At 48.2% G+C, this 72,089-nt stretch overlaps 1 pseudogene; it reads left to right on the plus strand.

The window, feature by feature from the left end:
• Positions 1-23,190: 23,190 nt before the first annotated feature.
• Positions 23,191-23,263, plus strand: LOC134931220 (U2 spliceosomal RNA; annotated as a pseudogene).
• Positions 23,264-72,089: the final 48,826 nt, after the last annotated feature.

The raw sequence follows: 72,089 nt of genomic DNA on the forward strand, positions 1-72,089 counted from the left end.
CAAGCACGCTGCTAGCCGTGAGTAAAGTGGACATTCTTGCAATTTGGCCCCAAGCACAGCGGGAGTAGACATACAAGCCCTGTATGTATGCACGGACAGTAAAGTTCAACAGCGAATACATCTGGCCGTTTTGCGGCTCTAATTAGCGGGAGTTGAAAGCCGGCCGCCCGGCCCTTATATACAGGGATCTCAGAGAGCATGTGCAAATGCTCACAGCTACACCAAAACGTTCTAATGTATTAGTTGTTCCTTTATTCCAGGACTGACACCTTGATCTGGACTTTATTATAGGAGTATTCCTTACTGTGAATTATTAATCTGGATGCGGTGGAAGTGTCCATCTATTAAGGTTTTACCCGCTGCAGTAGGGGGAGTTTTTATCTTTATCCTTGTTTTAATTTAATGTGTACATGTGTTTATAATTGTAATTATTTTTATTTTATATGTAATAAATTTGATATAAAATTATATGCGCTCTCTGATAATATATTATCCTCTTTGTGCTGTTTTGTTGGTGGACAGGTCAGTACTGTCCAGTTGAGAGCTGCTTTCTTGATATAAACGACCAATTCTATTAGTCAGGTGGCCAGGAGGCGCCGGAAATATTTGTTTTTCTTTTTTTATCCCTTATACCTATTTTCGATAACCCACTGTTCCCCACAGGAAGGTTGAGTACAATTGCTTCTAGATGGGAAAAGGCAGGTGTGACTAGGGTGACTCACTTGCTTGCACATGGCAAACTCAAACTATTCTTTGAGATACAGGCAGCGGGCAATATACCTGCTAAAGACTACTGGTTCTTCCTCCAGGTGCGCCATTTCATTACCTTGCAGAGAGGAGCGATAGACCTTTATAAGGCTCTTACCCCCTTTGAATCCATGTGCAATCAGGAGATGGCCCCCTTACATGTAGTGTCGGGTATTTATAAAATTCTTCTGCGGGGCTACTTCCCTACTGTCCCTTCTTTCTGTGATGCCTGGGATAGGGACTTACTACATCGGGGAATTAAGATCCACTGGGATACACATTGCAAGGTTATGGCACAATGCTCCACTAGCTTGGAAGTTGTGGAAACACAATACAAATTGCTAACAAGATGGTACAGGTGCCCGTCTCTTCTACATAAATTCTACCCCTCAGTTTCTCCCCTGTGCTGGCGGTGTGGTAGGGATACTGGTACGTTGATCCATATTTGGTGGGACTGTACGTCTTATGCCCCCTTCTGGAGCACAATTATTAAACTATCAACAGAAATTCTGGGGGGCCTAGTGCCAACAGGTCCGGATTTTTGGCTTCTATCACACTCCAGTATATCCCTGTCTCACTACAAGAAGTCCCTCCTTAAACACTTAAATAACGCAGCAAGAGCTGTACTCCCAGTACACTGGCGGTCCGTTAACCCGCCGACAATATGGGAGTGGTTCCAACGCATTGATTTCTATATGCATATGGAAGATGTTTACTCTGCCGCCTTGGACAAATATTCAGACTATATAGCTATTTGGCTTCACTGGATAGAATTTAAGACAACCAAGACATATGCCGACTACGCACCCCTGAGTACCCATTGAGGATGGAACTTGCTGATACCTCCTCTCTGGCTTCTGAATGATTTATATATGTGACCTTCTCCACTTCCCCCCCCCCCCCTTCTTTTTCCAGTTCCCCCTTTTTCCCCTTGTCCTCCCCCTTTTCATTTTTGATTGTTTCTAATTGTTTGCTACCTCAAATTTTGTATGATTACTATAGTAATGAGTGGTATTGTTAAGAGGTGCTCTTTATTCCAAATATTATGCTTTATGTTGAACGATATACAGCGTAGGATGACATGCATATGTATCTGGTAACCCCTTTTTCTTTGTTGCCATTTTTGTAACTACAGTCACTAAGCTATGCGAATATTGGCTAAAGTTCTATTTTTTGACATATACGCTGATGTATATGGAAATTGTTTCAATTTATAAAATGAAAAATAAAGAATTAAAAAAAAAAAAGAGTCTAACTCTGAAACGTTGACATACAGCTACAGCGTTCTGTGCTGATTTTCTATGGTTTACCAGTCTCTATGAATGCCGTCCTGCTTCCATACATATTATCTGAATCTGACGGGCACCGGAGCATGTTGTGCGGTACTAGTAAGGAGTGCCATTCATCATTTGCAGATATATACACTGCTCAAAAAAATAAAGGGAACACTAAAATAACACATCCTAGATCTGAATGAATGAAATATTATTTTCTCATACGTCCTAGAGGATGCTGGGGACTCCAAAAGGACCATGGGGGTATAGACGGATCCGCAGGAGCTTGGGCACACTATAGAGACTTAAACTGGGTGTGAACTGGCTCCTCCCTCTATGCCCCTCCTCCAGACCTCAGTTAGACTTTGTGCCCAGGAGTGATGGGTCACACACTAGGGGAGCTCTCCTGAGTTTCTCTAAAAGACTTTTTGAAAGGTTTTTTATTTTCAGGTAGACCTGCTGGCTACAGGCTCCCTGCTGCGTGGGAGTGAGGGGAGAGAAGCAGGACCTACTTCTGTGAGTTTCAAGGCTCTGCTTCTCGGCTACTGGACACCATTAGCTCCAGAGGGTTCGATCACTTGGTGCGCCTAGCTGCTTGTTCCCGGAGCCACGCCGTCACCCCCTCACAGAAGCCAGAAGAAAGAAGCCGGGTGAGTATTAGAAGAACCGAAGACTTCAGTGACGGCAGAAGACTTCAGTAACGGAGGTACAGCGGTCGCGCTGCGCTCCATGCTCCCACACACCAACGGCACTCGCAGGGTGCAGGGCGCTGGGGGGGGGAGCGCCCCGGGCAGCAGGTATCTGATTTCTTCTTAAGGCTGGCGTAAAAGCATTCTGGTACCTAGCTATCGTATATCATACCCCCGCCAGCATATAACTGCACTGCGCGCCATTATTTCCCCGCCGCCGGCTCCCACGGGTGCAGGGTGCAGGGCGCTGGGGGGGGGGGGGGGGCGCCCTGAGCAGACATTTTACTGTTATAGTTGTGGCTCTCTGGCGGTGCCGGGGCTCCATGTCCCGGACGCCCGCCAGCATGTGGTAGCGCACTACGCGCCATTTCTCCCCCGCCGCCGGCTCTCACGGGTGCAGGGCGCTAGGGGGGGAGCGCCCTGGGCAGCATATTTCTGATCGTAATTACTTATGCTGGCGGTGCCGGGGCTCCGTGTCCCGGACCCCCGCCAGCGTGTGGTAGCGCACTGCGCGCCATTTTCCCACCGCCGCCGTCTCCATGGGTGCAGGGCGCTGGGGGGGAGCGCCCTGGGCAGCATTTGTTAAATCATCCCGGGCGGGGGAACATACCCGGACACCGGGTGTTTTCACCCCGCCAGGGCACCGCAGCGTGCACGCTGCGCTCCGTCGCTCCCACACACCAACGATTTCCGTGGGTGCGGGGCGCGGGGGGGTGCCCTGGGCTGCGTTTTTGTACATATAGGGGTATGTACAGGGGGTTAATCCCTGTATATAAGCCCCCAGTTCAATTTAAAGTTATATATGTATATATGTTTGAGAGGGTAAGCGCGCCGGGAAGGGATGTAGCTTAACCCTCATAGAGTCAGCGCCATTTTCCTCAGATCCCCGCCGGGGGGGGGGGGGGGGGGGGGGGGCACAGTGTTTTAATGCTATATTAAAGCATAAATTCACTGTTTCCCTGTTTGTACCCACTATTGGTTGGTCGACTTATGTCGGCAGGTGTGAGGGCTTTGTCATAAGCTGCTGTGGGGATAACTGTCGGCTTCGCCGGCGTATGGCGGTACTTGATTCGGAAAATTAAGTATTAGCAAATGGGTGTTTGTGTACTTAAACAGTAAACACGATAGGGGAGATACAATTGTTTATGGATGCCCAGTCGGCATCAACGGTATTTCCTGGGTAAAGAATTATCAGGCTGTTCTGGCCTTGTACCTGTATATATATGTATATGTATATGGGGGGGGGGGGGGAGTGTTATCAAAATTGTATTTGTATTACTTCCCTCAGACCCCTCGGGGTTCCGTGATTATTATTATTATTTTTGCCCACTTACTATTCCTTGCTGTCGACATTTATTAAGCTTCTGTCGACCATAACGTTCCTGGTAGATCCACATCGGGGGCATGTCAGTACATGGTCATACACATTCGCAACACATTACCGTCACTAGGGACCTGACAGATCTGGACGATCCACTTGCGTATGGGTTATATCTATATGTGTATATATGTAGATATAGGTTTATATATGCATGGAGAGGATATATGTGTTTTATTGTGTATTACATGATGTATATTCATGAATGCTGAATTAATGGTGTTCTTATTATGTGCTGGTCGCTCTGTTGATTAAGCTCTAGATTGGCCGTGACGAGTTGGTTTCGATCCTCTCAAGGAGTCCGAATATTATTCTCTTCACAACGCGGAGAGAAAATTATGACAGTCAACTCCTGGTTGACGCAGAGCCCGGTCGCAAAGGATCATACACAGGCAGCGAAGTTAAATTTTATTTCTATACTTTGACCTTATTTGCACTGTATGCACTTGAGGGAGTGTTGTAGTCGGGCAGGCATCCGATAGAATTATCCTACCCAGAGTGGGTAGGCTTGTCTATGTTTATTTTTCCTTATAACATTACAGCAGGCTGCCATGTGACAGCAGGAGGTGTGACCGGAAAAATGCGGAGGAGGTCTCCGGGAGAAGCTGGTGGGAGGTATACAGCTGTTTGGTGTGGCCCCTGTTCAGTCAATCTCGGCGGTTTCCGCTGGTAAGTCTGAATTCGTGAGTTAGCCTCATTCACAACGGTTGGTGACGCATTCTTTTATGGGATGCAGTCGTTTTAACCGGTTCGATACCATTCTTTTTTCCTTTTCTGTATAGACAGTGGAGGGTGAAAATGTAAGTGTTCTGCAGCCTTGTTAGGTTCGCAGAAGTGGACGTAGTTTTCTGTTTCCACTACATACACCACTTGTCGCTGAGTCTATCTGGATGGTCCCCACTCCAGTGACCACTTGTCTACTAATTTTCAGTTAGCCAAGGAATAGACTAGGACTTGTGAGTTATTTATAGAAGCAAAAGGGGGACATTCTGAGTTACGATTGTTTCCCCTTACTGTTTTGTCTATTAGTTCTTGCCTTTCCCCTATGGAAGGGGACCTAGTACGCAACGCCATACAGAGGTGCGTCACGTTCAGGACATAGTCTGGTTGTCCCTGTATAAGGGTGCATATCGTTGTTTCTCTCTGATTGTTCTTCGGCGCAGGGATTGGCTGTTGTTCCCAACGACGCAGTTGTCAGAAGTGGGTTTCAGAGTAGATACTGACCGGTTAAGGTTCTGTGTTTTTCCTGTGGAAAGAGGTCTGAGGATCCAGAGTTGGATCAGATTTGAGGTGACACCTCATCAATATGTTCCGTTATTAAGACAGATCGGTGCGGCCTAAGAGGTTTTTTTTCGGTGAGCAGGTCTAATACCAGAGTGGTTTTCATGGGACTAGTTTGAAATGTCGTCCGGGTCTCACCTGCGCATGCAACGGAATATACTCAAAACGGCCAGGACATCGCTCCTGTGGTGTCTGCTCGGTTTTTTCATTCTAGAGGAATGAAGGTTAGGGATCCAGGTTTAGATCCGGGTGTCCGTGCATACAGATTTTCGAAGCTGGGGAGCAGTCCTTTGCAAGGGACTTATTTCCAGAGGATGAGGTCAAGTTGGGAAACTGACCTCATCCTGCTGTTAGCTTTCTTGAATTAAGAGCTATTTTAGACGAACTTATTTTTCGTGTTCTGCCCGTGTTAATTCTGCCAGACGACTTGTCAGCAATGGCGTAAGTACGCTGCTATGGCGGAACAACGAGCAAAGCGGCAATGGCAGAAGAGGCACAGTTTGCAGTTGAGTGGGAAGTCTGGTTAACGCTATATTAGCAGTCTTCGTTCCGGAGGTAAACCAAGGAGAAATGGATTGCCTCTGCTGACACGATATCCTGCCGGGAAAAATTCAGTCATCATCGAGAAGCTTTCCCAGACGTGACAAGTCTTTGAGGAGTGTCGCAATTGGACATGTTGGCGTCTCGCCTCAACGAGAGGCCTCAAGGAGATTGTTCCAGGTCAAGGGACACTCAAGATATAGCAGTGGAAATCCTTGTGACACCGTGGATGTTTTAGTCGGTTTATGTGGCCTCTCCGCTTTCACTTTTCTGACAGTGGTAAGCGTAAGATGATAAAAAGGTTCCGTGATCCTCTTAAATCCGGTCTAGCCAGCGAGGGTTGGGTATCCAGTTTTTCATGGTTTACTCATAGAAAATTACTGCCCTCTTCCTTTACGTGAGGTAAGGTTACAACAAGATCAGGGCGTGTATCAGGACTTACCGCGGCTGCTTCTGACGGCGGAGCGGTTGAATGCCATATCCTACGCCGATCGGAAGTTCCCAGTGAAGTCGTTTCCTCAATTCTTCAGGCTAGGAAAAAACTAACGGCACAGCGTTACCACTGTTGTTGGAGTAATTATGTGTCTCGGTGTGTATCCAGGAAGGCTCCTATGGAGGACTTTCAGCTAGGTTGTGCTTATCCATGCTTTACAAGCCGGTGTGGAGGCAAGCCTAATAAGATTCTTTACAGAATTTCTCTCTTGGAAAGTGGTCAGGCTATTGGCTTTGACGTCCACAAGGCAGGTGTCGGAAGTGGTGGTTTTGTCTCACAAGAGCCTTGTTTGATCTTTCAGGTGGATAGAGAGGAATTGAGTACTCGGTTGGTAGTTCTACCAAGAGTGGTTTCTGGGTTTCGCAGAAATCGGTCTATTTTGATGCCGGTGGTTACTTAGGCATTAGCTGATTCAAATTCCCTTGATCTAGCCAGTGATTTGAGTATGTAGGTCGTCAATTTGGCTCAGTTTGGAGAAACAGAGACTCTGTTTGTCTGGTATGTTCCCAGCTTGGTTTGGGAGACTGCGTCATGCAGTCTGTTATGTGCTGAATCTGTGATGCGGTTTGGCATGGTCGTTCTACGGCTGATTTGCTGTCACCAAAGTCGATGGAAGTTCATTCTTTTGGGAAGATGGGCTTTTCTTGGGCAGATGCCCGAGGAGTCTCGGCGGTTCAGCTTTGCCGAGCGGATTCTTGGTCGGGATCAAACGCTTTTGCTATGCTTTACAAGTTTGATACCCTGATTTTTGGGGACCTTATGTTTGCTCATTCGGTGCTGCAGAGTCGTCCGCACTCTCCCGCCCGTTTTGGAGCTTTGGTATAAACCCCATGGTCCTTTTGGAGTCCCCAGCATCCTCTAGGACGTATGAGAAAATAGCATTTTAGTACCTACCGGTAAATCCTTTTCTCTTAGTCCGTAGAGGATGCTGGGCGCCCATCCCAGTGCGTACTGTGTCTGCAGTTATGGCTTTTGGTTACACCCTTGTGGGGTGTCTTTTCTGTCTGGCGGTTGCTACCGTTGTTCATGACATAGCATGCGGGGTCTTAATTTTTGTTTATGTGGACACACGGGTTGAGTTACATATTCTTTCAGCATGTGGCTGTGTTTTGTTCATGCCGTTGGCTGGTATTCTACTGAATGCCTCGTTCTACGGTGTGTTTGAGGTGTGAGCTGGTATGACACTCACCGTGTTATAACAATAAATTCTTTCCTCGAAATTGTCCATCTCTCCTGGGCACAGTTTTCTAACTGAGGTCTGGAGGAGGGGCATAGAGGGAGGAGCCAGTTCACACCCAGTTTAAGTCTTTATAGTGTGCCCAAGCTCCTGCGGATCCGTCTATACCCCCAAGGTCCTTTTGGAGTCCCCAGCATCCTCTACGGACTAAGAGAAAAAGATTTACCGGTAGGTACTAAAATCCTATTATTAAATACTTTGTTCTTTACATAGTTGAATGTGCTGACAACAAAATCACACAAAAATTATCAATGGAAATCAAATTTATTAACCCATGAAGGTCTGGATTTGGAGTCACACTCAAAATTGAAGTGGAAGAACACACTGCAGGCTGATCCAACTTTGATGTAATGTCCTTAAAACAAGTCAAAATGAGGCTCAGTAGTGTGTGTGTGGCCTCCACATGCCTGTATGACCTCCCTACAATGCCTGGGCATGCTCCTGATGAGGTGGCGGATGGTCTCCTGAGGGATCTCCTTCCAGACCTGGACTAAAGCATCCGCCAACTCCTGGACAGTCTGTGGTGCAACGTGGCGTTGGTGGATGGAGCGAGACATGATGTCCCAGATGTGCTCAATTGGATTCAGGTCTGGGGAACGGGCGGGCCAGTCCATAGCATCAATGCCTTCGTCTTGCAGGAACTGCTGACACACTCCAGCCACATGAGGTCTAGCATTGTCTTGCATTAGGAGGAACCCAGAGCCAACCGCACCAGCATATGGTCTCACAAGGGGTCTGAGGATCTCATATTGGTACCTAATGGCAGTCAGGCTACCTCTGGCGAGCACATGGAGGGCTATGCGGCCCCCCAAAGAAATGTCACCCCACACCATTACTGACCCTCTGCCAAACCGGTCATGCTGGAGGATGTTGCAGGCAGCAGAATGTTCTCCTTGGCGGCTCCAGACACTGTCACGTCTGTCACATGTGCTCGGTGAGAACCTGCTTTCATCTGTGAAGAGCACAGGGCGCCAGTGGCGAATTTGCCAATCTTGGTGTTTTCTGGTAAATGCCAAACGTCCTGCACGTGTTGGGATGTAAGCACAACCCCCACCTGTGGACGTCGGGCCCTCATACCACCCTCATGGAGTCTGTTTTTGATCGTTTGAGTACACACATGTACATTTGTGGCTTGCTGGAGGTCATTTTGCAGGGCTCTGGCAGTGCTCCTCCCATTCCTCCTTGCACAAAGGCGGAGGCAGCGGTCCTGCTGCTGGGTTGTTGCCCTCCTAAGGCCTTCTCCACGCCTCCTGATGTACTGGCCTGTCTCCTGCTAGCGCCTCCATGCTCTGGACCAGTGCCAGATTAAGGTTCTCATGGGCCTGGAGCTGAAACTTATGAAGGGCCTATTGTGTGCTGGTGCAGGGGGTGTGGGGTGTGAGCAGCACGGTGTGGGGTGGAGAGTGGGAGGCTACTGAAATGTGTGTGTGACCAGTGCCGTATTTGTATTATATTTATGTGTGTAGACGTGTTTGAAAAACATAAAAATCTATCTATAAATCAATATTGATATAGCTATATATATTGATATATCTCGACAAATCCCAGGGGCCAGGTCGCTATGGCCCCCTAGATTTTGGTGCGTCGCTACCAGATTATGCAGATTCTCTTCAGCCCCAGCAGAGATTAGTGGGCGTGCATGTATTGCAGTGGCCTATTCATGTACAGTTGTGCAGGTGCTGAGTGTCCATCCCAGCCTGCATTGACTTCTCATGTCCTTCCCAGCCTGCTCTGTCTGCTGTCTCCAAACTCCAGCTGCATAGAGCTCGCTGATAAGAGGGTCTGTGCGTGGCCAGGGACTGCGGCTTCAGAGGGGGTAGCGATGCAGGGATATTTTTTTTTTTTGGTGGGGGGGAAGGGGTGATCTGGCACCTACACTTTCAGCCTGGCCACTAGATTTTAGAAAAATATGTCTAGCCCTGAAATATATACTGTATATTTCAAGAAAGATAGATATAGAGAATATAGATAGATATAGCTATAGATATACAGACAGAGAGGAAGGAGAGAGTCACTGGGGGGGAATTCAATTGTTTTTCGAGCACCTGACAGAACTATTATTTTGCCGATTGGGCATGACGGCATGATTTCTGCCCACAGCCTTGTAGAAATCTGCGAAAAGTTGGCTGTCGAAGCACCCAAACTGCAGTTTCATCAGCATGTCGATAGTTTAGATCGGTTTAGCAACTTTATAAAGCTAAACCCAGAGGTTTTGGCCATGATAAGTAATGGACACCAGCGACACTCACTTCCATTTGCTTTACAGTTGAATAGCTGCCAGGCACCCAATACTTATAGGCACACAAGAAGCAATTGAATTCCCCCCACATAGGCGGATCCAGGGGGTGGCACTCGGGCCCGTGCCCCCTGTGTCGTTTCTGACTTCTTTTTGTTTTTCAAAAGGAGAACAGCAGCAGCACTACTGCTATTTCCGTCAGTCAGATTTGATAAAAGAGCCGGCAGGCACTAGGACCCGCCGCGGCTCTAGCAGCAAGTCTGTGTGGTGACCAATGGGGAGACTGGAGCTGCAGCTCCAGCCTCCCCATGCTCACAGCGCAACCTACCTCCCCCACTGCCAGCCGGCCAGAGTCCAGCCAAGGCGCGAGGTTCTAATGCCAGCATCGAGTAAGACTGTTACTTATGACGGCGCAGAAGGCTTCATTAGCCCTCATTGGACCGCACAGTTACCCAGCGCTTCCTCCTCCACTTACTTTGCCACCATGCTAGGTGCAGTCACACTCAGCCTCAGCTTTGAGAAGGCGGCCCGTGTGATTGTGACAGGGCTGTCCTGCAGATGCCTTATGCTGCTTGTTGGATATCCAGCTGGCTGCTTCTGCTAATCAAAGATGGGCAGTTTGTCTCCTGCAGTCTGAGTCTCAGTGCAGTGCCCAAAACAAGGTATGCTGCACCTGCCACCACCAACTAAAAACTTTAATAATTATATTGTGCTGGGGTGCCATCCAGGCTCCCATAACTAATGGAACAGGTGACCAACATTTCAAGGCCCAATCAGCCTTTTCATCAGGGTGAAACATTGGCAATAAACCAGGATGCGCTCCTACAGCCAATCATTACCTGATGGCATATTCTGTGAGGCCACGCCCCCTGTGATACCACACCCCTTATCTGGGAGCACGCGTGCCTTAGGTGCATGTAAATATAACTATTACCGTTCCCCTATCATGGTGCCCCCCTTTCATTTTCTTCTGGATCCGCCCCTGCTGCCTGTGAGCAGCGTCTCTCTGGGTGCTGGTTCTGTGTACAATTGTGGAGTGATACAGCTGTGACTTTGTGATAAGGTTCAACTTACAGTTGGTAGTAGATCAGGCCTGAGGTGTGCGGTCACTGGGAAATGATTTTCATCAGGATACACTGAACTTCGGGTCAGCGTGAACACATTTGTTAAGTTGTCAGTTATCTATCTATATAACACAAGCAGGCCGGCACTCCACTCTCATGTAAACAAGACGACACACAAAAGTTTTGTTCCAGGCAATGTTTCAGTACAGTATATTTAAACCTTTATTAAGAACATGTTCTAAATTAAGGTTGAAATATAGCAAAAAGTTGAACGAAACAAGACTTTTGTCTGTTGCCTTGTTTAAATGAGCGACCCGTGAGTGCCGCCTTTGCTATTATTCTGTTGATAGGCTCCTTTGTGACACCTGGAAGGGAACCAAGGCAATTATGATTGAACTTTTAATGAAGTGCCAGCCTGCTTGTGTGATAGATAGATAGATAGATAGATAGATAGATAGATAGATAGATAGATAGATAGATAGATAGATAGACATCCGATTTAACAAATGTGTTCATGCTGACCCAAAGTAGAGTCTATCCTGACTCCAGGTCAGCATGAACACATTTGTAAAGTCATGTTACTGTATATTGTGTACGTCTACTTTGGAGATGCAATAGGAGGGCACCAGGATGCAGCTAATCATTTTTCAAAGGAGTACCGGCCAGAGCAAAGAGATAGATATAGCTAGATAGATATTAATATAGACAAAAATATATAGCGGCACTCGTAGGACTTAGATACGAAGATAAAAATACAGTGTCCAGCACCAACAAGTCTATCGGTGCTAGACACCGAATTTTAATTTTACGGATCTAAGTCCTACAAGTATATATTTTTGGCTATATAGTCTGCTTGATGCAGTAGATGGAGGGCACAGAGGTTTTTGATCATTACATTTGGGATTCAATGCCAGTATATATAACATTACAGCAGCATAATTCCACCTCCACACTGGCATACATTATATAGTTTGAAGGTAAAATTATTGGCAAGAGTGATGCTGTTCTGTGAATGATATGCTGTGGTTTACATGGCAGTTATGTGGGCACCTGGTCAAATTGCATTAATAGTGGTAGATCTGTACACAACGTATACTATATATATATATATATATATATATATATACATACATATACACACATACATACGTGTGTGTGTGTGTGTGTGTGTGTGTGTGTGTGTGTGTGTGTGTGTGTGTAATAAATAAATATATATACAATCTATTTAGCTAGCAATGTATAAATACTAACATCAAAATGGATATGTTATTATCTGGCAGGTGCATCGCTAGTAGCACATGGTGCAGTGTATTTGGATGCAATCCAATACATAAATCAAACAAAACAGGGTAACACTTACTGACTCTTGTACTACTCTATTGCACTTGAAACTTATAGCTGCAGTACAGTAAATGTTATCTTGTATATTTAGCTTACAGAGCAATTAGCAAGTTGCAATTACAGTATATACTGTAGCAGGTAGAAAAACATTGTACACAAAAAAAGACTTGTCAATTACAGTACATTAAAAGCAGTACATCATGACATTCTATGCAGCGCAGTAGCAGTCTGCATGACACCTCACCTAAGGAGGATCGGTCAGCCTGCTAAAAGTCCCAGTCTTCGCGGTCCGGCTCCCCGTCTGCTGCTGAGCCTGCCAGTGCCGAAGCCTCCTTCAGGGCATGCCGCGTGGCCGCGGTCACGCATTCTGATGTCGCTCAGCGCATCCTCTAATCATATGCGGCGCAGGGCAGGGGAGTGAAGCCTTTCACTGTGCCGCCTGCGGCTGCGGCGGGTGTTTAATCAGGCGGCGCCGCAGGAGGGGTGGTCACTGCCCTCTTCCGGGGGTGCGGGGAGATTTCAGACAGTGCCAGACTGCTGTAGCAGGAAAACATTTTTCCTGTCTGCAGCAGCAGCACAGCTTATACTGTGGGCCTATTTTGATGGGGGGCCTGGAGCTGCAGCTCCATCCGCCCCATTGTTAATCCGGCCCTGCTCTGGACACTACGCTGACAGACACAGCAAACCTTCTTGCCACAGCTCGCATTGATGTGCCATCCTGGATGAGCTGCACTACCTGAGCCACTTGTGTGGGTTGTAGACTCCGTCTCATGCTACCACTAGAGTGAAAGCACCGCCAGCTTTCAAAAGTGACCAAAACATCAGCCAGAAAGCATAAGAGCTGAGAAGTGGTCTGTGGTCACCACCTGCAGAACAACTCCTTTATTGGGGGTGTCTTGCTAATTGCCTATAATTTCCACCTGTTGTCTATTCCATTTGCACAACAGCATGTGAAATTGATTGTCAATCAGTGTTGCTTCCTAAGTGGACAGTTTGATTTCACAGAAGTGTGATTGACTTGGAGTTACATTATGTTGTTTAAGTGTTCCCTTTATTTTTTTGAGCAGTGTATATATATATCCCTCATTGGGTCCTGTGATAGGACCTCTATTGAAGGAAAATAGGCGGCACTCCACGGACTTAAATAAAGTCATACATACATACATACATACATACATACATATCATACAAAAACACACATAAAAAACTTACATACAGTATACAAGGCTGGGAGCAGAGAGGTGGCCGCGGCAGTGTGAGGCAGAGTGAGGACGGAGGGAGCTGCTGTGGCTGAGCATGCACAGCCAGCAGCTCCCCCGGCAGCCGGGACATTGTCTAAACAGAGAGCTGCATAGTTCTCTGCTGTGGCTACAGCTCCCTGTCCGCGATAGCGGCTTTTGCTGAGACGGAGACAGCTGTGTCTCCATCTCAAAACATTATTTGTGGTCATCAGGGGGGGTTTCCAGGTTCTCGGAAACCCCCCCTGCGTGCGCCACTGGACAAACCTACATATTTCCACAAAATATCCACAACCTTTGTAATTTTCATTCATAAAATGAGCAAAATAAACAATAGATGAATATAAAAGGAAAAATTAACTTTCAAAAGTCAGAGGAGTTTGGGCGCAGTGTGTCTGAGAGGCCAGGGGGGGTCACTACTGCACTCCACGCAGGCGGCGGGAAAACTGATTAGGGGGGTTTCGAACAGCACCTAGAGATGGGACGGTACTAGGAGGGACAGGCCCCTGAGCCCCCCTGGGCGGAGAGGGGAGCGAGAACAGCTTTGCGGCGCCTGGAGTTAAATATAACACAATTTTGCACATTCTTCACAACTACAACTTATTTGCTGAATTTAACATTAAAAAAGTTAAAACAGTAAATATAGCAAAGTTGGACTCCCATGTATTACATAAATACTTTTTTTTTGCCTCAATTCCTAACTGACTCATAGGGCCTGATACAGGGGTGGACGGAGGTGCGCCGCGATCCGCAAAGTACTGATTATCAGCATCAGGCTGTCAGTGATTGACAGTCTGATGCCGTTTGGAGCATACTTGCCTACCTTGCTGCCCACTCCTCTGGGATAAAGCAGCGTTGTAGGCGCATGGGGGCGTGGCCGGCGGCATGATGGGCCATCCGATGGATGGGCATGACGACAGGGAAGTGGGCAGTCCGGGGGGGGGGGGGGGGGTGCGTGACATCACGATCGCGTCATCGTGGCTCCCCCCCCCCTGCTGTACAGTGCCGAGAAACTAGACTCTGTATAGTATGGGGCAGCACGGTGTGGCCGGACCGCGCCCCTTAAATGCAGCGACCGCCTCTGCCTGTCAATCAGTATCTCTGGGAGTGCTGGGCTGGCCCGCAGAGGGATGAAAATGGAGGCATGTCATGAGGCCACGCCCCATTTCTACGAGACCAAACCCTTTTTTGCCCTGTGATAAAACAGTCCTTATGTTCTGTTCTTTCTACCACCTGTAAAGACAGTGCTGTGTGCTTGCCCGCCTGGATAACAAAATCTGCACCCAAGGAAGTTTTTCGACAACCCCCAGGCGGGTACTCCTCACCTGTCTGTACACTGCCGGGATACAGCCTCCCTTAACAGTGTTTACATATTAATATTTTATATTAGCATAGTGAAAGCAAGTCAGCGTAATCAGGCAACAACCCCTCGCGCACTTTAAAGTTTGCCCATGCTAGTAATTATAGTTTTTATTAAACCTGTCTTATCGGCCTAACATATAATTACAGCTAAGTACCTGGATCTGCTGGATTTCACCGTCACAAAACAAACACAAACCTCTCTATAAAACGATATTGCAATCTGATCTCAATCTGACAACGGGAAATAAAAGAGCGGGTACTATATTTACACTGTTGTATGACTGCCATAGTCTCCCTCGTGACTTCTTACACAAACACAACATTGTGTATATTTGCATTTCTCTTTTGTTTCTTAGCCAAGAAAAAGTGTAAACCTTAATCAGATTTTTTTTTTTAAACATCTTAGGTAGGCCTTTGTGATATCTTGTCTGTTAGAGCGAGCAAAGAGCAGCCAGAGTTTTACTTCCAGGTATTGCAATTTTCTTCTTCAATTAATTCCTCTTCCAGTATGATTGCACATGGACGTGCAGGGCAGTACCTAGGGTGCTGCGGCAGGTGCCACTGCACAAAGCACCGCAAGGCAAGGGGCGCTGTTCTGCAGCACCTGTCAACTTTCTGTTTTAATCAATCTCACTTGCAACTTCCTCCTTTTTTAATTCCTGGCTGCCTCCATCTCCCCCTCACATCAATAAGCACCTTCAGTCACACACTCCTTTATTTAAGGCACACATTTCAAAATAATCAATATTCAACAGTGGCGTAACTAGTACAGGGCAAGCAGAGCACATGCACGGGGCGCTGCGCAAGACCTGGTAGAGGGGGCGCCACCGACCAGCGCACCACCGTGACCCACTACCTTGCAGCAAGCCACCATCGATCCCCTCGATCTGGAGAGGAGTGAAAGCTTGCAGGCCGCAAGTACAAGATGACCACATGACGCCGGCACCACGGGAGTGCGCACTAGAAGTGTGTCCTCTCCTCTCTCCCGGGTGCCACCATTGGGTGCAGTGCTGTTGCCTGTCTCCGGCAGGCTCAGTGTTCCGGGCTGTCAGGCTTGCTGCTCTGGAGAGCGGAGTGAGAGAGACGGAGGAGCAGCCGGGCATGGGTTTCCCATGTGGTGGAAGGAGAAACAGGTGCTGCAGGTGGTGAGGCTGGGACTGGCCGCCTGCTCTCCCAGCCCAGCATGGGTCTGTGGTCTCTCTACAAGGAGCGGCAGCTGGAGAACACTGTCGGCAACAGCAACGCAGCTCCCGGGGCAGAGCAGGTATGTGTGTCTCCATGAATGCATCATGCTTACCTGGCAAAGCTGAGTCTGAGTGTCCAACTGACCTGAGTGTCCCACAGAGCTCAGAGTGAACTCTCTCCACATGTCTCTCTCTCTCCTCATGTCCCTCCTCTTTATTTCCCCATGCCTCTCTCTTCATGCCTCCCACTCTAACTCATCATGCTTCTCTCTCCCTACCCATGCTTCTCTCTCTCCCCATGCCCCTCTCTCACCATGCCTTCCTCTCTCCCTCCCCATGACGCTCTCTCTCCCCATGCCCCCCTCTGTCCCCATGTCCCTCTCCCCCATGACCCTCTCTCTTTCCCCAATGCCCCTCTTTCACTCTCACCATGCCTCGCTCCTTTCCCATATCTCTCTCTCCCTGTGCCTCTCTTTTTATCCAGCCTCCAACCCCATGCCTCCCTCTATCTCTCTCCCCATGCCCCTCTCTCTCTCCCTATGCATCTCTATCACTCTCTTGCCATACCTCTCTCTCTTTCCCCATGTCTCTCTTTCTCCATGTCCCTCTCTATCACTCTCCCTCTCACTCTCCCCATGCCTCTCTCTATGTTTCCCCAGGTCTCTCTCTACCAATGCCCCTCTCTCTCCTTCCCCATACCTATCTCTCTCCTTCCCCATGCCTCTCCCTCTCTCTCTTTCCCCATACCCCTATCTCTCTTTGCCCCTAGCCTCTCTCTGTCTCGCTCGCTCTGCTCCTGGTCTCTCTTACAGTCACTCACCAAAAAAGTGAAACCATGCCCCTCCCTACTCAACAATGCCCCTTTTCCAGAAACGCAGGAGGGGGTGGTATTCTTGATTTTTGCCCGGGGCACCAAAGACCTTAGCTACGCCTCTGATAATCAATCAGCTACATGAGTAAGTGGTCTGACTGCAATAATGAAGGTTATGGGTTAAATCTTGGGTATGACAGTATTTTGAAATGTGTGCTTTAAATAGAGGAGGATGCAACTGAAGATCCTGGGTATGACTGCTAAGAAATGTATGATTTAAATTTAAGGATAATGGGGAAGAAGCATTAACATGGAGAAGGCATAAGAAACTGATAAACCAGTGATAAGTACAAGGTGATAAACGCACCAGCCAATCAGCTCCAATATATAAATTAACAGTTAGGAGCTGTTTAGCTCGTGCGTTTATCACCTTGCACTTATCACTGGTTTATCACTTCCTTATGCCGTCTTCAGGCTTAATACATCTGCCCCAATGTAACTAAATAACAGTGATATATAATATAAGATGATTGGTACCCAAATCCAATGTCTTGGGAGTGTTCTGAAAGTATAAGTGTTCTATAAATGTATATACGAGCATACATCATATTGAAAAACTTGGGGGGTGCCAAAACTTTTTCTGGCCCAGCACACCAAAATGTCTAGTTACGGCTCTGTGGCCATGGATGTAGGTCTTAGCCTGGCTGATGTTAGGGATAAGAATTTCCAATCTTCCATAGCATACAAACGCCATGTTAAAATGATTAAAGGGAAATTGTGAATATTTATAAGAAAATATGTATTCTCACTTTTGTAGAAACTTTCATTAAAAGATCCAAGTACAGGGTGATTCAAAAGTCGCAGTACACCCTTTTGTTTCAAAAACTGTGCAGGAAATAGGAAATTTGAATACTCCTGTGAGGTATGGGTGAGGTGGGCTATCTTATAGGGTATGTACCGAACATGGGTGCCATCTTGAAATTGGCCATCTTGAATCTAAGTCAGTTTTTTCAAATGGAAAGGGGGTCGTGTAACATGTCAAACAACATCAGAATATACTGAAAAGTTTATTGCTGTAATCAGATTTGAAATAGCAGTTATGGTTCAAACGTTACAAAACTTTTTTTGTTGCAGGTAACTGAAGATGCTTTGACAAAAGAGGAGAGAATTGAGGTCATTTTGATGTCTGGAGAACGAAGTTTCCGTGTTATAGCTGCAGATTTTAACAATCGGCACCCTAGTTTTATTATTTTGACTTTGTTATTTTACAGGAGGCTGGTTGGCACCAGTCTGCCTGCTTCGTGGGACTTAGGGGGGAGAACGGCCCAACGACACTGAGCTCCTGAGGGAGTCATTCGCAAGCCCCACCACGGTGAGCGTAACCTCCCGCAGCACGCCCCCACTCCTAACAGAGCCAGAAGAAATGAAGAGTGGTAAGTACAGCGCCGGCGTCCCGGTTAGCGGGTCACCGTCAGGTATGGCAACACAAGGGTAGGAGCGCAGCGCTGGGTGCAGGCCGCGCTCCAGGAGGCTCAGAAATCACGTGTGTGTGTGTGTGTGTGTGTGTGTGTGTGTGTGTGTGTTAGACGCTGCTAGGATAGGAAAAAGTGTGAAAACCCACCTATTGTGGATGCCTCTGTGTCTAGATAATCACAAAAGGTTGTTTTACCTGTCCCTGGCGCAGCCTCCTTGAAGGATACGGCTGACCGCAAGATTGAGACTACACTCAATTCACTGTACACAGCTGAGGGGGTTGCCCAGAGACCCACTATTGCTTGTGCGTGGATCTCTAGGACCATTGTAAAATGGTCAGGTAACCTAATTGATGATTTAGATTAAATGAAATTGACTTACTATTACGTCACATTCAGGATTCTGCAAGCTTCATGGTGGAAGCCATGAAGGAAATTGGCCTGCTTAACACACGGGTTACAGCTATGGCAGTTTCGGCACACAGAGGACTGTGGCTACACCAATGGACTGCGGATGCAGACTCCAGGAGAAGCGTGGAGAGCCTGCCCTTCACAGGTGAGGCCCTGTTTGGTGACGAACTGGATACATGGATATCCAAGGCAACTGCGGGTAAGGCGACATATCTTCTTTCCGCAGCTACACCGGCTAGGAAATCATATCCTGCACCTACACTGCAGTCCGTTCGGACAGCAAAATTTAAAAACAAATCCAGGGGTTCCTCCACTGCCTTCAGAGGGGGTTGAGGAAAACCCAGAAAACCTGCAGCGACAGGTTCTCAGGAGCAGACCTGCAGCGACAGGTTCTCAGGAGTAGACCTCAGGTTCTGCTTCTTCAAAGCCTTCGGCATGACGGTGGACCACACTGCCTGAAGAACAGGCAGGTGGGAGCACGGTTGAAAGATTTCAGTCACATCTGGGCGGCATCATGCCTAGATCCCTGGGTCAAAGAGATTGTTGCCCAGGGGTACAGACTGGTGTTTCAAGATCTCCCACCTCACTGATTCTTCAAATCAGGCTTACCAGCTTATCAGGAAGAAAGTACAATCCTGCAAGAGGTAATTCAAAAATTGATACAAACACAGGTCATTGTTCCAGTTCCACCTCACCTACAGAACAAAGATTATTATTCCAACCTGTTCATGGTAACGAAACCGGACGATTCGGTAAGGCCGATCTTAAACTTAAAATCCCTGAACCCCTATTTGCGGGTATTCAAATTCAAGATGGAGTCTCTGAGAGCGGTAATCTCAGGTCTGGAGGAAGGGGAATTCTTGGTATCCCTGGAAATCAAGGATGCATACCTTCATATTCCGATCTGGCCGCCTCACCAGGTCTGTCTCAGGTTTGCACTACAGGACTGTCACTACCAGTTCCAGGCCCTGCCATTTGGCCTCTCCACAGCACCGAGGGTGTTCACCAAGGTCATGGCAAAGATGATGCTCCTCCTCCGCAAGCAGAGAGTGAACATTATTCCATACCTGGACGATCTGATAAAGGCATCTTCCAGGGAGAGGTTGTTGCAGAGTATTGCTCTCTCATCTCAACTACTCCAGGATCATGGATGGATTCTGAACCTTTCAAAATCGCATTTGGAACCAACAAGGAGATTTCCCTTCTTGGGGATGATACTCAACACGGAAGTACAGAGGGTATTTCTTCCATTGAAAAAAGCTTTGGTGATCCAGTCAATGGTCCGGGATGTCCTGAAGCCAGCTCGGGTATTGGTTCATCAGTGCATTCACCTACTGGGGAAGATGGTAGCCACCTATGAGGCACTGCAGTACGGAAGATTCCATGCAAGATTCTTCCAGCTGGATTCTTCTAACCACAGATGCAAGCCTCAGAGGTTGGGGAGCAGTTACCCGGGGGCAAAACTTTCAGGGAAAATGGTAAAGTCAGGAAGCCATCCTTCCAATAAACATTCTGGAACTAAGGGCCATATACAATGCCCTTCTACAAGTGGCACATCTTCTTCGAGATCAAGCCATTCAGGTTCAGTCGGACAATGTAACGGCGGTGTCCTACATGAACCGACAGGGCGGAACGAAGAGCAGAGCTGCAATGTCAGAGGTAACAAGAATTCTTCTCTGGGCAGAGAGACATGGAGTGGCGCTGTCGGCAATCTTCATTCCGGGAGTAGAAAACTGGGAAGCAGACTTCCTCAGCAGACACGATCTTCATCCAGAGAGTGGGGCCTCCACCCAGAGGAGTTCGCAGAGGTGACAAGCCAGTGGGGAATATCTTAGATAGACATGATGGCCTCTTGTCTCAACAAGAAGCTCCGGCGGTACTGTTCCAGGTCGAGAGACCCACAAGCAGTGGCTGTGGACGTGCTGGTAACTCCGTGGGAGTTCCAGACAGTGTTTCCTCCACTTCCGCTCATCCCAAGAATTCTCAAAAGAATCAAAAGAACAGGGGCCGTTCGTCTATCAAGACTTACCACGGCTATGTTTGACGGCATGGAAGTTGAGCGTCAGATTTTAGCCCGGTAGGGGATTCCGAACAGGGTGATTCTTACTTTGATCCAAGCTAGGAAGGGAGTAACGTCTAAGCATTACCATCGTATTTGCAAAAAATATGTGTCTTGGTGTGAATCCAAGAAGTTTCCTGTGGTGGAGTTTTCAACGAGGGCGTTTCCTCCTTTTTCTGCAAGCAGGTATGGATGTGGGCCTACGCCTGGGCTCCATAAAGGTCCAGATTTCTGCCTTGTCCATTTTCTTCGAGAAACAAGTGGCTGCCCTGCCTGAGGTTCGGACATTCTTGAAAGGGGTTCTGCACATCCAACCGCCCTTCGTGCCTCCTACGGCTCCTTGGGATCTTAATGTGGTGTTGCAGTTTCTGCAATCAGATTGGTTTGAGCCTTTACAGGAGGTAGATGTAAACTTTCTTACGTGGAAGGCTGTCACACTGTTGGCCTTGTCGTCAGCAAGACGTGTGTCAGAGTTGGGGGCATTGTCTCACAAGAGCCCCTACTTAATTTTCCATGAGGATAGAGCTGAACTCAGAACGCGTCAGCAGTTTCTTCCTAAGGTTGTATCTGCATTTCATATCAACCAACCTATTGTGGTGCCAGTGGCTACTGACACCTCGGCTACTTCAAAGTCCTTGGATGTTGTGAGGGCTTTGAAGGTATATGCGAAGCGGACAGCTCGTCATAGGAAATCGGACACGCTGTTTGTGCTTAATGATCCCAACAAGATTGGGTGTCCTGCTTCTAAGCAGACAATTGCTCGCTTGATCAGGCTAACTATCCAGCATGCTTATTCCACGGCAGGATTGCCAATTCCAAGATCTGTACAGGCCCACTCTACTCGTTCCGTGGGTTCTTCTTGGGCGGCTGCCCAGGGTGTCTCAGCTCTACAGCTTTGCCGAGCGGCTACTTGGTCTGGTTCGAACGCGTTTGCTAAGTTCTACAAGTTTGATACTTTGGCCTCTGAGGACCTATGGTTTGGTCAGTCAGTTCTGCAGGAACCTCAGCACTCTCCCTCCCGTTCTGGGAGCTTTGGTACATCCCCATGGTACTAATGTGGACCCCAGTATCCTCTAGGATGTAAGAGAAAATAGGATTTTAAATACCTACCGGTAAATCCTTTTCTCGTAATCCGTAGAGGATACTGGGCGCCCATCCAGTGTTTCATGTTTCCTGCTTCATTACTTGGTTAAGTATTTGGTCCAGCTGTTGATGTTCATGTTCAAGTTTGGTTAGCATGGCTTTCCTTTTGTTGTGTGTGTGCTGGTTCGAATCTCACCACTGTCTGTGTATATCCTTCTCTCTAAGTTTGTCCGTCTCCTCGGGCACAGTTTCTAGACTGAGTCTGGTAGGAGGGGCATAGAGGGAGGTGCCAGCCCACACTATTAAACTCTTAAAGTGCCCATGGCTCCTAGTGGACCCGTCTATACGCCATGGTACTAATGTGGACCCCAGTATCCTCTACGGACTACGAGAAAAGGATTCACTGGTAGATATTTAAAATCCCATTTTCACATAACACTTAGATGTTCAGTACCCTCCAATCATTTACTGTGATCCCTCATTTTTCATTTAAGTCTGGATCTAGACCTTATTGCCAAGCCTATATATTTATATATTTTTTTATAGAGTAACAACTTACGTGAGAGGGTAAAGAATTTTGAAAAGGTTGATACGACCTAGATTTGCTATTTGTAGATGTTGCTGTGGTTACAGTTTTGTAGAGTGTTCCTAATTATTTCATTCATATTGAGCCAGCAGAAGTCATGAGCTAGTTGAATTCCTATGTTCCATAGAATGATTAGCACATTGTACAGTATTCTGCATTGCATACTCCAATTAGGTGTTTTTGCACGAGGTAATGACTATAGTTTTTTTTTTTTTTTGGGGGGGTGTTATTGTAAACCCTGATGTTTTGCCAAATTAGCAACATTTTTCTAAAATTGGTTGTAATCTGTGCTGGGGATGCACAATATATACATTTTCACAACAGATGTGCCATGACTAACTCCCAGGATTTTTAAATTCTAAGCAGTAATAATGGTGATGTGTTCTTCCTGTAAGCCGATAATTAGAGTTGTGTATTATGCATACTTGCCTACCTGACCCTCTCCATGAGGGAGAAAATGCTCTGTTCCTGGACTTCCCTGGTAATGTATGATTGCCATCACCTGTGGTGAAACACCTTTCTTACCAATTAACTAGCTCACCACAGGTGATGGCAATCATACATTACCAGGAAAGTCCAGGAACAGAGCATTTTCTCCCTCATGGAGAGGGTCAGGTAGGCAAGTATGGTATTATGTGTTACGTTTTGTAACTTCTTCGCACCTAAACTCAGTATAATGTCTGTAGGAGAGGTATTGGTGGCAGATCGCTTCTCGGCCTTTTGGCTAAGATCAAGTGTAGTACCTGCTCGAGGGAAACACTTGGTGGAGTACCTGTTCTTACACTAGGAGCGTGAGAGGTTCCTAGATGTGGAATGGAGAAACACCTTGTGGAGTACCATGCCGGGGTGTGGCAAGGCCTCTGGTTGAGATTGGAGAAAAACCAGGCCTAGTATCCGCTACCTTAGTGGGGGTTTGGGGAAGCCCCTACATGGAGCGGGAACGGCCTGGTCTAGTATCTACTCTCGTACTGGGGGTTGACCCTGGCACAGAGTGGGGATGAAGCTTGGTCTGGCTGAGAGGTTGGGAGCAACTAGAAGCTCGAGGTGATATGTGCCCCTGGTGCTGGAAGAGCCAGGGGTGCCTGAACCTGCACTGGTGTTGGTTGCCCACCTTTGCACAAGTAAGGCACTTTGCACTATTCACTTCCCCTCTTCTGTTGCACCTTTGTCCTTTGCCCTGGCCCTTTGGCTAGGGCAAGGATAATTTTTTTATACCCCCCCATCCCCCGGCCTTTTGGCTGGGGCTTACTTATTTATTTATTTATTTATGCACGTGTTTTGCACTTGTGTAACACGCTAGCACTTATTTTTGTATAGTTTTGTCCCGTATCGTTTTTTTGTTTGGGGTTTAGGTGGGACCCTTATGGGCCACCCTCTCTCCTAGTTGCCGAGGCCCTCTCCTTTTGGGGGGGGTCAAAGGCTGTTTTCGATCCCTAGGGGGAAGCTTCGGCCAACCTTGGGGATACACGAGCGTCCCTCTGCGCTTCGGCAAGGAGGGACCCACAGTCCCTTTTTCCCCTCAGTAGGCCTTTTGGCTCTGAGGGGTAGGGGAGTAACAGGGCCCTTCTCCTTTCGGAGAGGGTCCAAGAACCTATGCCCCCAGCACGTTTGGTCACAGACACTGGGTGAAGAAGCACCGCATCTCGTGCTTCAAGTATAACAAAAAAAAAAAAAAAAATTGGTGGCAGAAACCACTTCTTAGATGTTCACTCTTTTTGTAACAAAGTGCTGCAGAAGAGGGTGAGTACAGGGCCATTTTAACATATAGCCACACTGGGCAGCTGCCCAGGGATCCCATGATTCTAGGGGCCTTCGAGCAGGGGTGGTCTGGGCCTGGTGCCTCTTGAGCTTCTTGGGAGGCAGGTATTGATTGCTGCTGGGCCGCTCTGATTGTGAATTATACACAAACAGAGCAGCTAGGCAGTATTCTTTACCGGCCTGCCAGCCTGCAGCCAGACAGGCATGTTGATTGGTGGATGGCTGGAGCATACTTACCTACTTTACATTTCTCCTCTCCGGGAGAAGCCCGGAGAAGAGACGCTGCAGAAGACTTTGGGGGGTGGGGCTGGTCTGTGACATGCAATTTGCGTCATTTTAACCCCTTCCCCCACCCCACAGCCCCGCGAATATGGGAGATTATCTCCATCCTGCCCGCATCACCAGGGTGCGAGCAGGATGCGGGAGACCTGCATACTCATCCAGGGGTGCGGGGGCTACCCCAAAAAAATGTGAGCCTCCCGCAGCTTTCGGGAGAGTAGGTAAGTATAGGCTGGAGCTATTAACCAATCAGAGTGCTGACAACCATTCACTGTATGGAAGCATGTGGAGAGAATATGTGGGATCACAGGAGGAGTAAGCTACAGTATGATTATAGGTAGGGGTAGGGGCCCCAGTGCACTGCATTGCTATTATAGAAATATTTATTTCTTGGGTCTCAATCTTCTACTGATGAAGCGGGAGATTACGCTAAAGTGTCTGTTTTATTTTAAGAAAACCGTTTTGCATATTTTTGTAGGTTACTTTGATAACATCAATTTTTATTTTCTTAGCATTGTGACTTTTTGTAATTAAAACTATTCAATAAAGTTTTGTTTTTGTGTTCTTTAGGAATCAACATATAAGATAGGCCTGGATTTGATATTTGTACATTTATGCTGGGAGTCAGGAAAACTGAGGGGTTTATTTACTAAGCCTTGGGGGTCATTCCGACCTGATCGCACGCTAGGTTTTTTCGCTGCGCTGCGATCAAGTTCGAACTGCGTATGCGTATGTACCGCAATGCGCAGGCGCGTCCTACGGTGCACAGCGGATCGTTGCTGAGCGATGGATTTAAAGAAGAATCCATTCATACAGCCGATCGCAAGGAGATTGACAGGAAGAGGGCGTTTGTGGGTGTCAACTGACCATTTTCTGGGAGTGTTTGGAAAAACGCAGGCGTGTCCAAGCGTTTGCAGGGCGGGTGTCTGACGTCAATACCGGACAAGAACAGGCTGAAGTGATCGCAGCAGCTGAGTAAGTTCTGAGCTGCTCAGAAACTGCACAAAACTTTTTTGTACCACTCGGCTGCACATGCGTTCACACACTTGCAAAGCGAAAATACACTTCCCTATAGGCGGCGACTATCTGATCGCAGCAGTGCAAAAACTAGCTAGTGAGCGATCAACTTGGAATGACCCCCTAGGATAGAGGTAAAATGGACAGAGATAAAGTACCAATCAGCTTCAAATAGAGCCTGTAGCATGGTAGTTAGGAGCTGATTGACTGGTACTCCATCTACTTTATCTCTCTCCAAGGCTTAGTACCCTGAATTACAAATGCTTACTTGTCTTCCTTATTTTACCCAGTGTTTAGAGTGTTTTTTATAGTTTTCTTCCCTCATATTACAACTTCCTGTATTTTACATGGAGGTATGCTGCGTAGGCCTACAATATATATATATATATATATATATATATATATATATATATATATATATATATATACTAGGTGCTTCATCGCGCTCTTCACACCGTCGTAGGGGGCTACGCCCCCTTCACCCCTGCACGTCTTTGTGTGGTTGAATATATGATTATATGGAGTATTACCTGCATTCCTACTGTTGTTAGAGGTAAAATATTGCACAATGTAAGGGCAGCGGATGGTGATGGGGGCGTCGCCTCTTGCTACGGCGTGAACAGTGGCTGCAAGGCACGATGTAGAGAATGTAGCGGGTGTGGGGACCGTGGATGGGGGAGAGTGTCTGTAGATGCTGCAGGTGGAGGGGCGGATGGGAAAGGGAGTTGGGAGGTGCTGATGGTGGGGTTGGGCGGAGGAGTGGGGTCCGGAGGTGCTATGGGTGGGGGTGTCGCGGGTGAGGAAGGGACAGTTGCGGGGGTTGCTGCGGTGTGGGGGAGGGTGTCTGTAGATGGTACGGGTGGAGGGGGTTTGATGCAGGGAGGGGGTGTGCGGATGGGTGAGGGGGCTGCGGGTGGTGGAGGGGCAGGTGCGGGGGTGCATGGATGCTGCAGGTGGGGTTGGGAGGTGCCATGTCGGGGGGGGGAAGCATGGGTGGTGCAGGTGGGAGAGGGGCAGGTGCGGTGGTGTGGGGGAGGGGGTCAGGAGGTGCTGCGGGTGGTGGAGGGGCAGTTGGGGGGCTTGGCGTGGGTGGGGAACGGGGTCCGAGGGCAGTAGGGGAGGGACGGTTGTGGGTGTTCCGAGGGTGGGGGAGGGGTGGGTGGCACGGGTGGGGAAGGGAGGGGTGCGGGGTTTTCTGCTGTGTGGAGGAGGGTGTCTGTAGATGCTACGGGTGGAAGGGGGTTGATGGGGGTGGCGCAGATGGGTGAGGGGGTTGGGATGTGCTGGGGAGGGGGGGCTGCGAATGGAAGAGTGGATTTGGAGGCGGTGTGAAGAGTGGAGAGGGGTGTGGTGGGGGAGGGGCAGGTGCAGGGCTGTTGGGGATGGGGGAAGGGTTCCGAAGGTGCTGAGGTTGGAGAAGGGGTTGATTGTTGGGGTGCGGTGGATGGTGGAGGGGCCCGGAGGTGCTGCAGGTGGAGAAGGGGCTGATTGCGGGGTGTGGTGGATGGTGGAGGGGGTCCGGAGGTGCTGCTGGTGGTGGAGGGGCAGGTGTGGGGGTGCGTGTAGGGGAGGTGGGGTGCTGCAGGTGGGGTAGGGGGTTGGGAGGTGCCGTGTGGGGGGGAGAAGCATGGGTGGTGTGGGTGGAAGAGGGGCAGTTGCGGTGGTTTGGCTGATGGGGGAGGGGGTCTGGAAGTGCCGCGGGTGGTGGAGGGGCAGGTGTGGGGGTGCGTGGATGCCACGGGTGGGGGAGGGGGGGTGTTGCTGGTGGGGTAGGGTTTGGGAGGTGCCGTGGGGGGGAGGGGGGAAGCATGGGTGGAAGAGGGGCAGGTGGGGTGGTTTGGCAAATGGGGGAGGGGGTCTGGAAGTGCCGCGGGTGGTGGAGGCGCAGTTGCGGGGGTAGCCGCGGGTGGGGGACGGGGTCCTATACACACAGCAGGATACTGGTCTGTACAGCATGGACATATACAGACACAGCGACTGCACTCCTGTCCGCACTCACCACTTGTGGCTGGGCTGGGCCCCGGCATTCCCATGGCCTGTCACTTCCCCACACAGCTGCAGTATGCTGGACACCGCCGCCACCTCCTCCTCCGCTCCTCGGTGTCGTTATCCACAGAAGGCCCTGAGAGAGTGACCTCCTCACACAGCAGCAGCAGCACATTCGGGTCGGTAGCCGCAGCCTATTCCGCTCCCCGGCGCCTCCGTCAGGTGGACAGTGGACCGGCATCCCCCGAGGCCGTCCCTTCCCCACACAGCTGCAGCGTGCTCTGGTCCCCCGCCGGAGCCTCCTCCGATCCCAGTCCAGTAAAAAGTTAGTGAAGCGGGAGCGTGGCAGGCGCCCATAGGCAGCTGCCTAATGCTGGCGCCGGCCCTGACACTGAGCAGTCCCCCAGGCAGCATAGGGGAGCGACTTTATGTGGAGCTGGGGGCAGGAGTGGCGTGAGGCTGGGCGCCTGCACACAGACAGGTGCGGGTGACGGGGATGTGGAAGTGGAGGGGGTTGCGCCGTTGTGCTGACGGCGTGTGGTGGTACAGTGTGGGCCGGGTGTATGAGAGAGGTTGTGGGGCGGGCGGCAACGGTCTGTGCGGCCGAGGTGCGGCAGCGTGTTTCCGTTACTGTGTGTCTGCGTCTGCAAGGTGACGCACAGACACGGGGCGGCAGGGAGGGGACGCAGAGATGCGGGCTGGCAGGGAGGGGACGCAGAGAGGCGGGGCGGCAGGGAGGGGATGCAGAGACGCGGGGCGGGAGGGAGAGGACGCAGAGACACAGGGCGGGGACGCAGGGCGGCAGGGAGGGGACGCAGAGGCGCAGGGCAGCAGGGAGGGGGCGCAGAGACGCAGGGCGGCAGGGAGGGGACGCAGAGATGCAGGGCGGCAGGGAGGGGATGCAGAGACGCAGGGCAGCAGGGAGGGGATGCAGAGAGGCGGGGTGGCAGGGAGAGGACGCAGAGAGGCGGACGCAGGGAGGGAATGCAGAGACGCTGGAGGCAGAGATGCAGGCGGTGGGGAGGGGATGCAGAGAGGCGGGGTGGCATGGAGGGGACGCAGAGACGCGGGGCAGCAGGGAGGGGGACGCAGAGACGTGGGGCAGCAGGGAGGGAGACGTAAGGGCGGCAGGGAGGGGACGCAGAGATGCGGGGCGGCAGGGAAGGGACGCAGAGATGCGGGGCAGCAGGGAGGGGATGCAGAGAGGCGGGGCGGCAGGGAGGGGATGCAGAGATGCGGGCGGTAGGGAGGGGATGCAGAGAGGTGGGGGGCAGGGAGGGGACGCAGAGATGCGGGCTGGCAGGGAGGGGACGCAGAGAGGCGGGGCGGCAGGGAGGGGACGCAGAGACGCAGAGATGCGGGCGGTAGGGAGGGGATGCAGAGAGGTGGGGGGCAGGGAGGAGACGCAGAGACGCGGGCTGGCAGGGAGGGGACGCAGAGAGGCGGGGCGGCAGGGAGGGGACGCAGAGACGCGGGGCGGCAGGGAGGGGACACAGGGCGGCAGGGAGGGGACGCAGGGCAGCAGGGAGGGGACGCAGAGACGCAGGGCAGCAGGGAGGGGACGCAGAAATGCGGGGCGGCAGGGAGGGGATGCAGAGACGCAGGGCAGCAGGGAGGGGATGCAGAGAGGTGGGGTGGCAGGGAGGGGACGCAGAGAGGCGGACGCAGGGAGGGAATGCAGAGACGCGGGAGGCAGAGATGCAGGCGGTGGGGAGGGGATGCAGAGAGGCGGGGTGGCAGGGAGGGGACGCAGAGACGTGGGGCGGCAGAGAGGGGGACACAGAGACGTGGGGCGGCAGGGAGGGGGACGCAGAGACGCAGGGCAGCAGGGAGGGGACGCAGAGATGTGGGGCGGCAGGGAAGGGACGCAGAGATGCGGGGCGGCAGGGAGGGGATGCAGAGAGGCCGGGCAGCAGGGAGGGGATGCAGAGATGCAGGCGGTAGGGAGGGGATGCAGAGAGGTGGGGGGCAGGGAGGGTAGGCAGAGATGCGGGGCGGCAGGGAGGGGATGCAGAGAGGCGGGGTGGCAGAGAGGGGACTCAGAGATGCGAGGCGGCAGGGAGGGGACGCAGAGATGCGGGGCAGCAGGGAGGGGACGCAGAGAGGCGGGGAGGCAGGGAGGGGAAGCAGAGACGCGGGGTGGCAGGGAGGGGACGCAGAGATGCGGGGCGGCAGGGAGGGGATGCAGAGAGGTGGGGCGGCAGTGAGGGGATGCAGAGAGGCGGGCGGCAGGGAGGAGACGCGGGCGGTAGGGAGGGGATGCAGAGATGCGGGGCGGCAGGGAGGGGGACGCAGAGACGCGGGCTGGCAGGGAGGGGACGCAGAGAGGCGGAGTGGCAGGGAGGGGATAGAGAGACGCAGGGAGGGGACGCAGAGACGCGGGGTGGCAGGGAGGGGATGCAGAGACGCGGTGCTGCCTGTGCACTCTCTCTCACCTGTGAAGTTGGTGCAGCGTCCCCAGTACCAGGCGTGCTGTCCCCCATCTCAGGCTTGTGCAGCCGGCAGCCCAGTCCCTGTGGTGTGCAGTCCGGGTCTCTGGGGATGGTGTCTTAGGTGTGCGGAGGAGGCGGCGGGTGTCTGTACGCGGCGCAGGGAGGCCTATGAAGCTGTCTCCTGCGCCACCCGTCCCTGCTAATGTGTATTGCCGCCATACACGTTAGGAGGGATGGGTGGCGCAGGAGACAGGCGGGGAGGCAGCAGTCAGGCGAGGGTGATGCTGTGCCGTAACTGTCGGGACAGTGGGTCCCAGACGCGGCTGCAGTGCGGGAGCTGGCGCTGGGGGTGTGCGGAGGGCGGGAGGGGTGGTGCGGGCTGCGGCTGTCTGGTCAGCCGTGGTGCGGCCCGGCCACTGTGTCCATGCTGCGGATGGGTGTGAGAGTCTGGGAGATGGTGAGCTTGTGCGGCGGGTGGGATCGATGCTGTGGGGTTAGCGGGTGTGTGTGCTGGTCCGTTATGCGTCGGGTCTGGGCCGTCAGTGGCTGCATGTGGGAGCTGGTGGAGGGGGGTTTGGGGGTGTGTGCTGCGGGTGTCATTGGGGTATAGGTGGCCATGGTTACCTGTGGTGGGTCCGTCCCCTGGTGGCTTTCTCCCGTTCTACTAGTGGAGTGCTGGGACAGGGCAGGAGCTGCTAACTCCACCCAGCCCTGTGACTCCACCCAGCGGTAGAACTGCAGGCACAGAGTCACAAGGCAAATATATAGGAGATGGCAAATACCACTGACTCATCACAAAATCTCCTGAACCATAAGGACAAGGAATTTGATATTTTGGACAGTAGCTTGTGACGTAGGCACCCACTAAGAAGGGATTTTTCAAAATTCTACCCACAAAGGGGTTAACAGAGGTGAGATGATTACTGGGAATTCCCCCCTCACAGAGGACAGTTAAGACAGCCCAACCAGCCGGGGCTATAAAGAATGCATGGTGCCAGCGATACCAAGTCGTGGAAGGAGGAGGATACAATGCTCTGTTCCTGGATTTCCTTGCCAGTGGCAGTTGCAAAGCAGTCCATTATTCAAATATGGGAGCCACATCAACTGCCACCCCTAAACACTGTCAAACATTGCTGGGTGTGACTCCCCTATTTGAATAATGGACTGCTCTGCAACTGCCACTGGCAAGGCAGTCCAGCCTTATGGTTCAGGAGATTTTGTGATGAGTCAGTGGTATTTGCCTTTTATATACAGTATATAGATTTTAGATATAAGTACTTAACCAACTTATTTCCACTCAGGAGAGGATAGTGTCTCAATTATCAGAGATTGACCTTGAGAATTCCCCTGATCCCATTAGAATACCACTTCCAGTTCAAACGGCTGTAGTTCATGGTAAAGGTGTGCAGCAAAGCTATGGGGCAGAGTTTGAAAGTGGCTGGTGTGTAAACTGTGTATCTGAGGAGTGACTGTTTCTCCCATGGCCAGTTGTATGTTCCCAGTTCGAGAGTCAGCTCCTCTGACAGACTGTCCATTCTCCAGCCCGAAGGAAAGACTAAAAATGTAGTTTACAAGGAAGTACTTCAAAATTAAAGTGGTATGCCCATATAATAATAATTGTAATTTGTTGATTTTATTCATATATACTGTTTCACAATTGTTATATGTGTAGTTTTGTGTTTTATATGTAAACATTTTTAAAAGCAGTTTTAAATTTGCTTTAATACCGGCGCTTTTCATCTCTTTGTGATTATACTTGAAATTCCATAGCGAAGCACGGGTATTCAGCTAGTAATTCGTATACGAAGAAATACAGGGGGTCATTCCGAGTTGTTCGCTCGCAAGCTGCTTTTAGCAGCTTTGCACACGCTAAGCCGCCGCCTACTGGGAGTGAATCTTAGCTTATCAAAATTGCGAACGTAAGATTAGCAGAATTGCGAATAGACACTTCTTAGCAGTTTCTGAGTAGCTCGAGACTTACTCGGCATCTGCGATCAGTTCAGTCAGTTTCGTTCCTGGTTTGACGTCACAAACACACCCAGCGTTCGGCCAGACACTCCTCCGTTTCTCCAGCCACTCCCGCGTTTTTCCCAGAAACGGTAGCGTTTTTTCACACACTCCCATAAAACGGCCAGTTTCCGCCCAGAAACACCCACTTTCTGTCAATCACATTCCGATCACCAGAACGAAGAAAAAACCTTGTAATGCCGTGAGTAAAATACCTAACTGCATAACAAATTTACTTGGCGCAGTCGCACTGCGGACATTGCGCATGCGCATTAGCGACTAATCGCTCCATTGCGAGAAAAAAATAACGAACGAACAACTCGGAATGACCCCCACAATTAATATGACACATAGGTATGCATTTTGTTATTCCATATATGGAGATAACTGATGATCAAACATTAATCTATATAATAAAATTGCTGATAAAATGATGTCATCACATTGGAATGTAATGTCAATTGCAATGAAATCTGACCATCATATTTTCTCATATGATTATATGTGTATATCGGCCCTCATTCCGAGTTGTTCGCTCGCAAGGCGATTTTAGCAGAGTTACACACGCTAAGCCGCCGCCTACTGGGAGTGAATCTTAGCTTCTTAAAATTGCGAACGATGTATTCGCAATATTGCGATTACAAACTACTTAGCAGTTTCAGAGTAGCTTCAGACTTACTCGGCATCTGCGATCAGTTCAGTGCTTGTCGTTCCTGGTTTGACGTCACAAACACACCCAGCGTTCGCCCAGACACTCCCCCGTTTCTCCGGCCACTCCTGCGTTTTTTCCGGAAACGGTAGCGTTTTCATCCACACGCCCATAAAACGCCGTGTTTCCGCCCAGTAACACCCATTTCCTGTCAATCACATTACGTTCGCCGGAGCGAAGAAAAAGCCGTGAGTAAAAAAACTATCTTCATAGCAAAATTACTTGGCGCAGTCGCAGTGCGAACATTGCGCATGCGTACTAAGCAGAAAAACGCTGCGATGCGAAGAAAATTACAGAGCGAACGACTCGGAATGAGGGCCATCATGTGATGATATGTGTGTGTGTGTGTGTGTGGAAATGTTACAATAGACCAGTAGGTGGCGACATTCATCATTTTATCTGTAAAAGAAGTGACATGCAACCATATCGTCATTAATTATGATGTTTTAACATTTCTGATGAGAATGTATGCATTCTCATGTTTAAATATGAAGCAGGTAATTGTTATATGCATTTCACGCATCTGCGGGCCAGTCAATCAGGCAAGATTATATTCTGTGCACAAAATGCTGAGAAATTCTGTTGAATGTTTGCAAAAAATAATATGTAGTTGCGTAAAATTACATTTATCAATTATAATCTCACCAACCTTTAGATGGGGGAAGGGGTCGGCACTCTGCCCACTAAGGAGGGCAGTCTCACTATGAGAGTTTGTAAACTGACCGTGTTAGGATAAATACATTCTGGAGGATGCGTTGTCGCTTAATCAGTGGCGCACTAATTATGACCTGTGTTCTGTATGTACGTCCACATATTGGACTGTTCCCTCTATCTGACACTCTCTGCTTGCAATAACCATGGATACCGTGAGCATACAGCCGCAGAATGTAGTCATTTTATTTCTGATTTTACCTAAATTTCCAAGTAGCGCTGCTTAAAGTGAACGTTAACGGTGAATATATATTTGCCTTTTATTAATGTCATTTAGAGGACAGATGTTTTATAAAAAAAAACACTGCAAAAGAAAACTTCTCACATCCCGATCGTACAGGGACAGTTCTGAGTTTTCAGCACCCAACTTCTAATTTTAGATTGTCAGGTTTAGCACGAGAGGGGTTAATAAGCCGCGTCCCAAATAGTATGTCAGTGCTTAATAGTCCATACCTATAAACATAAAACATTGCCGCACAACAGCGAAGACTCGACACTGGCTACTCTGTCAGTTTTATAAGCAGGTTGCTCTCCACAAACAAATAGACTTTTTGGGGCATTGACTAAAATAGAGGCAGGCTTGTTGGAGAACTTGGCCCTCGAAACATTTCACACTGGCAGCCTTACCCAGCCGCCTCCATTATTTGAAGTTTCAGGACAGTAAAGATTTGATCTCACACCTCTGGTAAAGCTGTGGTAGAGGCAGAGAGACTGCCGTAGCTGTGTAAGACGTCGGTGGCAGTCAGACTGTTGACAGTTACAATGTTGATATTCATAAAGTCGACACCAGTCGACGCCATAAATGCTGTTGCCTGGAGAATGATGACATGGACAAAATGTTGACATAGCTTAGGTTACTTGACTACTCTCCTTGAAGTTGCGGGTGACTCACGATTTTTCAGGTAGTCCTCAGCAAGAGTAGGTGGATCTCCCGCATTCCACATGCTTCCTAGTGAAGCAGGCAGCATAGAGAGATAATCCCTGGAAACACGGCGGCGTATGGAGGGGGCGGGGCTACATGACACAAATCTTATCATTTTAGCCCCGACCCATCTTTGCAGCTCTGAGAATGGCGGCATTATACTGTGATATGGGCGGGGCCTAATACCATGCAAGCCCGGTCATACCTCCCTAAGTGGCCAACAGGGTCTCCTCTCCTGGCTTCTCCCGGAGAGGAATAGCAGAAAGTAGGTCAGTATGATAATGAGTGCAGGGAGTGCAGTGCGCACAGGCCCCTGGGTCCAGAGGGGCCCACACCGAATATCCTGCACCCATTTTTTCAATACTTACCTCTCCAGAGTGCAGTGACTCTGAGCAGGGCCGTAACTAGGTGTGTGCTAGTGGTGCCTTGCCCACAGCACATATGCACTGTGGGCGCAGAACCGCTACTGCAATCTCCCAGTCGGAGAAGGTGCCCAGACGCTACTGCAATGGCCCAGTCAGAGAAGGTGCCTGGCCGCTACCGCAGGAGTGTGAAAGAGAAGCTGCGGCAGGTGGCGGAACTTGGACGTTGCCTGCTGAAATAAGGGTAGGCTGCGGCCGGAGGACAGAATCTCCTCCTCCTTCTCTCCGTGTGCTCTCTGCTGCGGCTGCTGCCGATGTACTGTCCCTCCTCATCCGGTGCGCCCCTGGTCCTGCAGCGGTGCAGCCTCTGATGTCAGACTCAGGCAGGGTAGATGAGTGCAGTGCTGGCCTGGAGATGGACCCCCGTCATCCAGAACTCGTTTGTTGCCGCTGCTAATGGAGGACAGAAGAGCGCCCTGGGCTTGGAGCCAATGAGGAAGTGCCTGTCAGACCCGCAGGTGCACACCGTGCTGGGGTGCTGGTGAAGAGGAGCATGCTTACAGGTAACTGTCCCTGGCTGTCTCTCTCTATCTCTCCCCCCCCCCCCCGCCTAATGTGTAAAAATGGGGGACTCTGCCTAATTTGTATAAAAAAAGGGGATTGCCTGCCGTTATGTGTAAAAAAAAAAAGGGGGGCTACCTGCCATTATGTGTAAAAAAAAAGGGGGACTGACTGCCGTTATGTGTAAAAAAAAAAAAAAAGGGGGGACTACCTGCCATTATGTGTAAATAAAAAAAGGGGGACAGACTGCCGTTATGTGTAAAAAAAAAAAGGGGGACTGCCTGCCGTTATGTGGAGAGAAAAAAAGGGGGGACTGCCTGCCGTTATGTGGAAAAAGGCGACTGCCTGCCTAATGTGTAAAATATGGGGACTCTCCTGCTGTAATGTGTTAAAAAGGGTGACTCCTGCTGTAATGTGTAAAAAAGGGAACTCTGCCTGCTGTAATGTGTAAAAAAGGGGGACTCCTGCTGTAATGTGTAAACAAAAAGGGGGACCCTGCCTAATGTGTAAAAAAGGGGACTCTGCCAGGCCTAATGTGTAAAAAGGGGGACTCTTCTGCTGTAATGTGTAAAAAAGAGGCACTCTGCCTGCTGTAATGTGAAAAAAATGGGGACTCTACCTGCTGTAATGTGTAAAAGAAAAAAAGGGGACTCTGCCTGCTGTACTGTGTAAAAGAGGCTCTACCTGCTGTAATGTGTGTAAGTGGTGCTACTGTGCGGCATAATTTGGATAATGGAGACTTCTGTACAGCATAATATGAATTTGTATTATTTTTATGGCCACACCCTTCCCCATGAAGCCACACCCCTATATTTTTGACACGCGCCTACGGCGCGCACTGCCCCTGTTTTATATATGGGGGTGGGGGCGCCAATGCTTTTTCTTGCACACAGCGCTAAAATGTCTAGTTACAGCACTGACTCTGAGCACTGGTTGGCGCGCAGGTCTCTGGGAAAATGTTGCAGTGGCGATTTTCCCGGCGTTTTTGCGCATGCACAGTAGTAAACATTTGCTGGGAAAATGGCCATCGCGCAATTTTCTTGGAGACCTGTACACCACCTTGTGCTCAGATTCAGTGCTGCTGCTTGCTAGAGAGGAGGGAGACTGCACACGGGCCCCCTCCTCTCTTAATATGCCCCTTGGTGGGAGAGTATGCTGGTTGTTTTACAACAGCTGGAGAACCACAGGTTGGCCAGGCCTGGTCTACATGATGAACATTCCAACATTTTCACTGTTGACGTAATGACCATGACGGCATGATCGACCATATATACAGCACTCGTACAAAGTTTATAAAGAGGGCAGTGCTCATATAACTCGCAATGCATGCACAGAAAATTCAGAAGAACAACTAACTTGGAAATTTTTTATTTTATTTTTTGAGAATTTTATTTTAGTACGCAGCCTTCTGCCCAGTCCCCACTGTTACCTGGAGCAAGAATCAGTCTTCCTTCCCTTTGCTTGATTCATTGAAACTTGTCTTAATTTTTTCGCTGCCACCTCGGGGGGCCTCAGGGGTTTTAATTTTTTGGACCATTTTGGGATTTGTTTTTTCAGGACAGGTTGGCCTCAATCTTCGTACAGTCGTTGGGCACAAATCTTTAAATTATTGGCTTTTCAAACAGGAGAAAGTGAAAAATTCACTTTGCCTTTCCTTAGCTACTTTTATTAAAATAAAAAATCTAATTCAAATAAATGTATTACGTTTATTCAAATTTGCATAATCCTGAGCTGTCCATGCTTAATATAACATAGTAACATAGTAACTAAGGTTGAAAAAAGACAATTGTCCATCGAGTTCAACCTATTTGTGGTCTCCTATGCAGTCTTATTATAGGACTAGATATTTTTATGTTAGGACTAGTTAGATTAACTATAATGCGTGCCTACGCACCATAACCCTGAATATCTTTATCCAATAGGAATTTATCTAACCCATTCTTAAAGGTGTTGACTGAGTCCGCCGTTACTACTCTCTCAGGCAGGGAATTCCAAACACGTATTGTCCTTACTGTGAAAAAAACTTTTCGCCTCAATGTGCGGAAACTCCTCTCCTCTAACCTAAGCGAGTGACCACATGTTCTCTGTGTCACGATCTGGGTATCTGGACGCCATTTCTTACCTATCAGATGCCTCCTAAGGCTGGCTCAGCGCTCCAGGACCGGATCCCATCTGTTATCCTGATGTGCACATTCCCGCATCCTCGCCTGTCTCTCTGGACGCAGTCACAGTAACGCCTTATACATCTGGCATGGCGTCTCCCACGGCCTCCGCCGCCGTCCCTGAGCTTCTGCATTCAGAGTGGCGATTACGTCAGCCGCGGCCTCCGCTGTGTCCGCGTGGTTGGATGTGCATCTGTCAGCCTGGCGTCTCCTGTCTCCGGTGGCCGGCGCCGCCATTACTGTTTTCCAGACCACATGGATTACAATCCAAACTTCCCTCCAAGTGTCTGCATGGGCGCAGCCATCTTGGATTCTGTCAGCTGATCATTCCTACCAATCCGTTGTCAGTATTATTAATTTGCATAATTGCCTAGCCAATGCCTTCCTTGCTGCAGGTATAAATAGGTTGTGCCTGAGCAAGGAAGGCGTCAGTGCTTTGGTTGTCAAACCTAGTTCCAGTTTGTCTCTCTCCTGTGATTGTCTTCCAGGTTCCAGCTCCTGTCTCCAGACTTCTGCTATAGAGACCCGCACCAGCATTCCATCTGCGGTGTAGCCTGACTCTCCGATCCATTCTGGACTCACCTGTTTCCAGCTACAACAATCACCTGCTTCCAGCCCAGCTTCCAGCAGTGTACAGCTTCTCTTAAAGGGCCGGTGTACCAGCATTCCATCTGCGGTGTAGCCTGACTCTCCGATCCATTCTGGACTCACCTGTTTCCAGCTACAACAATCACCTGCTTCCAGCACAGCTTCCAGCAGTGTACAGCTTCTCTTAAAGGGCCGGTGTCCTTTCTGCAGTTTACCTCTCTCCACCGGTCTTATTATTTCTCCGTTCTCAAATTCTACATTTCATCTATATTGCATCGCTCTCAAGCTTTATTTACTATTTAACTGGTTCCAGCCAGTATCCACTTCGTGCCAACACCTGTCTGGTTCTAACCAGTACCCACAGCAGCATTTTATCTACAGCAGTCCAGCTTTCCCTGGAACACCAGCTGGTACGACCCTGGGCTTTCCTCATTGCTACAGTTGAGCCTGGTAAGGACTTTCCAACTTGCAGATAATAAGAACTGTCTCATACCACCAGAGCTCTGTGGCCCCTGCCACCCTGTAGTACCCAGGAACTGTATTATTATTTCTCTGCTGATTTTTATGTTCTTTTACTGCTACTGTGATGCATGGAGTTTGTCATAAATAAACATCATTGACTTTTATTCCTGGTTGTCGTGATCACGCCTTCGGGCAATTCTTCTATATGTCTAGGGGTCTGATACAACCTGCCAGGTTCCATTACACCTCAGCCCCTACAACTGAGGCTGCCTCCCGTCAGCTCAGGCCCTCAGTTGTGACAGTAGTAAGCACTGACCTAATGAATCCAGCCGGGGACCAGGATCAAGCGGCCAGGCCAATGCAAGAACTGGCAGCCCGACTTGAACATCAGGAGGCTGCACAGGGCCACATCATCCGCTGTCTCCAGGATCTCTCTACTCGGCTGGATGGGATTCAGACAACCCTCCGTGGATCAGACGCGTCCGGTGCGTCAACCACAGTGACTCCAACTATAAACCCACCCACCTTACCCGTTTCTGCTCCACGTCTTCATCTTCCAACGCCAGCAAAATTTTACGGATCTCCAAGATTCTGCAGGGGATTTCTCAACCAGTGTGAGATTCAGTTTGAGCTACAACCTGGCAATTTTCCCAGTGACCGTACAAAAATTGCCTACATCATCTCTCTTCTCAGTGGCTCAGCCCTTGACTGGGCATCACCGTTATGGGAGAGGTCCGACACCCTGCTATCTTCTTACACTGCATTCGTGTCAACATTCAGGCGCATCTTCGACGAGCCAGGCCGGGTAACTTCAGCTTCGTCTGAGATTCTCCGTTTACACCAGGGATCACGTACTGTAGGACAATATCTTATACAGTTCCAGATCCTGGCATCTGAACTGGCATGGAACGACGAGGCCCTGTATGCTGCATTCTGGCATGGTTTATCCGAGCGTATTAAAGATGAGTTAGCTACCAGAGACTTACCCTCCAAGTTAGATGAGCTAATCTCACTTTGTACGAAAGTTGACTTACGTTTCAGAGAGAGAGCAACTGAGCGTGGAAGATCATCTGCTCCAAAATCTTCTGCTCCTCCTCCTCGCCAACTGTCACCAACTAAAGATGAACCCATGCAAATTGGCCGTTCCCGTTTAACTCCTGCTGAGCGCCGAAGACGTCTCTCTGAGTCTCTCTGTCTGTATTGTGCAGCTCCGTCTCACACTATTAATGCCTGTCCCAAACGTCCGGGAAAACTCCAAATCCTAGCTCGCCAAGGAGAGGGCCGGCTAGGAGTAATGATCTCCTCTCCATCTCCTCAAGATTGTAATCTCCCAGTCTCGCTTCAAGTTGCTCAACGTTATCGGAACGTCATTGCCCTCCTTGATTCCGGAGCAGCTGGGAACTTTATTACCGAAGCCTATGTTAAACGGTGGTCCCTACCCACCGAGAGACTTCCTTCCTCCTTTTCCTTAACTGCCGTGGATGGCAGTAAAATTTTTGATACAGTTATTGCTCTAAGGACTCTACCAGTTCGTCTGAGAGTGGGAGTTCTTCATTCCGAACTTATTTCACTTTTAGTGATTCCAAGAGCCACACATCCTGTGGTCCTTGGCCTTCCATGGCTCCGTCTTCACAATCCTACAATTGATTGGACGACTACGCAAATTCTGGCATGGGGTCCCTCCTGTGCTGAGACATGTTTGTTTAAAGTGTTGCCTGTCTGTTCTTCCTCCCCCAGGTCGTCTGATGTTCCACCTCCTCCATATCAAGATTTCACGGATGTGTTCAGCAAAGCTTCTGCTGATATCCTTCCCCCTCATAGAGAATGGGACTGCCCGATTGATCTCGTTCCAGGGAAGGTTCCACCTCGAGGCCGAACTTATCCGTTGTCTCTGCCTGAGACGCATTCTATGGAGGAATACATTAAAGAGAACCTAGCAAAGGGGTTCATTCGACCTTCTTCTTCTCCAGCCGGCGCAGGCTTCTTTTTTGTAAAGAAGAAAGATGGTGGTCTGCGGCCGTGCATCGACTACAGAGGTTTGAACGACATTACCATCAAGAACCGCTATCCTTTACCCCTGATTACTGAGCTCTTTGACAGAGTTAGCGGAGCTACCATCTTTACAAAGCTGGACTTGAGAGGTGCATACAATCTCATCCGGATCCGTGAGGGTGACGAGTGGAAGACCGCATTTAACACCCGTGACGGACATTATGAGTACCTCGTCATGCCCTTCGGATTGAGCAATGCTCCAGCTGTCTTCCAGCATTTCGTCAATGAGATCTTCAGAGACATTCTATACCGTCATGTCGTGGTCTATCTAGATGATATCCTCATTTTTGCCAACAATTTAGAGGAACATCGTTTTTGGGTAAAGGAGGTTCTGTCCCGTCTCCGTGTCAATCATCTCTATTGCAAATTAGAGAAATGCGTCTTTGAAGTCAAGTGCATTCCGTTTCTAGGGTACATTGTGTCCGGTTCCGGACTAGAGATGGATCCTGAGAAACTACAAGCAATCCAGAATTGGCCGGTACCCTTAACCCTCAAAGGGGTCCAGAGGTTCTTAGGGTTCGCCAATTATTACCGAAAGTTTATACGAGACTTTTCCACCATTGTGGCGCCTATTACTGCTTTCACCAAGAAGGGTGCTAACCCGTCCAAGTGGTCTGAAGAAGCCATGCAAGCTTTTCATCTTTTAAAACAGAGGTTCATCTCTGCGCCTGTACTGAAACAGCCTGACATCGACTCTCCTTTCATCTTAGAGGTGGATGCCTCCTCCGTTGGAGTAGGAGCGGTGTTATCTCAGAGGGCTAAAGATGGCCATTTACATCCTTGCAGTTTCTTCTCACGGAAGTTCTCCCCAGCGGAACGCAACTATGCCATTGGCGACCAGGAGTTGCTAGCCATCAAGCTCGCTCTAGAGGAGTGGAGATATCTGTTGGAGGGAGCTTCTCATTCAATCACCATCCTTACAGACCACAAGAACCTTCTATATCTGAAAGGCGCACAATGGGGTATATTTACTAAGCTCCCGATTTTGACCGAGATGCCGTTTTTTCATCAAAGTGTCATCTCGGTAAATCTCGGTCATTTACTAAACACTAATCACGGCAGTGATGAGGGCATTCGTAATTTTTTGCTAGTTTAGGTAAAAAATTACGAATGAATACACCATCGGTCAAAACGCGGCTGTTTAAGTATGAATCTCGGTCATTTACTAAGAAGTGCAAAGCAAAAAAACACAAAACACTGCCGTGAAAAATTACAACTCGTAAAAAAGTCCTAAAAAAAAACAGACCTGCTTTTTTTATCCGTGATTTGAGATGCATGCAGGGATCCATGAGATCCGTGCATGTATATCAGTGGGAAGGGGTGTGAAAGTGCTTATTTTTGCTAAAAAAATTGCGTGGGGTCCCCACTCCTAAGCATAACCAGCCTCGGGCTCTTTGAGCCGATCCTGGTTGCAGAAATATGGGGAAAAAAATGACAGGGGTTCCCCCATATTTAAGCAACCAGCATCGGGCTCTGCGCCTGGTCCTGGTCCCAAAAATACGGGGGACAAAAAGAGTAGGGGTCCCCCGTATTTTTAAAACCAGCACCGGGCTCCACTAGCTGGACAGATAATGCCACAGCCGGGGGTCACTTTTATATAGTGCCCTGCGGCCGTTCCATCAAAAATCCAACTAGTCACCCCTGGCCGGGGTACCCTGGGGGAGTGGGGACCCCTTCAATCAAGGGGTCCCCCCCCCCAGCCACCCAAGGGCCAGGGGTGAAGCCCGAGGCTGTCCCTCCCCCATCCAATGGGCTGCGGATGGGAGGGCTGATAGCCTTTGTTGTAAAATAAAAGATATTGTTTTTAGTAGCAGTACTACAAGTCCCAGCAAGCCTCCCCCGCATGCTGGTACTTGGAGAACCACAAGTACCAGCATGCGGCGGAAAAACGGGCCCGCTGGTACCTGTAGTACTACTACTAAAAAAATACCCAAAAAAAGACAAGACACACACACCGTGAAAGTAAAGATTTATTACATACATACACACATACATACATACTTACCTATGGCCCCACGCAGGTCGGTCCTCTTGTCCAGTAGAATCCAAGGGTACCTGTTGAATAAATTATACTCACGAGATCCAGGGGTCCAGGCTCCTCGGCAAATCCAGGGTTAATCCACGTACTTGTTAAAAATAAAAAAACGGTATCCCGACCACGAACTGAAAGGGGACCCATGTTTGCACATGGGTCACCTTCCCACGAATGCCAGAAACCCACTTTGACTTCTGTCTAAGTGGGTTTCTTCAGCCAATCAGGGAGTGCCACGTTGTAGCACTCTCCTGATCAGCTGTGTGCTCTTGTCCTCACTGACAGGCAGCACACGGCAGTGTTACAATGTAGCGCCTATGCGCTACATTGTAACCAATGCTGGGAACTTTCTGCTCAGCGGTGACGTCACTTTAGGTCAACCGCAGGGCAGAAAGTTCCCAGCATTGGTTACAATGTAGCGCATAGGCGCTACATTGTAACACTGCCGTGTGCTGCCTGTCAGTGAGGACAGGAGCACACAGCCGATCAGGAGAGTGCTACAACGTGGCACTCCCTGATTGGCTGAAGAAACCCACTTAGACATCAGTCAAAGTGGGTTTCTGGCATTCGTGGGAAGGTGACCCATGTGCAAACATGGGTCCCCTTTCAGTTCGTGGTCGGGATACCGTTTTTTTTATTTTTAACAAGTACGTGGATTAACCCTGGATTTGCCGAGGAGCCTGGACCCCTGGATCTCGTGAGTATAATTTATTCAACAGGTACCCTTGGATTCTACTGGACAAGAGGACCGACCTGCGTGGGGCCATAGGTAAGTATGTATGTATGTGTGTATGTATGTAATAAATCTTTACTTTCACGGTGTGTGTGTCTTGTCTTTTTTTGGGTATTTTTTTAGTAGTAGTACTACTACAGGTACCAGCGGGCCCGTTTTTCCGCCGCATGCTGGTACTTGTGGTTCTCCAAGTACCAGCATGCGGGGGAGGCTTGCTGGGACTTGTAGTACTGCTACTAAAAACAATATCTTTTATTTTACAACAAAGGCTATCAGCCCTCCCATCCGCAGCCCATTGGATGGGGGGGGGGGACAGCCTCGGGCTTCACCCCTGGCCCTTGGGTGGCTGGGGGGGGGGACCCCTTGATTGAAGGGGTCCCCACTCCCCCAGGGTACCCCGGCCAGGGGTGACTAGTTGGATTTTTGATGCCACGGCCGCAGGGCACTATATAAAAGTGACCCCCGGCTGTGGCATTATCTGTCCAGCTAGTGGAGCCCGGTGCTGGTTTTAAAAATACGGGGGACCCCTACTCTTTTTGTCCCCCGTATTTTTGGGACCAGGACCAGGCGCAGAGCCCGATGCTGGTTGCTTAAATATGGGGGAACCCCTGTAATTTTTTTCCCCATATTTTTGCAACCAGGATCGGCTCAAAGAGCCCGAGGCTGGTTATGCTTAGGAGGGGGGACCCCACGCATTTTTTTTTTTATTTTACATTGTTTAATTAAATTAAAAAAAAAATAAGAACCCCAGCACGGATCACACAGATCCGGCCGAGATTGATTGTAAAAAAAAAACGGCAGTGTTTTGCTAATCACTGCCGTAAAATTAGGTAAAAAAACACGAATGACATCGACATCGGAAGAAAAGAAAAACCCGAATACGACAGCTTAGTAAATCCATCGTAATCAATTCAAAAAGTTGCAGTTTTACACTGTCGATGTCATTCGTGATTGAACTTTGACCTTTTTTCGGAAATTACGAATCTTAGTAAATTTACCCCAATGTCTCAACCCTCGTCAGGCCAGATGGGCACTTTTCTTTTCCAGGTTCGACTTTAAACTCCAGTTCTGTCCGGGCTCTCAGAATCGCAAGGCCGATGCCCTTTCCCACTCATGGGAGCAAGAAAATGAGTCAGAGTCTTCAGACAAGCATCCTATTATAAATCCATTGGCATTCTCCACGGTAGGGATGGACTCTACGCCCCCATCAGGGAAAAGTTTTGTGAAGCCGACACTAAGGAAGAAGCTCATGCATTGGGCCCATGCTTCCCGCTTTGCCGGACATACAGGTATCCAAAAAACCCTGGAGTTTATCTCTAGGTCCTATTGGTGGCCAACTCTGAAAAAGGACGTTTTGGAGTTTATTGCATCTTGCCCAAAGTGTGCTCAACATAAAGTATCCCGCCAGTCGCCTGCGGGGCAACTGGTTCCACTATCTGTTCCCCGTCGACCATGGACCCATTTGTCGATGGATTTTATTACAGATTTGCCCATGTGCAACAAGTTTAATACCATCTGGGTGGTAGTTTACCGGTTCACCAAGATGGCACACTTCATTCCTCTCACCGGTCTTCTGTCAGCTTCCAAGTTGGCTCAAGTATTCATACAAGAGATCTTTCGACTCCACGGTCTTCCAGAAGAAATTATCTCAGATCGAGGAGTTCAATTCACAGCCAAATTCTGGCGAAGTTTATGTCAAGTCCTCCAAGTCAAGCTAAAGTTTTCCACGGCTTACCATCCTCAGACCAATGGTCAAACTGAGAGGGTGAATCAGGACTTGGAGTCCTTCCTCCGCATCTATGTGTCCTCCTCTCAAGATGACTGGGTTCAATTACTTCCCTGGGCCGAGTTCTGTCATAACAACCAGTATCATTCTTCATCTTCTTCAACACCATTCTTCACCAACTTTGGATTCCACCCTAAAGTCCCTGAGTTCCAACCGCTTCCAGCAACTTCTGTTCCCGCAGTGGATATCACCTTGCATCAGTTTGCCAATATCTGGAAGAGCGTACGATCAGCTCTGCTCAAGGCATCGTTCAGGTACAAGAAGTTTGCGGATAAGAAGCGTCGAGCAGTTCCTGCTCTCAAGGTGGGTGATCGGGTATGGTTATCCACGAAGAATTTGAGGTTAAGAGTTCCCAGTATGAAGTTTGCACCTTGCTACATCGGTCCTTTTAAAATTGATCAAGTCATCAATCCCGTTGCTTACAGACTCCAGTTGCCTCCCTTCTTAAAAATACCCAGGACATTCCATGTTTCTCTGTTGAAACCGCTAATCTTGAATCGGTTTCATTCCTCACTTCCTCCAACTCCGAAAGTCCAAACTCAACGAGGCGTTGAGTATGAAGTAGCCAAGATCCTGGACTCACGTCACCGTTACGGTCAACTTCAGTATCTTATTGACTGGAAGGGTTATGGCCCTGAGGAACGTTCATGGACCAATGCTTCTGATGTCCATGCTCCTGCCTTGGTCCGGAGATTCCATTCCAAGTTTCCTCAAAAGCCAAAGAAGTGTCCTGGGGCCACTCCTAAAGGGGGGGGGTGCTGTCACGATCCGGGTATCTGGACGCCATTTCTTACCTATCAGATGCCTCCTAAGGCTGGCTCAGCGCTCCAGGACCGGATCCCATCTGTTATCCTGATGTGCACATTCCCGCATCCTCGCCTGTCTCTCTGGACGCAGTCACAGTAACGCCTTATACATCTGGCATGGCGTCTCCCGCGGCCTCCGCCGCCGTCCCTGAGCTTCTGCATTCAGAGTGGCGATTACGTCAGCCGCGGCCTCCGCTGTGTCCGCGTGGTTGGATGTGCTCTGTCAGCCTGGCGTCTCCTGTCTCCGGTGGCCGGCGCCGCCATTACTGTTTTCCAGACCACATGGATTACAATCCAAACTTCCCTCCAAGTGTCTGCATGGGCGCAGCCATCTTGGATTCTGTCAGCTGATCATTCCTACCAATCCGTTGTCCGTATTATTAATTTGCATAATTGCCTAGCCAATGCCTTCCTTGCTGCAGGTATAAATAGGTTGTGCCTGAGCAAGGAAGGCGTCAGTGCTTTGGTTGTCAAACCTAGTTCCAGTTTATCTCTCTCCTGTGATTGTCTTCCAGGTTCCAGCTCCTGTCTCCAGACTTCTGCTATAGAGACCCGCACCAGCATTCCATCTGCGGTGTAGCCTGACTCTCCGATCCATTCTGGACTCACCTGTTTCCAGCTACAACAATCACCTGCTTCCAGCCCAGCTTCCAGCAGTGTACAGCTTCTCTTAAAGGGCCGGTGTACCAGCATTCCATCTGCGGTGTAGCCTGACTCTCCGATCCATTCTGGACTCACCTGTTTCCAGCTACAACAATCACCTGCTTCCAGCCCAGCTTCCAGCAGTGTACAGCTTCTCTTAAAGGGCCGGTGTCCTTTCTGCAGTTTACCTCTCTCCACCGGTCTTATTATTTCTCCGTTCTCAAATTCTACATTTCATCTATATTGCATCGCTCTCAAGCTTTATTTACTATTTAACTGGTTCCAGCCAGTATCCACTCCGTGCCAACACCTGTCTGGTTCTAACCAGTACCCACAGCAGCATTTTATCTACAGCAGTCCAGCTTTCCCTGGAACACCAGCTGGTACGACCCTGGGCTTTCCTCATTGCTACAGTTGAGCCTGGTAAGGACTTTCCAACTTGCAGATAATAAGAACTGTCTCATACCACCAGAGCTCTGTGGCCCCTGCCACCCTGTAGTACCCAGGAACTGTATTATTATTTCTCTGCTGATTTTTATGTTCTTTTACTGCTACTGTGATGCATGGAGTTTGTCATAAATAAGCATCATTGACTTTTATTCCTGGTTGTCGTGATCACGCCTTCGGGCAATTCTTCTATATGTCTAGGGGTCTGATACAACCTGCCAGGTTCCATTACACCTCAGCCCCTACAACTGAGGCTGCCTCCCGTCAGCTCAGGCCCTCAGTTGTGACACTCTGTGCTGTGTTCTAGGTCCCTCCCAAGCTCTGTGTATTGACCCCTTATATATTTGTAGATGTTGATCATGTCCCCTCTTAGTCTCCTCTTTTCCAATGTAAACATGCCTAGCCTTGCAAGCCTTTCCTCGTATTCCAGCGTCTCCATGCCCTTGATTAGTTTGGTCGCCCGCCTCTGAACCTTTTTTAGCTCCAGGATATTCTTTTTGTAATATGGTGCCCAAAATTTCACACAGTATTCAAGATGTGGCCGCACTAGTGATTTATATAATGGGAGTATAATACTCTCGTCCCTTGCATCAATTCCCCGTTTTATGCATATTTTTCCTGATTTAGAAATGGGACAATTTACACCATGATTAACCCAGGTAATTTCCTAATCCACAGAACACCTGGTACCAAATTGTGACTCTTAGCCTGATTCAGAGATAATTCCATTTTATTTATAAGGTGGGAAGAGGTCCCTGCTCCAAGGAATTTACAATCTAGGGGGAGGTGGGACATAGACAGGTGACATGAGGCACGAGCAGTGGAAAGTGGAGGCAAACCCTGTTATATTCACAAATGAGCAATTATGGTCTGTCTGCGCATGCATCTAAGTCCATGTGCCGCTATGGTCATGAAACAGCGGTTACAAAGAAGATTTATTCGTCAAGTGGTTGACAGTCAGCGACCGTTTGGAGGAGGTAATGGGGGAGTGGTGGCAAAAATGCAAGCGCAGCTGAGAATTCATTAGCCTACATCTCCGAAACAGGGCCTAGGTCCATACCTATCCTATCCACACCTATCCATAACCTAAGAATAGTGTGTTGCGCTGCTTGAGGATAATAGAAAGAGCAGGAACTGGGACCAAAACATAGGCCCAGATTTATCAAGCCTTGGAGAGTAATAATTTGCACGGTGATAAAGTACCAACCAATCAGTTCATACCTGTCATTTTTCAAACAGAGCCTGTAACATGACAGGAGCTAATTGGCTGGCACTTTATCACAGTGTTATGTATCACTCTCCAAGGCTTGATAAATGGGGGCCATAGTTTGTCTGTTGTGGAAGGGCACGGTATCCGTTCACATGGTCGACCATGTTATGGTCGACAGTCATTAGGTCGACCACTATTGGTCGACATTGACATGTTCGACATGGACACATGGTCGACACATGAAAATGGTCGACACATGAAATGTCGACACATGAAATGGTCGACATGAGTTTTTTAACTTTTTTTTCTTTTGGGGAACTTTTCCATACTTTACGATCCACATGGACTACGATTGGAATGGTAAAGTGTGCCAAGCGAAGCGGTAGCGGAGCGAAGGCACCATGCCCGAAGCATGGCGAGCGAAGCGAGCCATGTGAGGGGACGCGGTGCACTAATTGGGGTTCCCAGTCACTTTACGCAAAAAACGACACCAAAAAAAGTTAAAAAACTCATGTCGACCTTTTCATATGTCGACCTTTCATGTGTCGACCATTTTCATGTGTCGACCATTTGTCCATGTCGACCATGTCAATGTCGACCAATAGTGGTCGACCTAATGACTGTCGACCATAACATGGTCGACCATTCATACCGGAACCGAAGGGCACACAGCCAACCTGCTTCATAATCAGTTTCCCTGTCTACAACTTTTGTAAACAACAAGAGAAATGTAAGACAACATAACATTATATTTAAGAAGTGGGAAAAAAAAACCTTGTTGTCCTGTCTCCTGTGTTAATGAGATGTGTTGTGTACATGAGCATATAAATACAAGCTCTGCGGTCTCACTGGCAGTGTACACCTCTAATACCCCTTTCACATCGCACTAAATACCTGGTATCGACACGGCATATTGCCGTGTCGAAACGGGTCAGTGTGCGATGTGAAAGGTCCTTTTCAGAATTAGCGGGTCGCCTGACCCGGTAATTCAACCCGGTAAAAAAGAAGGGCTATTACCGGGTTGATTACCGGGTCAGGCGCAGTGTGAATGGGAGCCGCTCCGATGCGACACGGCTCCCATTCACAGCATAGGCAGAGGCGGCGCAGGAGATGAGCTCATCTCCCGGCGCCGCCTCCACCCCCGCCCCTGCTGCTGCTGCGCCCTCCGCTGCTATGGCAACCGACCCGGTATATTGCCGGGTCGGAAAGCCAGCAACGGTGCGCAAATGCCGGATCCCACCCGGTAAGTACACGTTTCTCTTACCGGGTAGGATCCGGCATTTGCGATCTGAATGCAGCATAAGTAAACACTCTGCAGTATCATTTTCTTCCCTCCGTTACTTTAATTATGCTTTAAAGTTTCCGAGACCCTCTGTGTGGCTTATCTAGTTTTGGCATTAGCAACCGGGACCGAAACTTCTTTTCATATTCCACATAAATTCCAACACCTTACGCATTCATACTTTCACAAATTGGAAAAAAATGGTTACTGAAAAGTCGAATTAATAGTTATAAAAATAATAAAAATTCACATAAATTACTTTTATTAATATACTTAAACTTTTGCCACCTTGCCATAAAACTGAAGTATAGTACTGTAAAAGTATGACCAGAAAATATATAAAAATTGCTAACCAATTACAGTAAAGCAATCATGTGTGTTGTACATGTAGCTAGATGGCACTCTAGAGCCATAGTATAACATGTCCTCCTCGTTGGTGGGCATCACGTTCCTTTACAAGCTGTACGGCCATCCTGACCCAACACAATATTTTTATTACTTCTCGGGCCTTGAAAGTTTGAGCTAAGGAACTCCCGGTGGGTGGGTGGTGACAGTCGGCAGAGGGCCATTGGGCTCTAATCATAACGCTGGACCACGCTGCTTCTGACATGGCTTTGTTTTTTAAGGCCCGTCCAATAGTTTGGGGTTTATGTTGGGATGGCTTTACAAATGTACTTAATTTAGCCACTGCTAGGCCGGGGGCACCCGGGTAGTTGGTGGTCCAAATGTAAGGCTATTGACCTCGCCATGACCATTATGGCTGAGCAAGGGTGGATCGGTGTCCATAATTTTTGGTTAGTAATTGTTCCAAGATGTGAGTGGAGGTGTCCCCGTCGGGTGTTAGTCATAAGGGTCCCATACACTACTGCGACATATCGGACCCTCATGATGCAGGCGATCACCTTTGAACCGCCTCCCGGGCAGCAGGATCGCATAAGATACATTGTATGCTGTCCTTTTGCTTACGATGTATCTTATGCGATCCCAGCTATGCCTGCGGGGTCCGACATATCACTAGTACAGCACAGTCAATCTAGGGGATCCGATCCGATACTCACGGGACTGCGCATCGGAACGGATGTTAAACACATCCGATATCCCCGATTTCATCCGATATATCGGCCCAAATGGCCGAAATCGGATGAAATTGGGCATTATTGTCGTAGTGTATGGGGCCCTTTAGATTAGTTGAGATGTCTGGATGATTGTTGGCCACAATTTCGTGTTCTGTAAGAGGGTTAACAGTATGTCACCCCAGGATTTTAATACAAACACACACGCACACACACTTGCTTTCACACTTTTGCATGGAGGGGAGATATGTAGCAGGTCCTGATAGGGGTGGGAACGCCTAATTTGCATCATTATGCCCCACCACCTCATTGTGCAATTCATGGGTCTCATAGAATTATATTATATTGGCCCCTCCTCATAGATCCACAGATTACACTGTTAGGGGGCGGAGCTCCAGGCTGCCAGTGTAGAAATGGTCAGACAGGGATGGAATTTTGGGTTCTCAGAAAGCACCTCCTGAATGCACCACTGCCTACATCTAGCAACTTAACACAGAGCTTTACACACACCCTTCGACCCACAACCTAGCAATAACCTGTAGCTTAAATGTAACTTCCAGACTTACTCCTACCCCTCCTCCCACTCACACACACATACTCATGGTACTCTTAAGCTGGATACACACTGGGCGATATATCGTCTGTTCAAGCGAACAGATGATATATCGCTAGCAGGTCAGTGGGTGGGGATGTAGTCAGTTTACTGGCTGTCGGGATCCCGGCGTTCAGGAGACCGACAACGGAATCCTGACAGCCGGTGAAATCCCGATGTCCGAAATCACGACAAATGATCGTTATTCCCACACAGTTGGTGGGTCCATGTCACCACCGAGGGGGAATAGAACCACCAGCCGGATGTATGGCGAGCCCGATGTGTGGCGAGCCCGATGTGTGACTTGCTGCCTCACTGCCGGGATTCCGGCAGAGAGGATGCCGCTGTCGGTATAGTATCATATGTATCCCAGCGGGTGTGTACATCCCATTCACAGACATATCAGGTCGGCCCCGCAGTACAGCTGATACCTGATAAATCTGCAGATACATTGGCTCACCTGGCTGTGTACGGGCACTCGGCTGCAGGGCCTGACGTCACAGCTGTACAGGTAAATTCAGGGCTCGACCAGGTGGAGGACAACATTTCAAGCGGCCAATCGGTAAGTGTATATGCTTACTTGAATCAGCTGCTCAGTCGGTGGATCCAGTGGTCGGCCGATATCTAATTGTGTACTCATCATTATCCTTACACAGATGGAGCATGGTATATATACATTTATTATTATTTATATAGCAATTACATATTATACAGAGCTTTACACAGAATATTTACTATCGTTTATTCTGTCAGAAGCCAGTTGACCTACCATTACGTCTTTGGAGAAGCAGCTGATTTTACCCCATCTCCAGTAAAAATTTGCCAACCACAGAGAGTAAGCACCCTCTGCTAATCACATGATGTACAGGCAGTCCCAGGGAGGGGTCTTTTCCCACCCCGGGACTGCCATTGCAGAGAGCACTTCCCATGGGCAGCCCTTACCAGCTTCTAGCAAGTGCAGCCGGTGTAGTCATTAGCATAAAGCATTCCTCCCAACTGTCCCAATTTTTGCGGGACAGTCCGTTTTCCAGCGATTGTTCCACCTGCAGGCCGCAGAGTACCGCGGTGGGTGGGGTGGGGGGCAGTTGGGAGGGCCCTGCCACTCACTGCTCTGCAGTGGTGAATAGACGCTGGAGACAGAGGGGCTGGGGGCATGCCAGCACCTTGCACAGTGAGGAAAATGGGCTTGCGATCGCTGCATCCATGAAGTCACACCCCCTTTTCAAAAGCCATGCCCTTTTTGAGCGTGCACGGCTTTGCCGCGCATAGGAGTCCTGATCGGCCTTTTGTGAATGTTGGGGGGTATGCATAAGGTAGTAAATCTTTGCTGCCGCTGAGGTCTGAATATGCGGGAACTTTGCTCCCGGGTCAGAATTAGCCGCAAGCAGTTGAACTGGTGGGCAAGTGATACGCTTTTGCAATACAAATTACGTTCAAAATTATAATAACAAACTCTCTAGTAAAAAAAAAGTAACTTCTCCTATTTAGCATTCACTAAAAAGTAAAATTAACTGATATCAGTAATAGAAGTCAAAGTAGATAAGTTAGAAACAAGTTAAAAGACCTCTAGATGACAACTATGTCAGGGGTCGAGGACCGGGGGTTGGCTACCCCAGAACTATGTAATATACACCATGAACAGTTGTTGGTAACCTGACATCCTATTGCAACCGTACACAGAGCTTAAGCTGAAGTCACATCTTTAAAACTGGGATCAATTAGTTGAGACTGCAGCGATCTGAGCTGCTGTGACATCCCTCTCCCAGCAACCCGTGTTCCCTGTCTGCTTAGGGAAAGAAGCACCTCCCTCTTAACATGTCAGCCTTTTGCAGAGGAGTGAGAAAGGATGATGGAAATACTGTTATTAGTTCAATACAAAAAGTCCAGTTATTTATCCATAGTATTCAGCTCAGAAATTCTTTCAGTCGCAGCATCAATCATCTGCGCAGCCCTTTGGTTGCTCAGAATGTCTGTCGCAAGTAAGCCTCAGGAGCCTGTACAACTGTGTATTAATTTGCAGTAGTGGGCTTAGACACATGCTGGAAAAGGCCGTGACACGCCTGCTTTTTTGTATCCACCCCCATTACCTCCAACAAATGCTCACTAGCTGTCACTCACTTTGCAAATTAATCCTCAATGCATTCAGCATAGCTAATCAATCACCGAGCATGCGCAGTGCGACTCAGACTTATGTGCAGTACACTAAAATCCGCTCAACTGCACAAACCGCCAATACATCCGCTTCAGAATTATGCAATTATTATCCGTAGAAATAAAAAGAGATGCCACCGGAGCACACTCATTCGTAACTGCATACACATTTGCAGACAATACGCAATAATGGGGAACATCAAGGTTAAGGGTAGACCTTAACCTAGGGGAGGGGAGCAATGCCAGCACCATGTTTTTGCACATACGAGCTCACAGCCGTCAGTAGATACATGCCCTGAAAATGGCCATGACATGTCTTCGTTTTTTCCAACCACTCACAGTAAACTCCACGTTCACACCTAAAACGGTCCCTTCCTGTCAGTCTCTTTATGAAATCCAAATTGCAAGCGGGATCGCAACGGCATCTTCGCACATGCGCATTGCGATCGCAGCACATGCGATGTCTACTGATAAAGCGCTCTGTTGCGTGAACATTGGCCTTTCGTACAAACATGAATTGGCCCATAAGGCCGATTTCAGAGATGGTTTGCATACCTCTTCGTTATTGTGAACGGTGCGTGTAGGATCTGTTCTGAGCATGTGCGGATCTCCTTCTGCGATGGGGGTCACAGTGCTGTGGCCAATTGGAGGCGTATTGTGGAGCCCCTAGACGCAGCTGAAGGTTACTCAGATGACCGATGTTTGTGCAGAGTGGCCCAATGCAGCGTGTTCAGAGTCAGCAGCAGATCACAGAAGCCGGCAGGAGGCATCTATTTAAACAAGACACCTTCTTTGATAAAGCACCTTTTAAAGGAGCGAAACGCGTCTTTATCAATTCTTTGATAAAGCACCTTTTATAGGAGCGAAACGCATCAGAAAGTATTGGACCCCTATATTGGACTTTAATTTTGCTTATTGATAAGTCCATTAAGAGCCGCGAGGAGACCGCATACCGGTGCATGCAGCACACGAGCAGAGGACGGGGCTCACAGAGCGTTGAGGACGGGAGAAATTGATGCTACAGGCGCCAGCAGAGTGCCGGATCCCGCAGCCAGAGCCTACCTCTCACGATAATAGGAATCCTCCTTGCCGCATCTGATTGCCTGTGGAGACCACACGTAAGGCTCCGATTTGGAGCGACTATAACACACTATGCTGTTATTATCTATACAAGCATATTGCTAAGGAATTGTGCTAAAAATTAATCTACGGTGGAAACAATTATCATTCAGATGTTATGGTAGTTCCGCATTAGGAAATATGGACTTCCTAAACAATATTTTATAGTTCATAAATTGTTTTTTTATATATTTTGTGCACATATATTAATTTGGATCCTCCTCCATAGTGATATTTAATATGAAATGTGACTTTTTTATTATTCATGTGACCGGTCAAATGTATGTAAAAAATATCTTTTATTAAATTATATAATGTAGATTATTGGAATTGGAATCATTTGAATCTCAGCCATACCGTTTAATTATTTTAATTTATAGCGCAGGGGGCAAGGTTCTAGTGTTTCTACTGTATACACCTGGTGTTCCAGGTGTTATTATTGGACTTGTGACACCAAGTCTAATTATCCTACTGCTGCTTATTTATTGTAAGTGTGGTAGTATAGTATATAATGCCTTGCTAAACTTCATCTGCGTATCTTTCCTCTGGGATAAAAGTTTAAAGGGCCCATTTATCAACGGGTTTTACCTATTTAAAATGCATTGCTTATGATAAATGGTGCTCCAGCCAATCAGCTCCTGATAGTTGACAGCTGATTGGCTAGAGCACCATTTATCATGGCTGCCCCTTCCGGGATGGGGTAGTCAGATCGGCATAGTGGAGGGGCTTGGCGAGGCATGGAGGGGTGTGGCAGGGGTACATGATGTGAACTAGGGGGTGGAACAGGAGGCGTGACCGCACATCCACGTCACCGTCGGTCAGGGGGTGGGGCCACAATATTGCATCATCGAACACCCCCCTGTACCACCCACATTGGACAACTGCATAGGAGGATTTCTTGGGGGTTGCGAGCGGGTGGCGTCTGGCCAGGAGACTTGCCTTCTCTTCCGGGAGGCCGGGAGCACCAACCAATTTTTTTTGTGAGCCTCCCAGCCGTTCCAAGAGAGTTGGCAAGTATGGACAAGTTTTAAATAGCTAAAACTCTAAATGGATCCCTAAACCTTTGTCCGCTGGCCCAAATGAAATTCTTCCTAGCCGCAGAGTGCAATTTTATTTCCCCGAGATGTACAACTACAATAAGTACAAAACAAACATTGCTTAATCTCAGATTTCCAGTCCTTAATATTTGGCATAAGGAGAAACCAGTTCCTTCTCAGCAGGAGAATCCTGTTTCTTGTTGTATAATTGTATCCGACATTAATCACCCAGAAAATGTTACTCCGAGACAATTGACGACTGAAATTATTAGCAAGTCATAATTATGATGGAAAGCAAAACTCTATTTCTAATAAATTGTGTAAACAGGTTTTATTGGTGTTTTAATTATAGTTTGCAAGACCTGCACATGAAACTGTGAAAGATTTTTTTTTTTTGCAATGAAAGCCTGCCACCCTCATTCTGGCATCCAAGCCCCTATACCACCCACGCTGAGTGCTAAGTATGGACTGGAGCAGTGGCGAGGAGTGAGCTTGGTGTTTGTAGAATTCTTCAGGTTCCCACCCATGAAACCTCAGCAGAATCAACACACGGTCACATTTTATAAAAGAAAAAAAAGTGTTGGTGGTGTTTAAAAATATGTCAGCAAAATATTGAGATGATGTATAGATACTGGACACACACATATATATATATATATATATATATATATATATATACTGTACGTTTCACAAACCCCTGCCCTTGTTATTTTTACATAGCCAGGTTATGCCACATCAAGTAGCGCCATGCTGGCAGATGTAAGCTAAAATTGGATCTTGCCATTTGATGATGATTTAAAACCCCTGAAACATGATTTAAATATTGTGGTTTGCAAGGGTAAGAAGATATTTAAAACATGTAGAAAGTTACCTTGAACACGTATATATGCTACTTGTGTATTTCACTAGGGATTACTGGGATTATTATTTCCACGTGGGTGTAATACTTTTTCTAATTGCCACCTGCAGCACAGTGATCTCTTATCTGGCCAGTCACTAAACTCATGAAATATGTAATAAAAATGGAATCGGTAATCTTCACCGACATTATGTGACCTCCCAAAGTACCGCACTCTTTAATGAAAAACAAAGGGATAACCAGAAAAGAGGGACTGGCCACTGTCTTTCATATAAGACACAGAGAAAATAAAATGTACTGTAAAGGGACATTTAGGAGTCTATTTACTAAGCCTTGGAGAAAGATAAAGTGGACGAAGATAAAGTACCAGCCAACCAGCTCCTAACTGTCATTTTTCAAACACAGCCTGTGACATGGCGGGTTCACTATGGTATGGCGGCGGTCGGGCTCCCGGCGACCAGCATACCGGCGCCGGGAGCCCGACCGCCGGCTTACCGACAGTGTGGCGAGCGCAAATGAGCCCCTTGCGGGCTCGCTGCGCTCGCCATGCTACGGGCACGGTGGCGCCGTGCTATTTTATTCTCCAGGGGAATCGTGGACCCCCACAAGGGAGAATAAGTGTCGGTATGCCGGCTGTCGGGATCCCAGCGCTGGTATACTGTGCGTCGGGATCCCGTCAGTCGGCATACTGAAGACCACCCGACATGGCAGTTAGGTGTTGATTGGCTGGTGCTTTATCTCCAGCGACTTTATCTCCATCCAAGGCTTAGTACGCAGGTTCTCAATTGCGGTCCTCAAGGCACCCCAATGGTCCATGTTTTAAGTATACCCATGCTTGTCCACAGGTGAGTTAATTGGCACCTCAGTCAATTTGATTTAACCATCTGCGCTGAGCCATGGATATAATTAAAACATAGACAGTTGGGGTGCCTTGAGGCGGGATGTAGTTATGTGGGCGGCGGTCACAATACCTCCCCTACATCCCGCCCCTTCACAATCCTGACAGTCAGCATGCCGACCAACAGGGATTACTCCAAGACACCCATAGAGTGGGAATAGAACCCGTGGCGCCCGCAAGGGGCTTGTTGCTCTCGACCCCCGCCGGTATTCTGCTGCTGGGATACCGCCTTTCGCGCATACCACACCCCTTGAGAACCGTGGGCAGATGTATTAAGGCTGGAGATTTGATAAAGTAGAAGGTGATGACGCATCAGCCAGTCAGCTCCTACCTGTCATTTTTCAAACCTAGCCTGTAACTTGATGATTAGGAGCTGATTGGCTGGTGCGTTATCACCATCCACTTTATCACTTCACCAGACTTAATACATCTTCCCCCCCACAGTTTGAGAACCTCTGGCTTAGTAAACAGACCCCCTTAATCAGGCAAATCGGCCCACTAATTGTATAGTGTGTACTTGGCCTTGCATTCTCGCATCTAAAATAAAGCTTGCCCCAACAAACAGACCTTTTCTGGTGCTAAAACATAAATAACTCCCATACAGAGGCAACATCAGGTTCTTGCTATAGTTCATGTAAAAGCATTAACAGGCCTTTTGTGCTGTCCAATCCAACTTGTCAAGTCTGTGGGCCAGGGCCGGATTAAGCATTGGGGGTGCCTGGGCACTTTAGACAGGGGGGCCCCGGTTGAGGAAGGGGAGGGGGAGGCTGTGTATAAGATTGTGCATACCTCCCAACATGACCCATTCCAGCAGGGACAATATGCTCTTTCCATGGACTTCCCACTTAATATATGATTGTAGTCACCTGTGTTAAACTAATTGATAAGAAAGGTAGTTCCACACAGGTGAGTGCAATCATAATTTAAGAAAGAAGCCCAGGTAGAGAGCATTTTGTCCCTCCTGGAATGGGTCATGTTGGGAGGTTTGTATTGTGTATATTAAATTTAGCCCAATTGTGTACATTAGATTTAAACTAATAGTTTAATAATGTCTGGGTACTGTTTATAGCTTCACCTAACTGAAAGACAACTATTTTATACAATTTTATTGTAGTTTAAAAAAGACAACTTAAACAACCTTAAAATACACATAGTAAAATATAATTTTTAATTTATTTTGTCACATGCAAAAATAGCTGTAGCCTCTGTACTACTTACACACTGGGACAGGACTCAGGAGGAGTGTGTGTGTGTTTAGACCCTCATTAGATAACAAGTTACACAGGGCTCCCACCCAGGTGACACAAGCATCCATCTGATACTTCTGTGTCTTTGCCTGCACTGCAAACTGTCCTGCTTGCATTTCGGCTGTCTGGTTCTGCTGCTGCATAAGAGGGAAAGCTAGTGATGTCAGCGTGCTCTGATAGAGGGGGGCCCGGGACACAGTATGCCCTTCATCCCCCTCTTAATCTGGCTATGCTATGGGCGAGATTCAAATGTTTTTCCAGCTGATAGCCATGAGGTGGCGTCGAATGTAGCTATTGTACTGTAGCCCCGTTCAGGTGCGATTGGCTGCCAGCGTCTACATTTCAGCTCGCACCCGCCGGGGGTGGCAAGCTGAAATGTGTGAAAAGCGATCCATTTTGGTGCGCAAATTGCACTTTTCCCCATCGCGCCCATTAGTTTAGTCGGGTTTAGCTGCTTTACGCGGTTAAACCCGACATTAATGGGCACGGTCAGCACGATAGGGGACTTCAATTGTATATCGCCCCCTGCGATCTACTGTCACTTTAGATGGGAGATTGGGGAGCGATAACATTTGAATTTCCCCTCGTGTATCTTTGCAGCATTGGTGCTCGCTATTTCAGCTGGAAAAAATAATGGCATCAAAACCAAAATGCTCTAAAAATGATTAAATATTGTTCTAAAGTTTCTTGGGAAAATGCTTTGGAAGCATTCACAAATGACAGGACGAGGGGCAAAGCCAAATCTTTGTGGGCCCTATAGCAGCATTTGAAAAGGACCCCTGTCCCAATGCTAGTTGCAGTAGTTGGTAATTTACAGATGGAGCTGCGCTTATCTGAGGTGGCTCCATCGCAGGCGTGCACTCCCGGCGTGACTAGGTGATCCGTCCACCTAGCCTCGCCGGGAGTGCACAGAGATGCTCTCCCATTCACTAGAAGGGAGCATGTCTCCGTCACGGACGCGCGCGCGCCTCAGACAGAGATGCTCTCCCATTCTAGTGAATTAGGGGCATCTCAGTCACAGGCGCACGCACCTGCCCGGATGGAGACGCTCTCGTCGATAGGCGCGCCTGCGCAGGCGCGCACAGGCACAGACAAAGCCACGACTAACGTGGCTCCAATTGTATGCCCCATAATAGATCCCTAGTTCATCTCCTGAACCATAGTAGTGCCTTGGTCAATATTGTGTCCCATAGCAGTGCCTTAGTTAATATTGTGCCCAATAGTATTGCCCTAGTTTATGTTTTGAACCATAGTAGTGCCCTAGTTACAGATGTGTCCACAGTCATCCAACCCGTGATTTGCTGTGACTAGTGTGCCGTCGGCCATGCGCAGGCATGTTCCCAAGCACCCACTTCCCTTGAAAGCTTCCATCCTCCCTACATGACATCATATCATCACACAACCTATGTCTTTATTTCTATCCCTCCCCTTCTTTGTCACCATTCATATCCATTCCTCCCTGCATGACATCATGTTGTTATTACCCAACCTATTATGTCATCACCCGTGTCCCTTCCTACCCCCAAGACATTATAACAACATGCAACCTATGTCATTATCTCTTTCACTTCTTCCGTGTATGATACAACAGTACCCAACTTATTTAATCATCCCCGCTTCTTCCTCACTATATTACATCACTCATCTTATGTAACCATCTCTATCCATTCTTACCTGCATGACATCATATCATTACCTAAACTATATCACCGTCTCCGTAACTCCTGCCTGCATGACATCATGTCATTACCCAACCTATGTCACGTCTCTGTAACTCCTCCCTACATGACATCATATTCTTACCCAACCTAAGTCACCGTCTCTGTAACTCCTCCCTACATGACATCATATCATTACCCAACATATGTCACCATCTCTGCAACTCCTCCCTGCATGACATCATATCATTACCCAACCTATGTCACTGTCTCTGTAACTCCTCCCTGCATGACATCATATTCTAACCCAACCTAAGTCACCGTCTCTGTAACTCCTCCCTGCATGACATCATATCATTACCCAACATATGTCACCATCTCTGTAACTCCTCCCTGCATGACATCATATCATTACCCAACCTATGTCACTGTCTCTGTAACTCCTCTCTGCATGACATCATATCATTACCCACCCTATGTTAGCATCTATGTAACTCATCCCTACATGACATCATATCATTACCCAACCTATGTCACCATCTCTGTAACTCCTCCTTATATGACATCATATTATTACCCAACCTATGTCACCATCTCTGTAACTCCTCCTTATATGACATCATATCATTACCCAACCTATGTCACCATCTCTGTAACTCCTCCTTATATGACATCATATCATTACCCAACCTATGTCACCATCTCTGTAACTCCTCCTTATATGACATCATATCATTACCCACCCAATTTCACTCCCGGCGTGACTAGGCGATCCGTCCACCTAGCCTCGCTGGGAGTGCACAGAGATGCTCTCCCATTCACTAGAAGGGAGCATGTCTCCGTCACGGAAGCGCACGCGCCTCAGACAGAGATGCTCTCCCATTCTAGTGAATTAGGGGCATCTCAGTCACAGGCGCACGCACCTGCCCGGATGGAGACGCTCTCGTCGATAGGCGCGCCTGCGCAGGCGCGCCCAGGCACAGACAAAGCCACGACTAATGTGGCTCCAATTGTATGCCCCATAATAGATCCCTAGTTCATCTCCTGAACCATAGTAGTGCCTTGGTCAATATTGTGTCCCATAGCAGTGCCTTAGTTAATATTGTGCCCAATAGTATTGCCCTAGTTTATGTTTTGAACCATAGTAGTGCCCTAGTTACAGATGTGTCCACAGTCATCCAACCCGTGATTTGCTGTGACTAGTGTGCCGTCGGCCATGCGCAGGCATGTTCCCAAGCACCCACTTCCCTTGAAAGCTTCCATCCTCCCTACATGACATCATATCATCACACAACCTATGTCTTTATTTCTATCCCTCCCCTTCTTTGTCACCATTCATATCCATTCCTCCCTGCATGACATCATGTTGTTATTACCCAACCTATTATGTCATCACCTGTGTCCCTTCCTACCCCCAAGACATTATAACAACATGCAACCTATGTCATTATCTCTTTCACTTCTTCCGTGTATGATACAACAGTACCCAACTTATTTAATCATCCCCGCTTCTTCCTCACTATATGACATCACTCATCTTATGTAACCATCTCTATCCATTCTTACCTGCATGACATCATATCGTTACCTAAACTATGTCACCGTCTCCGTAACTCCTGCCTGCATGACATCATATCATTACCCAACCTATGTCACGTCTCTGTAACTCCTCCCTACATGACATCATATTCTTACCCAACCTAAGTCACCGTCTCTGTAACTCCTCCCTACATGACATCATATCATTACCCAACATATGTCACCATCTCTGTAACTCCTCCCTGCATGACATCATATCATTACCCAACCTATGTCACTGTCTCTGTAACTCCTCCCTGCATGACATCATATTCTAACCCAACCTAAGTCACCGTCTCTGTAACTCCTCCCTACATGACATCATATCATTACCCAACATATGTCACCATCTCTGTAACTCCTCCCTACATGACATCATATCATTACCCAACCTATGTCACTGTCTCTGTAACTCCTCTCTGCATGACATCATATCATTACCCACCCTATGTTAACATCTATGTAACTCATCCCTACATGACATCATATCATTACCCAACCTATGTCACCATCTCTGTAACTCCTCCTTATGACATCATATCATTACCCAACCTATGTCACCATCTCTGTAACTCCTCCTTATATGACATCATATCATTACCCAACCTATGTCACCATCTCTGTAACTCCTCCTTATATGACATCATATCATTACCCACCCTATTTCACTGTCTATTTTGTTGGCAGAGTGTTCTGGGCTATCTGGTGCAGTGACGTCAGTCTACACACTTAGTGACTTAAACAGTAATGCAGGTTTATTTAGTGTACACAGGTGACTAAGATGTAACACTGATATCGGTAATCAGGAGCCCATATATCACACAAGGTAACAGCATTAGGTAGCAGTACTTATCAGGAGATGTCTGTGGTGATGAGGAATGGAGGACTGCACAGCCGTGCAGTCTGACTCCCACTGTAGAGAAGATGATGCAAGCACTGGAACACTGTGAGTCTCTGTAGCTGAGATCTGCTCTCAGTCTCAGCTCTGCACACTTGTACACCAGGGCTGTTTCTCATACCCCTTTTCCACTAGCTGTTTTTACCCGTGTTTTTGCACGGGGGCGCGCATCGACACGGATTTTTAGTAGGTGGAAACGGGTCAACACGGGTTGAGTGACCCGGGAATCCAACCCGGCTAATTACCTGGGTAGAACACGGTAATGACACGGATAGCGGTGCAGTGGAAACGGTCATTACACGTGTTTTCAGACCCGAGTAACGCTCTGAGACGCTGATTGGTGCTTCTGGGGCACTGGAAGATGATGTCATCCCTGGGAGACACTCTGGACTAGAGATGAGCGGGTTCGGTTCCTCGGAATCCGAACCCGCCCGAACTTCATGTTTTTTTTCACGGGTCCGAGCGACTCGGATCTTCCCGCCTTGCTCGGTTAACCCGAGCGCGCCCGAACGTCATCATGACGCTGTCGGATTCTCGCGAGGCTCGGATTCTATCGCGAGACTCGGATTCTATATAAGGAGCCGCGCGTCGCCGCCATTTTCACTCGTGCATTGAGATTGATAGGGAGAGGACGTGTCTGGCGTCCTCTCCATTAGAATAGAGATAGATTAGATAGAGAGAGAGAGATTGTGCAGAGTCGCAGACAGAGTTAGTTTACCACAGTCAGTGACCAGTGCAGTTGCTAGTTAACTTTTATTTAATATAATATATCCGTTCACTTCTCTCTGCTATATCCGTTCTCTGCCTGAAAAAAAAAACGATACACAGCACAGTCAGTCACACAGTGTGACTCAGTCTGTGTGCACTCAGCTCAGCCCAGTGTGCTGCACAGTCATCAATGTATAAATTAAAAGCTTATAATTAATTGTGGGGGAGACTGGGGAGCACTGCAGGTTGTTAGCAGGAGCCAGGAGTACAATTATATTAATTAACAGTGCACACTTTTGCTGCAGGAGTGGTGACCAGTGCCTGACCACCAGTATAGTATTGTTGTATACTACTAATATCTCTTTAAATATCAACCAGTCTATATTAGCAGCAGACACAGTACAGTGCGGTAGTTCACGGCTGTGGCTACCTCTGTGTCGGCACACGGCAGGCAGTCCGTCCGACCAGAATTGTATTATTTATTATTATATACCTACCACCTAACCGTGGTTTTTTTTTCATTCTTTATACCGTCATAGTGTCATCCTAATTGTTACGAGTATACTACTATCTCTTTATCAACCAGTGTACAGTGCGGTAGTTCACGGCTGTGGCTACCTCTGTGTCGGCACACGGCAGGCAGTCCGTCCGACCAGAATTGTATTATTTATTATTATATACCTACCACCTAACCGTGGTTTTTTTTTCATTCTTTATACCGTCATAGTGTCATCCTAATTGTTACGAGTATACTACTATCTCTTTATCAACCAGTGTACAGTGCGGTAGTTCACGGCTGTGGCTACCTCTGTGTCGGCACACGGCAGGCAGTCCGTCCGACCAGAATTGTATTATTTATTATTATATACCTACCACCTAACCGTGGTTTTTTTTTTCATTCTTTATACCGTCATAGTGTCATCCTAATTGTTACGAGTATACTACTATCTCTTTATCAACCAGTGTACAGTGCGGTAGTTCACGGCTGTGGCTACCTCTGTGTCGGCACACGGCAGGCAGTCCGTCCGACCAGAATTGTATTATTTATTATTATATACCTACCACCTAACCGTGGTTTTTTTTTTCATTCTTTATACCGTCATAGTGTCATCCTAATTGTTACGAGTATACTACTATCTCTTTATCAACCAGTGTACAGTGCGGTAGTTCACGGCTGTGGCTACCTCTGTGTCGGCACACGGCAGGCAGTCCGTCCGACCAGAATTGTATTATTTATTATTATATACCTACCACCTAACCGTGGTTTTTTTTTCATTCTTTATACCGTCATAGTGTCATCCTAATTGTTACGAGTATACTACTATCTCTTTATCAACCAGTGTACAGTGCGGTAGTTCACGGCTGTGGCTACCTCTGTGTCGGCACACGGCAGGCAGTCCGTCCGACCAGAATTGTATTATTTATTATTATATACCTACCACCTAACCGTGGTTTTTTTTTCATTCTTTATACCGTCATAGTGTCATCCTAATTGTTACGAGTATACTACTATCTCTTTATCAACCAGTGTACAGTGCGGTAGTTCACGGCTGTGGCTACCTCTGTGTCGGCACACGGCAGGCAGTCCGTCCGACCAGAATTGTATTATTTATTATTATATACCTACCACCTAACCGTGGTTTTTTTTTCATTCTTTATACCGTCATAGTGTCATCCTAATTGTTACGAGTATACTACTATCTCTTTATCAACCAGTGTACAGTGCGGTAGTTCACGGCTGTGGCTACCTCTGTGTCGGCACACGGCAGGCAGTCCGTCCGACCAGAATTGTATTATTTATTATTATATACCTACCACCTAACCGTGGTTTTTTTTTTCATTCTTTATACCGTCATAGTGTCATCCTAATTGTTACGAGTATACTACTATCTCTTTATCAACCAGTGTACAGTGCGGTAGTTCACGGCTGTGGCTACCTCTGTGTCGGCACACGGCAGGCAGTCCGTCCGACCAGAATTGTATTATTTATTATTATATACCTACCACCTAACCGTGGTTTTTTTTTCATTCTTTATACCGTCATAGTGTCATCCTAATTGTTACGAGTATACTACTATCTCTTTATCAACCAGTGTACAGTGCGGTAGTTCACGGCTGTGGCTACCTCTGTGTCGGCAGTCGGCAGGCAGTCCGTCCATCCATAATTGTATTATTATTATAATATATACCACCTAACCGTGGTTTTTTTATACCACCTAACCGTGGCAGTCCGTCCATAATTGTATACTAGTATCCAATCCATCCATCTCCATTGTTTACCTGAGGTGCCTTTTAGTTCTGCCTATAAAATATGGAGAACAAAAAAGTTGAGGTTCCAAAATTAGGGAAAGATCAAGATCCACTTCCACCTCGTGCTGAAGCTGCTGCCACTAGTCATGGCCGAGACGATGAAATGCCAGCAACGTCGTCTGCCAAGGCCGATGCCCAATGTCATAGTACAGAGCATGTCAAATCCAAAACACCAAATATCAGAAAAAAAAGGACTCCAAAACCTAAAATAAAATTGTCGGAGGAGAAGCGTAAACTTGCCAATATGCCATTTACCACACGGAGTGGCAAGGAACGGCTGAGGCCCTGGCCTATGTTCATGGCTAGTGGTTCAGCTTCACATGAGGATGGAAGCACTCAGCCTCTCGCTAGAAAACTGAAAAGACTCAAGCTGGCAAAAGCACCGCAAAGAACTGTGCGTTCTTTGAAATCCCAAATCCACAAGGAGAGTCCAATTGTGTCGTTTGCGATGCCTGACCTTCCCAACACTGGACGTGAAGAGCATGCGCCTTCCACTATTTGCATGCCCCCTGCAAGTGCTGGAAGGAGCACCCGCAGTCCAGTTCCTGATAGTCAGATTGAAGATGTCAGTGTTGAAGTACACCAGGATGAGGAGGATATGGGTGTTGCTGGCGCTGGGGAGGAAATTGACCAGGAGGATTCTGATGGTGAGGTGGTTTGTTTAAGTCAGGCACCCGGGGAGACACCTGTTGTCCGTGGGAGGAATATGGCCGTTGACATGCCAGGTGAAAATACCAAAAAAATCAGCTCTTCGGTGTGGAGGTATTTCACCACAAATGCGGACAACAGGTGTCAAGCCGTGTGTTCCCTTTGTCAAGCTGTAATAAGTAGGGGTAAGGACGTTAACCACCTCGGAACATCCTCCCTTATACGTCACCTGCAGCGCATTCATAATAAGTCAGTGACAAGTTCAAAAACTTTGGGTGACAGCGGAAGCAGTCCACTGACCAGTAAATCCCTTCCTCTTGTAACCAAGCTCACGCAAACCACCCCACCAACTCCCTCAGTGTCAATTTCCTCCTTCCCCAGGAATGCCAATAGTCCTGCAGGCCATGTCACTGGCAAGTCTGACGAGTCCTCTCCTGCCTGGGATTCCTCCGATGCATCCTTGCGTGTAACGCCTACTGCTGCTGGCGCTGCTGTTGTTGCCGCTGGGAGTCGATGGTCATCCCAGAGGGGAAGTCGTAAGCCCACTTGTACTACTTCCAGTAAGCAATTGACTGTTCAACAGTCCTTTGCGAGGAAGATGAAATATCACAGCAGTCATCCTACTGCAAAGCGGATAACTGAGGCCTTGGCATCCTGGGTGGTGAGAAACGTGGTTCCGGTATCCATCATTACTGCAGAGCCAACTAGAGACTTGTTGGAGGTACTGTGTCCCCGGTACCAAATACCATCTAGGTTCCATTTCTCTAGGCAGGCGATACCGAAAATGTACACAGACCTCAGAAAAAGAGTCACCAGTGTCCTAAAAAATGCAGCTGTACCCAATGTCCACTTAACCACGGACATGTGGACAAGTGGAGCAGGGCAGGGTCAGGACTATATGACTGTGACAGCCCACTGGGTAGATGTATGGACTCCCGCCGCAAGAACAGCAGCGGCGGCACCAGTAGCAGCATCTCGCAAACGCCAACTCTTTCCTAGGCAGGCTACGCTTTGTATCACCGCTTTCCAGAATACGCACACAGCTGAAAACCTCTTACGGCAACTGAGGAAGATCATCGCGGAATGGCTTACCCCAATTGGACTCTCCTGTGGATTTGTGGCATCGGACAACGCCAGCAATATTGTGTGTGCATTAAATCTGGGCCAATTCCAGCACGTCCCATGTTTTGCACATACCTTGAATTTGGTGGTGCAGAATTTTTTAAAAAACGACAGGGCCGTGCAAGAGATGCTGTCGGTGGCCAGAAGAATTGCGGGACACTTTCGGCGTACAGGCACCACGTACAGAAAACTGGAGCACCACCAAAAACTACTGAACCTGCCCTGCCATCATCTGAAGCAAGAAGTGGTAACGAGGTGGAATTCAACCCTCTATATGCTTCAGAGGTTGGAGGAGCAGCAAAAGGCCATTCAAGCCTATACAATTGAGCACGATATAGTAGGTGGAATGCACCTGTCTCAAGTGCAGTGGAGAATGATTTCAACGTTGTGCAAGGTTCTGATGCCCTTTGAACTTGCCACACGTGAAGTCAGTTCAGACACTGCCAGCCTGAGTCAGGTCATTCCCCTCATCAGGCTTTTGCAGAAGAAGCTGGAGGCATTGAAGGAGGAGCTAACACGGAGCGATTCCGCTAGGCATGTGGGACTTGTGGATGCAGCCCTTAATTCGCTTAACAAGGATTCACGGGTGGTCAATCTGTTGAAATCAGAGCACTACATTTTGGCCACCGTGCTCGATCCTAGATTTAAAGCCTACCTTGGATCTCTCTTTCCGGCAGACACAGGTCTGCTGGGGTTGAAAGACCTGCTGGTGACAAAATTGTCAAGTCAAGCGGAACGCGACCTGTCAACATCTCCTCCTTCACATTCTCCCGCAACTGGGGGTGCGAGGAAAAGGCTCAGAATTCCGAGCCCACCCGCTGGCGGTGATGCAGGGCAGTCTGGAGCGACTGCTGATGCTGACATCTGGTCCGGACTGAAGGACCTGACAACGATTACGGACATGTCGTCTACTGTCACTGCATATGATTCTCTCAACATTGATAGAATGGTGGAGGATTATATGAGTGACCGCATCCAAGTAGGCACGTCACACAGTCCGTACTTATACTGGCAGGAAAAAGAGGCAATTTGGAGGCCCTTGCACAAACTGGCTTTATTCTACCTAAGTTGCCCTCCCACAAGTGTGTACTCCGAAAGAGTGTTTAGTGCCGCCGCTCACCTTGTCAGCAATCGGCGTACGAGGTTACATCCAGAAAATGTGGAGAAGATGATGTTCATTAAAATGAATTATAATCAATTCCTCCGCGGAGACATTGACCAGCAGCAATTGCCTCCACAAAGTACACAGGGAGCTGAGATGGTGGATTCCAGTGGGGACGAATTGATAATCTGTGAGGAGGGGGATGTACACGGTGATATATCGGAGGGTGAAGATGAGGTGGACATCTTGCCTCTGTAGAGCCAGTTTGTGCAAGGAGAGATTAATTGCTTCTTTTTTGGGGGGGGTCCAAACCAACCCGTCATATCAGTCACAGTCGTGTGGCAGACCCTGTCACTGAAATGATGGGTTGGTTAAAGTGTGCATGTCCTGTTTTGTTTATACAACATAAGGGTGGGTGGGAGGGCCCAAGGATAATTCCATCTTGCACCTCTTTTTTCTTTTCTTTTTCTTTGCATCATGTGCTGATTGGGGTGGGTTTTTTGGAAGGGACACCCTGCGTGACACTGCAGTGCCACTCCTAGATGGGCCCGGTGTTTGTGTCGGCCACTAGGGTCGCTAATCTTACTCACACAGCTACCTCATTGCGCCTCTTTTTTTCTTTGCGTCATGTGCTGTTTGGGGAGGGTTTTTTGGAAGGGACATCCTGCGTGACACTGCAGTGCCACTCCTAGATGTGCCCGGTGTTTGTGTCGGCCACTAGGGTCGCTAATCTTACTCACACAGTCAGCTACCTCATTGCGCCTCTTTTTTTCTTTGCGTCATGTGCTGTTTGGGGAGGGTTTTTTGGAAGGGCCATCCTGCGTGACACTGCAGTGCCACTCCTAGATGGGCCCGGTGTTTGTGTCGGCCACTAGGGTCGCTAATCTTACTCACACAGCTACCTCATTGCGCCTCTTTTTTTCTTTGCGTCATGTGCTGTTTGGGGAGGGTTTTTTGGAAGGGACATCCTGCGTGACACTGCAGTGCCACTCCTAGATGGGCCCGGTGTTTGTGTCGGCCACTAGGGTCACTTATCTTACTCACACAGCGACCTCGGCGCAAATTTTAGGACTAAAAATAATATTGTGAGGTGTGAGGTATTCAGAATAGACTGAAAATGAGTGTAAATTATGGTTTTTGAGGTTAATAATACTTTGGGATCAAAATGACCCCCAAATTCTATGATTTAAGCTGTTTTTTAGTGTTTTTTGAAAAAAACACCCGAATCCAAAACACACCCGAATCCGACAAAAAAAATTCGGTGAGGTTTTGCCAAAACGCGTTCGAACCCAAAACACGGCCGCGGAACCGAACCCAAAACCAAAACACAAAACCCGAAAAATTTCAGGCGCTCATCTCTACTCTGGACACATGCAGGCATTGAGGCAGCAAACAAAACACTCTGAAGTCGCGCTGGGTACATACAGATATTTTTATTGCAGCAGCTTCCAAACAAACAGACAATATACAGCAGCAGAAGCTCCAGCACAGCAACATGGCTAGCCATATCTGGTCAGACACAGAGATCAAGGAGCTGCTTAATATTCGGGGATAGGAAGAAATAAGAAGGCAGGTGACTGGAACAGTTAAGGATGCTATCGTCTACAAGAACATATCCCTTATGCTGGCAGAAAGGGGCATCCAAAAAACCCAGCAACAAGTCGTTAACAAATTGAAGGCACTACGCAGACAATTCACCAAAGTACACGACCATAACCGCAAGAAAAGTGGTGCTGGGCGTATGGAATGGCCATATTATGACCTATGCTATAGTGTCTTCGGCAAAACTGCGATAACAAATCCCATAGCACTATCGTCATCCAGCTCTGCCAGTCGCCAGATGTCAGTCGACGAGGACTGTGAGGAAACACAGCACAGCCTTCCCAGCTCACAATGCAGCCCATCATCCCCGCTGCTTATATCGGACAGCAGTTTCGAAGACTCGACCGTCAATGATGATTCCATCAGTGCCACTATTGAGGACGTACCACAGTCTCAGGCGGAGACGTCGCAACCCCCCAACGTCGCAACTTTGCGCTCAAATAGTAAGTATTACCATTACAAATACAGTTGCAGCAGTCCCTATATGTAAAGGCATAGTAATGTTGCAGAGTATAGCTAGTGTGCAGGTGGGAGAAGGCCACAAACACGTATATGCTACCACTGCTATTTTTTAATAGAATCATGGTAATGTTGCAGAGTATAGCTAGTGTGCAGGTGGGAGAAGGCCACAAACACGTATATGCTACCACTGCTATTTTTATATTGTTGCTTACATTCTGTTTCATCTCCTTCACAGTCTACAGCGTTCCACAGCGGAAAAAGAAACTGAACAAAACAGAACAAACGGTCAAAGCAATGAAGTCCATTATCGTGGATCACCTGCGTGAGGCAGATAGTGAGCTCAATGCCCAGGAAGATGCACGGCTTGAGAGATTCCTTGCGTCAGAAAAAGAAATGCATCAAACTTTTATGAGTCAGTTAATGACCATGCATGATAGGCAGATGACATTTTTTGAACGCACGTTTGCACGTACCATAGGGAATACCACACAAACACAACAGCAAGACACAGCCTACCCACAGCACCCATATGGTCCATACAACTATGAGCCTCCCTCAAATCCCCCAACACAAATCCCGCAATCCTCAGAATTTCGGGTATATAGACAACTGCCTTAGAGCAGCGGGTTATAAAACAATGTTTGTGTTTTAAGGTTATGTTTGCACTGTATCCTCAACCCTGATACCTACAAATGCAAACATTATTTTGATTTTACAGAGTGCCCTGTTGGCACTTTAAAGTTTTATATTGTTACCTCAGAAAATGGGCAGTGGGATCCAGATATTTGGGCTACCTTTTTATATTGTTACCTCAGAAAATGTGCGGCAGTGCGATCCAAATATTGGGGGTGACCCGATATCTGCCAAACCAAACATTAGGGTTTTTTTTTTACAGAGTGCCCTGTTTGCACTTTACTCTTTTACCTCAGGGCAGGTGTCTTCACCATGTGGCCCTCTAGCTGTTGTGGAAACACATAGCAACACATGCTGGTACATGTTGTTCCACAACAGCTGGAGGGACACATGTTGAAGACCCCTTGCGTTATGTGGAATTTTACAGTGACATGTTTGCACTTAAATATTTTATAATGTTACCTCAGAAAATGTGCGGCAGTGCGATCCAAATATTGGGGGTGACCCGATATCTGCCAAACCAAACATTAGGGTTTTTTTTTTACAGAGTGCCCTGTTTGCACTTTACTCTTTTACCTCAGGGCAGGTGTCTTCACCATGTGGCCCTCTAGCTGTTGTGGAAACACATAGCAACACATGCTGGTACATGTTGTTCCACAACAGCTGGAGGGACACATGTTGAAGACACCTTGCGTTATGTGGAATTTTACAGTGACATGTTTGCACTTAAATATTTTATATTGTTACCTCAGAAAATGTGCGGCAGTGCGATCCAAATATTGGGGGTGACCCGATATCTGCCAAACCAAACATTAGGGTTTTTTTTTTACAGAGTGCCCTGTTTGCACTTTACTCTTTTACCTCAGGGCAGGTGTCTTCACCATGTGGCCCTCTAGCTGTTGTGGAAACACATAGCAACACATGCTGGTACATGTTGTTCCACAACAGCTGGAGGGACAC

This window comes from Pseudophryne corroboree, chromosome 5 (assembly GCF_028390025.1).
Source record: "Pseudophryne corroboree isolate aPseCor3 chromosome 5, aPseCor3.hap2, whole genome shotgun sequence".
Lineage (NCBI taxonomy): Eukaryota > Metazoa > Chordata > Amphibia > Anura > Myobatrachidae > Pseudophryne > Pseudophryne corroboree.